At 41.6% G+C, this 72,089-nt stretch overlaps 1 protein-coding gene across 1 annotated transcript; it reads left to right on the top strand.

The window, feature by feature from the left end:
• The first annotated feature begins 42,883 nt into the window (after nucleotides 1-42,883).
• On the top strand, nucleotides 42,884-65,751 carry LOC142496893 (transmembrane protease serine 11C-like). The gene is made up of 12 exons (XM_075604010.1): nucleotides 42,884-42,995; nucleotides 44,250-44,481; nucleotides 47,359-47,471; nucleotides 48,263-48,396; nucleotides 51,088-51,155; nucleotides 53,030-53,221; nucleotides 54,652-54,690; nucleotides 58,802-58,890; nucleotides 60,825-60,993; nucleotides 62,108-62,367; nucleotides 62,846-62,988; nucleotides 64,038-65,751. Exons 3-12 carry the CDS (start codon nucleotides 47,369-47,371, stop codon nucleotides 64,197-64,199), a joined length of 1,359 nt encoding a protein of 452 aa, XP_075460125.1. The 5' UTR covers nucleotides 42,884-42,995; nucleotides 44,250-44,481; nucleotides 47,359-47,368; the 3' UTR covers nucleotides 64,200-65,751.
• Nucleotides 65,752-72,089: the final 6,338 nt, after the last annotated feature.

Raw genomic sequence — 72,089 nt, 5'->3', positions numbered from 1 at the left:
GCTGCTCTTCGCCGCTTTTCCCCACCTTCTTGCCAACTTTTTGTGGCGTTTACGATCTGTATAGGAACTCGGCATTCTAGAGCAGCGATCAGCTGTGAGAAGCTGATCAGGGCTTATAGAATACAGCGAGTTTGAGAAACTGGTGATCAGTGCCGAAAAATAGCTTATCGCCACGCGTCTGCCGAAAAAAAATCATCGCGAGTGGTACTCAGGCCGATCTTTGGGATAGGGCCTCGGTTTATATTTCAGGGTAAATTTGTAGTTTGATAAGGCCGCCAACCACCGATGGCCGGAAGCATCCAACTTGGCGGTGGTCAATATGTAAGTGAGCGTATTGTTATCCGTCTTTATTTCAAAAGTGACGCCATAGAGGTAATCATGGAGTTTATCCACGATTGCCCATTTGAGAACAAGGAATCCAGCTTGTGTACCGGATAGTTCTGCTCGCTGGGAGTCAGACTACGGCTGATGTAGGTTACTAGTTGGAGTCCCTCCAGGTATTTCTGGTGCAGGATGGCACCCAAGCCATTGAGACTTGCGTCTACGTGGAGAATGTAGGGCTGTTCTGGGTCGACATAAGTGAGAACAGGTGCTTCTGTTAGACTTTTCTTCAGACCCAGGATGGTCCGCTCACATTCGGCCATCCATTTGTCATCGAACGGCTGTCTGGCAGAGGTGGCCTTTTGCCATGTGTCCTCAGGGTATATTTTAAGGAGATTGCATGTCTGCACCCAGATTGGCTGCACACATACCAAGTTACACCACCACCCCATCACTCAGGGTGGCTGCCTGAGAATAGGGAAAACCCAAGATGATAGCTTGCCACAGCCTGCAGCCACCAGGACTTACATGATGGGGAGGGGAGGCAGGAGGATAGCCAGAACCAGCCATGGCTACACTCTCCCCTAGGAAAAAATCCCATGTCCTGACATCCATCAACCTGGAGCCAGAAATACAACACAAGATTACATATCATAGGGCATAGACATTAACCATTATAACTGCAATACTGACATATTAGTATAATATCATCCACTGATTACAGTGATGATAACATACACAATTTTTCCAACATGAAGAACAATAAGATCCCTATTTATAAAACTTGGGGTCAGGCTTCTTAAGTACCCAACCATCGAAATACTTGGTCCATACAGAGTGTATTTTAGGAGGACCTGGCATCTGGCGAAGATCTACCCTATATTTAGATGCACCTGCCCATTCTCCACTAATAGAGCATATTTAGGACTCTATTATGAACTCCTTGTAGCTTGCTTTGGACCAGAGATACTCCGTCACAGCCGGCTTTAGCCAATCATGCCTGTTATCTTCAATTTCTTGAATAATAGGCTCAGGCACATACGGAACTTCGTACCCATGAGACTGACGGTATCTCAGTATTATAGCCTGATCAGCTTTGCTAAATTTTAACAATTTACTGCCAGTGTCTTGACCTGGCAGAACCCAACATTGAGGCTCCTTCAGGTCCACCTCTTGATACAGAATGGCTGGTCCCTTATGTGTTATTACCCCCAGTCTGTTTTCTTCAACCCTCTTATGGTGGGCTTCAGCTGTGTCCTTTGGGGAATATTGACCCTCCTCCCACCAATGATCCACCACAGGACCGTCAACCAGAAGGAACCTAGTCCTATTCATACTGGCGGTGTAGCCTTGAAGCATAGGGTCCCACCACTTAAGGGGTTCCCCAGACAGATGTTCTGGTTTAGGGCTACCGGACCTAGTGTCCATCTGAGATGACACTCCAGATGTTTCTGACTGCTGAGATAATGAGGACCCTCTAAATGATCTAAAGGACCCCAGGGATTTAGCCACAGGCAATCGGCTTGAAGTTGGTATTTCCCCCTCTGAGTCATCAGACCAGGCTGCAAAATCCCAGTCCTGGTAATCAGTTGAGAAACTTGGGGGCACATTATCACTTGGGTAATGGGACAACACATAGATGGGGTCAGCAGGGGTAGGACTAGCGGTCACAAAACAAGCGGATGTAACGGGGGTGGTCATGACACTGTCCTGAACAGTGGTGGCCTTGGAAGGGACACTGTGGCTAGAGGCCAGTGGTCAGAGCCTAACAATGTCCTGGGCAAGGCCCGGTGGCTTGTGCTTACCATGGCCCCATGTTGGTCATATTAGTGTTGACTTAGTGGCCTCAGAAATCCGGCGACCCCTTCTGGTACACCGGGCAAAGTATAGTTGAAAGTAAGCAGGGGACAATCCAGCACTCACCACTGGAGGTTCCGGTCGAGGTCCCACAGCTATAGCAGGTGCCATCTTAGTGACATCATCATTGATGGATGATCTCGCGAGGTCCACAAGCTGGTACTGGTCCGGCGCCTATGATGATGACGTCACATCCGGCAGCGCCAGAAGTGCATCACTGCTGGAGGCGAACAAGGCCCCACCCGGTTCCTCGTCCACGTAGACTGCAACAGGATCCTGGCTAAAGTAAGAAGATGGGGCCTCACCGATCTGTAGGTAGGAGACGTCATCTGGCTCCACCGGATCCATCGCAAACCTGTCCTTCCTTGCTCTGGCATCTTCCTCGAGTGTGGGGCTCCTACGGGGCTCCAGATGCACCATGGCCTGTTGGAGGGACGCCTTGGGATCCAGGACCAGAACCAGCCATGGCTACATATACAGTCATGTGACAAAGAAATGTTGGCTTTATTTTTGTTAAATAAATCATGACACAGTGTAATATGTCATGTGTTGTTGTTCATCTGAGGTTGTATTTACCTAATTTTAAGACCTGCTAAGGAACAGATGATTGTTATTATGTCCTGATATGTAAAACCATGGAATTCAAAGAGAGTGTACTTTCTTTTTCACATGACTGTATATACATACATATATACACAAAAGAAAAAACAGAGCTAAAAAATATTTATAAAAGTGTATGATTGTAAGTATAAAGGATCACTATATCTAAATGAACATGTAGTATATTATCTTGGAGTGAATGCAAATACTGTACTAATGAAGACCTGCAGCTCTCAAGGGATAAACCTAATCCAATACATGGAAGACAAAAAACTTAAGAGAATGCATACTCCTTTTAGTATGTGAAACAATTTTGGATCCATTTATTAAAATACGGGACAACAATGCCAATAACATAAAATTGATACATATAAAATACATAAAATAACGTGAGTAAACATCAATGATGATATAAAGGAGATCATACACCAATCAATTAGAGGATTTAAAGGAGGCAATATGTAAATAGGGCTGGAGGTAGGTGAATGGAACTGGCAATTAATAGATAGCATAGATGGAAGTCCCTGTAAGGAATCGGGGAACTCGTCCCTTGCAACGTGTTCCCTCCTTACCTGCCACTGATGCTGCCTTCGTTCCGGTCCCTGGTCATGCGCGCACCCCCACTCTGAATACAGAGCGCACGCGCACCCACAGCTCTTCAGGCCATGCCACGGAGCTTGACTCCACCACCGGACGCGCCGCACCTCCCTCGCGTGCAGCGCTCACACGTGGTGACGTGCACCGATCCCCAGCTTCAAGTCAACAAGTGCCCCTTCTCTCCTGCAGCTTATGATAACCTCCGCAGAGGTCGCGCCTTCGCTCAGTCTCCCTTCCTACTGGTTCCTGTTTCCTTTAAATGCCTGGTTCTGTCATTCAGTCTTTGCTCAGCATAACCACTTGTAGCCTTGTTGCTTCCACTTCAGTTGTGCCTTGTTCCAGTCTTGTTTTGCAGATTAACCTCTTGTGTACCGACCCGGCTTGTAAGTGAACCCCCTCTGGATATTGATCTCGGCTTACCCTCGACTAATGCTTCCTCTCCAACCCAAGATCACGGCTTTACAGACTTTGACAATTCTGATATCTACAATCCCATACTGCGGCTTAATGGACTTCTACAATTCTGCTCTCTCCAATCCCTGGACCCAGCAAGTATACGGATTAACCCACTCTCTCCAACCCAGACCCGGCAACGCTAAACAATCCGCCTTCCAGGCACGCCTCCACTACTGTGGGTGCATGGTTATGTACCTTCCCACCTCAGTTCCGGGGTCTTGTCTTGTTTGTGGGTAGGGCAAGCGTTACATTCCCCCAGTTTTTCATATGAGGCCAAACGTGGAATATATGTATACAATGCCAGTCCTGAATGGTGGTTATGGTACCTAGAAGAAAGGACTGAAATGGTCTAGTAATCCTAGGTATAGACGACCGATTGCCGCCGATCCAGAGATAATACAAATAGGTAAGTACCTGTCAGCTAGGTTCTCAGTCCTTTGTCAGGGAGACCAATGCACACTGATCCGGGAGTAACACAAAACTACAAGTAGGGGCTACACCTCTGTCGGATGAATAGACACAGAGCCTGATGTATAGGATCAAGCGGTCCTTCCACTCCCTCTCAGGGGAGCCCCATGAAGTTGTTCCGGGAGGAGGAAACGAAATATGCCCGACAGTGAGCTTATCCCCATGCAGGTGGCGCAGGTGGCATACTCCACTGGAGATGTTGTAATGTCCACAAAAGAACAGTGAATGTCCCGTAACTCTCCTGGGTGATAGAGGTAACAAAGCTGTTGCATCGATATGTCAAAAACACCGCCAAAGAAATGGAATAGACAAACTCTCCCAGAACCATAAGCCTCCAAACAGTGAATCCTCACATCAGCTGATTGGAAATTACGTCATGACGTATGCCATACTTAGTGCTTGGGTCATTTATTGTTTAGCTGGTTACATTTTGCAACTTAATTACAAGTTGACAAGAATGCATCTTCTGTCATCATCACATGATCAAAAGTCAGGAAATGACCAATTGTTTGTCACTAGCGAGGTTGGCATGTGGCAACTTGCTTAATAAAGTCATTTTAGTTTTCTTTGAAGCATCTCTGACATGACTAGTATTACAGGCAGTGACAGCCCAGAAAGTGTGGAGCGGTGGTTACAGTTCTGGCTTTACAACTAGAAGTTTGTGGGTTCAATTACTTCCTTCTCCAAAGATAATACTTTCAGTGTAATATGTGATGTAATTTCCCAGAGGAGGAGTAACACATCTCGTGAGTTATAGTGAGTTATAGTGAGTCATTTGTGACAGATTTCTGGTTATGCCATTCTCTTTTTGTTTTGACAGAGTCAGATAATTTCCCAGATGTATCTTCTCCTTTGTTACATAATTAGTTTGCTCCAGCAAAGAAATACTGTAGCTTCCGGGTAGAATAAACATTCACAAAACAGCCATATCCAAGTGTCATTATTTTGCACCAATATTTACCTTCTATTGCCTTTAAATGTTCAGGATGACCAAAAAACTAGCCAACATAATATAATGTTTTTATCATATGTTCTAATGATGTCTGTCAACACATTGTCACTGCATGTCTGTCTTATTAAGTTATGGAAATAGTATATTCTTATATAAATACCATAAATTGGGAAATGGGATAGAAAAGTAGGTCCCTTTGGCACTATTCTTAATAATTTCATAATCACCATAAGAAATATCCATGTCCTAGAATGTTTATCTAATCTTTCTTATATTAAGAATTGTTGTGACCATTAGGAGGTTATTCATTAAAGTGTGATATTCCCATTCCATATCTCACTAAGGCGGACATTTAATAAAAGTTTGAACAGTTTTATTAAAAATTAGTGTTATTAAAAATTAGAATAGCAGCAATATATTTTTAGAATTTTGTCGTATTTACTAAGAATCACATGCTTATTAGTGTGTTGCAGTATTTATCTAATTTACCGAGAGAGTGTGGTCCCATGGGGTCCGGTGGCGGAGCACAGCAATGCACAGAGTGGGGGCTTCAAACCAGTTGGAGGAATAAAAACGATTTATTGGGTGGTCATAAGGAGTACAAAAACACTCTGACGCGTTTCAGGACCTAAGTCCCTTTATCAAAGAGTAGATTCGCGTCTGCTGTATTCCCCGTTACATACTATAGCTCCCGCCCCCAACAGTAACGTCACGGGGCTCCAAATTTCGCGCGAGTAGCTCAAAGAGACTAACCCATTGTGAATACAACAGCCAATGGCGCAGGTAACTGTAGACTCGCCTCCCCTGTGGGTGTGGCCTGGGAGTAGTGTGTATCATAGGGAAATGGCAATGTAGACATAACACAGTGTGGATGATAAAAAAACATTCATTGTAAGACTATAATAAATTAAAAACACGAACATTAAAAGCAAGAAGAGATGGAGAAACTGTCTAATATCTATCAGGTATGCAATTATGCTAAACCTAGGGAAGTGATATGATATATCAAATAGATAAAGGGACAGAGCAGTGTCATATCAATTGGCCAAAAATTGTAATAAAGAGACCAATAATACAAAGGCATCTATTGGTCAGAGCCCATGCTCGTCTAATCTATGGTTCAATGTAGCCATGTACTGTATACACAGTGTACTAAAATCAAGGTAAATACCAAACATACAATATAATCGCAATGGCATTGTCCCTTGTTCATGCATCTGATATTCAAATGAAATAACTGTGAATACGTAGAGGTATACAAAACATGATCAAAGTTGAATGATTGTCTAGAATCCATCTTTTCATATACCAAATAGAAAAATGGGCAGAACAACTCCATAGTAGATGTATGTGACACAGCCGTGTTCAATCCACACATAGGGATACTATGCTGGCCATGTAAAACATCCTGTCAATACATGAAAACAGGATTATATAGCAAAATATATTATCTTGTACAATAACATAATCTATTATTCATGCATCTAATATTCAAATATAATAACAATGAGTACATATGGGTATAAAGAACATCATCAAAGTTGAGTAATTATCTAAAATCCATCTATTCATACACCAAATAAATAAATGGGCAGAACAACTCCCTAATAAATGTTGGTGAATATATGTGACACAGCCGTATTCAATCCACACATAGGGATACTAATGAGGACAAGATGCTATCCAAAGTTGTTGGGCAAATTACATGTAAAGCATCCTACCAATACATGGAAACAAGATTATATAGCGTCATTGTCCTTGAAAGGACTATTGACATCCATCCATGCATAATACCAGTTTATATAGTAGAAGATACCATTTGTATGCACAGCAAAAGTATAATACATGTAGACATTGGAAATGCCTAAACACATTAAACAGGGAAACTTAAGTTCCCAATCTAGATTCATGCCCCTGGGTGCCAATGTCCCACGGGCATAAATCCAGTACATCTCTCTTTGATTGAGAAGAGACTCTCTATCTCCTCCCCGAACATGGAGAAGTATATGTTCGATTGCACTAAATGAAAAATTCTGCAAAGAACAAGACTGACATTTTGAGAAATGGCGTGCAACTGGATATCTCTCATCTCTGTTTCTGATTGTTCTGACGTGTTCTACAATCCTCTCTCTCAGTGGGCGGATTGTCCTGCCCACATATGAGCTGCCACATGTGCATCTCAGTGTGTATACAACAAATTTGGTGTTGTATGTCATCAGAGAACATACATTGTAATTTCTCTTTGTATGTATATTTTTGATGTGTTTCATGGGGGAAGCATATCGGCACATTTTGCAATTACCGCAACTGAGAAGCCTTTGACCTTGGATTTACTGGTCTCTTTTTTGGGATCAAACAGACTAGGGTAAATTCTATTGCCGATGGTTTTGGCCCTCCTAAAAACTATTCTTGGTTGGTCTAATATAAAGTTATCCAGGTCTTTATCTAGTTTGAATATATCCCAGTGTTTTATCAAGATGGCTCTGATTTGATTCGCCTGCTTGGAAAAGGTGGTAATAAACAAGGGTGAATCCTCAGTTGGTGTAATGTGTTGTTGTGATTTTTTCTCTTTATAGGATTTCGTTTGTTTCAAAAGTGCTGACCTATCCATGTTTAATGCATAATTGAAGGCATTATTTATGTCCTCTTCTCTATAGCCCCTACACTTGAACCTTTCTGTTAATTCTTCTGCTTGAATCCGAAATAACTTGTCTGTTGAACAGAGTCTCCGAAGTCTAAGATATTGTCCTTTCGGAATACCTCTGATCAGGGGTCGGGAGTGTGCACTATTGGCCCTGAGCAAGGAATTCTTGGAATTCTCCTTTTTATGCATCTTAGTTTGAATTTTAAGGTCTGCATCCAAGTATAGGTGCAAGTCAAGAAAGTCCATCTCCCTATCATGTGTCTTTGATGTAAATTTTAAATTAAGGACATTGTTGTTCAGATATACAAGAAACTCATGTAAAGTAGAAATATTACCAGACCAAATAATCAATAAGTCGTCTATATAGCGACGATAGAAAATGATGTGTTGTCTAAAAGGATTAGCATCACCAAAAATAAAAGTGGTTTCCCAAAAACCCATAAATAAATTGGCATATGAGGGTGCAAAAGAGGTCCCCATAGCCGTGCCTTGTGTTTGTAAATAGTATGTGTTATTAAATAAAAAATAATTGTGTTGTAGAAGAAATATGATTGAATCAAGAATAAAGATGCTCTGTGCCAGGTGAATGTTAGAGTGATTTAAATAGTAACTTATAGCTTTAATGCCTAGTGTGTGATTAAAGATGGTGTAAAGAGAGGTCACATCCAGTGTGACCCACCGATATGAGTGTGACCATGAGATCTTCTGTATATCTGTCAACAAGTCTATTGAATCACGCAAAAAAGATGGAAGCGTCTTGACCATGGGTATTAAAAATTGATCCACGTACCTAGAAAGACCATCTCCAAAAGATCCAATGCTCGATATAATCGGTCTACCAGGAGGGTTGACCAGAGACTTATGGATCTTTGGGAGAAAAATAGGTACTGTGGGGAACTGATTGTATATGAACTGATACTCCTGTTGTGTGAGGACTCCTAATTCCTTGCCTATCTCTAAAAGTTCTCTAATCTCAATAAGGTATGGGGCTGTGTTTTTTTTTATCTAGTTTGCAGTAAGCCTCTGTATCACTAAGTTGTCTCAGGGCTTCTTTAAGGTATAACTCTGCATGCATAACCACCACAGCCCCACCCTTATCAGCGTTTTTAATTACGGTGTCACCTCTTTTAGCAAGTGAATTGAGGTGAGTCCTTTCATCTTTAGAGAAATTGCCATGTGCAGAGGTGGAAAATGTATATCCCCTAGCTAATGTCTGCAGATCTTTTTCTACCAGTTTTTCAAAGGTTTCAATATGTGCACCTTTGTTAAAAAGTGGGCAGAAAACGGATCTGTTCTTCAAGTTGGTATGTTTACTGTCAACCAGAAAATTGAATTGTTGCTCAATGTCTATTGCTGATGGCTTTCCTGATTCTTGTTCAGTGAGCAAATCATTCATGTCCTTTATTACTGTTAACTCCCTGAAGGAAGATCTTTCTGATATGTCTATAGGGGAGGATGGATCAGAATCGTCCATACTCTCCAGTAGAGGAATGTTGGTATATCTATCAGCCCTAGATAAGAAGAATTTCTTGAGTGATAACTTCCTTACATATTTTTGGAGATCAATGACAGTGCTGAAGAGGTCAAAATCCTCGCTGAGAGTGAAGTTAAGGCCCTTCTCCACCACTGCCATCGCTCCACCTGTAAGATTGACACCTGAAATGTTGATCACATTTGTTGGATTTATCAATAGTCCCTCTTTCCTCTGGATGGCGCCCCTTCTTTTGGACGAGCGCCTTGTCCTTTTTGGTAGTTTTTTGAGTTCTTAGAACTCCTTAAATCATATGAAGTTGGGGTGTCCTGTAAAGACCTCATCTGGCGAGTTTCATAGTCCGTATTGTTTCTAAGTTTGTCGCCTTCATCATCAGTGGAAAAGGAGACTGTAGAGTGGCGTGCCTCATTGTCAGACATATCTGACATGCTGGAAGTTTCAGGGTTCCTCTCAAGGATAGATTTCTTGGGAGTAGATTTCCGTTGATAGTTGGGGCGTCGATCAGGGTTCCTTCTCTGTGTGTTGTCCTGTCTGTTGATGTTCCTTGTAGGTGGTGGTTTTTGCCAACTATATATCTGATTCCGTTCATAATCAGTACGGTCTCTGTCAAATTTTGTTTGTTTTTTTCAACATGATATCATCTTCGATTTTCTCAATATCTTTGCTTAACTTATCCATGTCATCAAAGTCAGCCATCCCTCTGAACGTATGTAGACTCTGTTGCAGTTCTTTAATACTTTTTTTCACCACGTTCCTCTCTTGGATCTTTGTTTTTATGATTAAATCCATGAACTTCATTGAGCAGTCGTCCAGTACTTTCACCCATTCTGCTGCAAAGCCTTTGGAGGGGAAACCGAATGAGGGCATTTTTTTGATTCGGAGACCCATGGAAATCCTTTTGGATATAACATAGTTATCTAGGGTTGTAATGTCCCACCAAAGTCTGAGATTAGTTGTTAAAGATCTTTCAAGTCTTGCAAAGTACATGGTTAGATCTAGTGTATTCTCACACGTGTTAGACATAGTTCCTGTGAAGACATGCGCTGCTCTGCGTTTGCGTCCGCTGTTGTCTGCGCATTTTTGGACAAATGTGGTGTTCAATGTAATGTCAGAAATAACTTCCTCTGCAGTTTCTTCCATCTCTAAAAACAGACTCCTTATTGATCCACAAATATAAAAATGTATAAAGAAACTGGTATTGGTGGCAGCCCCCCGTAGTATATCAAATTTGATATATCATATCACTTCCCTAGGTTTAGCATAATTGCATACCTGATAGATATTAGATAGTTTCTCCATCTCTCCTTGCTTTTAATGTTCGTGTTTTTAAATTATTATAGTCTTAGAATGAATGTTTTTTATCATCCACACTGTGTTATGTCTACATTGCCATTTCCCTATGATACACACTACTCCCAGGGCACACCCACAGGGGAGGCGAGTCTACAGTTACCTGTGCATTGGCTGTTGTATTCACCAATGGGTTAGTCTCTTTGAGCTACTCGTGCGAGATTTGGAGCCCCGTGACATCATCGTTGGGGGCGGGAGCTATAGTATGTAACGGGGAATACAGCAGACGCGAATCTACTCTTTGATAAAGGGACTTAGGTCCTGAAACACGTCAGAGTGTTTTTGTACTCCTTATGACCACCCAATAAATCGTTTTTATTCCTCCAACTGGTTTGAAGCCCCCACTCTGGTGTCACGGTTGTGCTCGCCACAAACCTGGGTCGGACCGCGAGGCTGAGGTGGGGTTGTAAAAGCACCGACCTTAGACCGCGCAGGCTGATTCGGATTGCGCAGTTCGTTGTCATATATCGCAGGATCAGGATAGGAGAAGACAGCGTCGTCATTGTACAAGCCAGGGTCAGGACAGGAGACATCAGGATAAACATTGTTCAAGCAATAGTTCGGCAACATGTAGTCAGGAGAGCCCCGCTTCAGCTTAGGAGCGCGGGGTTGGCCTCTGCGCGTGCGACGACCATGGCCCATGGTGCTGGTCACAGGAGATGGTAAGCAGACCAGCGTAGCACACCGCCTAGCTGCACGGGTAAACCAGTGCACAGCGCAAGAGTCCTGAGCGGATTGGGGAATCCTCTGTTTCAGCGCAGGAACCAGGACACGGCCTCTCTAGATTAGGGAAAGGGTAGGCCCCAGGAACCAGGAAGCTGGAGATACACAGGGAAACCTTCGCTTCAGAGCAGGAATCCAGGAGACTGAAGGATGCAGGGCGAAACCTCCGCTTCAGTGCAGGAATCCAGGAGGCTGAAGGACGCAGGGACGAAACCTCTGCTTCAGCACAGGAGAACAAGCGGGAGCTTGAAGGAAGCTGAAGGACGCAGGGCGGAACCTCCGTATCAGCATAGGAGAACAAGCGGGCTTGAAGGGAGCTGAAGGACGCAGGGCGGAACCTGGTATCAGCATAGGAGAACAAGCGGCTTGAAGGAAGCTGAAGGACGCAGGGCGGAACCTGGTATCAGCATAGTAGAACAAGCGAGGGCTTGTGGCAGAACGATGGTGACATCCAGTAAGGACTATGCTCGGCAGGGAGCATTGTGTGAAGACAGTACTTAAAGGCCAGCGGGCCAATCCCCGGAGGGGGGTGTGAAGGTACTGCTCCAATGAGTGAATGCAAGTCTAGGTTGCAGTGATAGGCTGCACAGCTGCAATAGATACCAGAGGCAGTGTATTTTGCTTTGGTGAGTGAATCCAGGCTGCAGCAAACATCAGGAGAGGTGCTCCAGGACTGCACAAGTCTGCAAGGTAAGGCAACCAGTAAACTGCGGAGCGGATTCCTTACAACTGGTTTGAAGCCCCCACTCTGTGAATTGCTGTGCTCCGCCACCGGACCCCACGGGACCACACTCTCTCTTCACATGCATTTGGCGTGACGCACGCACTAACCAGTGACCGAGCAGCTATTCCACTGAGGTTCTCACATAGACTGCGCATATTGGTATGTACTTTTGTTTTACTGGGGGCTCATACAGCACCTTTATGGTATATATGGAGATCTGTGTTATCCCTCCAGCATTACTAGTACACTCCCTTGCTTATACGATTATAGTGAGTCTCATATAGCTTTTATTCATGCTCGTGTGTCTGGATTATCTACTGCTGTGATTTGGTTCATATCCATATACATGTTCCTAGGATAGCTGAGCCCTGAATACTGGGATCACATCCCACATACAAACAGCCTTTATCTAATTTACCTATAGCTGAAATGTGTTAAATAAGCATTTTTCTGGACCCAGGCTCATATGTAACATGTGAGTAAGTCCATGTAGCTTAACTCGTCCCCTTTTAAAGCACACAAAGTCCTTCTATTTCTTCAACTTTATTGAGGGAGTTAACAGAAGTGTAAAAGTTCTATATGTGGATTGTGCTAGCAAATTTCTCTTGTCAGGAAAATAAACTATAAGAGGAAGGTGTTCTGCTATAGGGAAGTGCTTCTCTGAGGGGAAGGTAAAAAGGATTTCATTTACTGAGGGAGCAGTGGAAGAAGTGTCCACTCACTTAGGCTGCTTGTGGGAAAAGAGAGAACACACTTTCCTGTCCGACAGGAACAGGCTAAGGGGCGTAGCAATGTGCAGATAAAGCAGGGGGAGAGGACTAAACGAATCTCAAACTGTGAGTATTAGTAGGTTGTGTGCTGTAATATAGTGAAAGAAATAGGCGCTAACACTAGTAGTGATCACTAAAAAATAAAGTGAATACAATAAATGATCAAGTGATAACAATATGTGAATATTCAAAAACGTGACAATAAACGTGACAATATTAAATGAATTAAAACCCCCTGCTCAAACCCATCTGGCAGGGACTGGTTTCTCTGGTCCCCAAGTGGTAGAATTTTGTTCGCAATCCAGGGGGAGCATATAAGGGAAATAAAACAAAAATAATCTAAGTGTAGACAATAAAACAATGTGAATAAAGTCTATGGATTTCTTGGCTCTTATGTACAGCCTACTCACAAGATCTCAGTATTTTACGGGCAACAGGGAGCAATATTTGAATTGCAAGAGGAACTCCTGGTTCAGAGAGGATGAGGATCTCCGATCACAGCAAAATGATGGTGCACGAAAAGAGAAATATACATACATACAAATACATACAAAATACATACAACACTACTCCCGCAGATGCATACAACACTACCCCCCTAAATACATACAACAGTACCCCCAAATACAAACAACAATACCCCCTCAAATACATACAACACTAGCCCCCAACTACATACAAGACTACCCCCCAAATATATACAACATTACCCCCAATACATATACTACCTCCCCAAATACATACAACACTACCCCCGATACATAAAACACTTCCCCCCAAATACATAAAACACTACCCCCAAAAATACACACCTACCTTGGGGATGGTCTCAGATCTCTGGTGCCCTGGCTCTCCCAAAACCCCATGTGGGCCTCCTGTCGGGCCTCTCTCTCTCCCATGCTGGCCTCTCTACTGCTGGTGTGCACCGGAAGCTGGACTCACCCGAAGTCGGACCCAGTTTCCGACGTCCACCAGCGGGAGAGAGAGGCGCCTTGTGCGGAAGTGAGACAGGCCCGGTAAGAGTCTCGCAGCAGCTGGGAAGAGCCGGGCCCTTGCGGCAATATGCAGAAATTGGCACAGGGCAATTGTCCCGGCTCTCCCCCCTCTTGGCGACCCTGTGTCCTGTTAAAGCAACATAGTCCTGCATATAGGGATACAATGGAGGTTGAAGATGTAGAACAAGAGAGGGCAGTTAGAGGTGGCAGCAGGAATTGGGGAAACAGCATGATGTCCAAGCCACGGCCTCCACTACAAGATGGTAATACATAATACAAGGTAATACATCTGCCACAGAGAGAAAGGCAGCACAATGTAACATTTTCTGAAAAAGTTGTATAGTTTCTATGCACTCAGGTTGCTGATCAATTCAGCTTTTGTCATCAACAAAAATACTGCGTCACCATGACCATTCAAGGCATAATAAATAATTAAATATCTCATTCACTAGAAATAAGACTAATGCAATTCATTCATATAACATTTTAAATAGTAATCCAATCTTGTTAAATTGGGTTCCCCAAAAATATTTGCTGTCATTTGGACCAAAATTCTGCACTTTTTTTGCAAAGGAAGATAACAAAAAAATCGCTTTTTTTGAAACATGTTTTAATTGTGCTTGATTTTGGAAAAATTCAAATTCACATCAGCTCCATTGTATGTGAAATTTGGCTGCAATGCATGCCGTTCCACTAACGGGTTTTCAATATATGCAGATGACTAAGGTTTTATGCAGAATTTTGGAATTGATCCAGGTAAAATTATATCATAGTAAATTGTTGTTTGTAATCTGATACATATGTAGGTGCCCAGGTACACTATCACGGAAGACCAGTACTTTTAACACTTTTCAACCGGGATCATTCACTAGGCAAAACAAGGTAGTGGAATAAAATGAGGTTTATTCGGGTAAACCCGAGTACACACAATGAATATACTGCACCGACACACTTTATTCGAGCAAATACCCAGTATGTACCTGGCAGATACCTGGAATGCGCCGCTCCTCACCTCTGACAAGCCCCGTTGCGTTTGCCTTCCCAGCCTGGGTTCATGCTTGGCTGACGGGCGGCTGATCTGTTAAATGATAATGATTAGGATTTAATAGGCTGCAATGCTTCGCGTGTCTATCAGATGGCATAAATTCATGAATTGTAATGCAGTATATATATATATACTGTGCAGTATTGCAGCCAGCGGGAATAAAATGCTTCAATCCCTGCCTGGAAAATACCTCAATGCACTCGGGCAGAAAACAGTCACAAACCTCAATACACCCGGGTATACCCGAATTCGTGGGACTAGCCGAGCTCGAATAAAGTGTGTCACCAGTGTACAAAATACAGATGAAATACACACTTATTGGGGATCTGGGGGTGAAAATGAGCCTCAAATAGGTGCAGGGTGCCAGCTTCGGAAGGCTTACCCTTACCGGGAAATCTTTTTGGCTAAAAACCTTAGCCGCGACAGCTACGTTCCAAAATGAGAACTTGGAACTCGCGTCTGACTTTGTCTCTGCAGAGCAGGCTTTCTTAGCTCCTGAAACAAAGCCAGTTGCTCTGCTATTTGTAACAGAGCAACTTTGAAAAGACCGCCCACGCTTCATCGACACAAGCTACACGGTCGTCTGGTTCTCAAATCCTTACATACCCTCCGCTGTTCTATGTTCAGCATGGAAGTAGGAGGAGCGACCAGAGTGTGGGAATTCCCTACCACTAGCCAATAGAACCGGGGGCTCGTCCCTCGGCTGACGTTAGAGGAGGGGGTGTGCAAACCGGCTCAAAAAGCTGGGTGGGCGGGTGTCATGGGAGACCAGGTTTCTTAATACCTTTTATTACCGGGATCATTGATTGAACAAAACAAGTTGGTAAAATAAATGGTAATTTATTTCATGAAAATGCAGACACACAATGTAACACAATTCACAAGGTTAACACACTTACTAGGAACGGGGCTAATGAATAAATCTGTTTCTGGAACGAAATTCACCATGATGACCTTTTTAGAGCACTTTCCAATAACCGGTAGTTACTCACAAAAGTCCTGGATCTGTTTTCGGCATGCAATGCCAGACACGACCGCTACGTACTCAAGAGCGGGACAGAAACTTTTCTAAGGTCAAAATCTTTGAAGTCGGCTTGCGTCTATTCAGTCTAGAGCATAGTTGAATTTGCAGCTGTTGGTTTGGCGCTTGGAATCTGCGCTCCTGATTGGCTGCAAGCTCTCTTAAGGCATTCAAGCTTTCATTCACTAACCTGGGCAGCCTATCAGAGTGTGGGAATATCCTTGCCAGCCAATCACCGATTTGCCGGTATTATAAAGCCAGGAGGGCACCTTTTCTCAGCCTGCCAACCTGGCACCTCTGCCTCCTTGCATACTGAGCCCACCCACTGTCCAGGCTCCACAGAGTCTGGGGTTGGGCAAATGGTTGCCAGATAGCCTTGTTATAGCCCAGGATGTAGGTACTCAAACAGAACTGCATGACCTCTCCTGTTCTAACACCTTGGCATCCCTGAGTCTTTCAAGTACGGACTCTGCACAGACACAGAGGCACCAAGCTTGGTTGACATCTGGGCTGGCCAGAATCTATGACTTGGAACTCCCTCGGCTCATATACGGGTTATCACTATATATCTATTAAACGGTAACCATTCCATAAAATATATTGTCTCCTGTTTTCTGTGTGCTAAAAGGTACAAGTTCCTATTCTGGTGTCAGGGATGGAGTGAGTGTATATATTCCCTACATTCACTAGCCTCATTCTTGGCACACATTAGAAAAATTACTTTTAAAACTTTTAGACTCTGTGATCATGCTCAGCTTAATAACTTAGCTGGAGCATCCCCTGAACCCCTACACTAGGTTCAGGGTACCTGGGTATGTATCTGGGTATCTGTCCTATACTGGGGAACCCCTGCTACACTAGGGACTCTGTTTATAGCTGCAGATATAGTTTATCCCCTCCATACCCATTTACCTTGTCTGGAAGATGCTGCAGCAGGAATCCTGGCGGTGAGCCACAATAACGCTTTCAGAGTCAGAGTTTGCAGAGTAATGTGCTTGGCTGTATCCGAGAAACTCACTAAATTCCCAGATACAACTTTTGGGGTATCCCATAACTTTGGAAACCCGATACATAGACACATTCTGTGAAGACTTTCTCCAACAAACCCACCCTGAAACTTACAGCCTAGAAATCTCCCGATCCCAGCACCCCAGTAAAGGGAAAAGACAGATAAATCTTTAATGTCGCAAAATTAGTATACAGTCTCAGCAATGCATTTTCGACATCTGGGTCCCAGTGCTGACACTCTAGGACCTCCACACACCAGTCGGGGTAACCAGGTGGGCTTGACCTTTATTCATGGACCCGGTTACCTCCTTCACCGTCACAGTGGGAAATACGGATTAACCAATGGGAAACATGCCTACGAACGCCTTCTTCCCGTAGCTAACCCATTGACACCCGCTGGGCAGGCTCCGCCAAGTCTGGCAGACTCAAAAGGTGTCCCCACAAGGTGCCCTTTGTTCTCCGGACCTCGTAACTCGCCCTTCCTCACCCACCAAACAGTTTTGTCACCTTTGGACATCCTCCCTCCTTTGAACTCTGATGTCTATCCAGGCACCTATGTGGATGCCTGAGCTGCCTGCATAGAAACTTATAGAAAATGCACCAAACACAATAAAATATGTTTTAATACAGAATATGACTTGGGGGACCATACCTGTGAGGGAAATGGGTCTGGTATATCTGGGCTCAAAAACCAGGAGTCCGGGTGACACTGGGTAGCCCCGGTCTAATTCAACCCGCATACCGGCAAATTATGCCTGCACACGGTGAGAATTAGGGGGCTACCGGTAAATTTGTCCCCCGAACTCCTGCAAACACAATAACTGCATTTCCACCCAAATATCCCACCTAAAACATATACTCCTGAAGTTTCACGTTGCTGGGGCAAGGGGAGCATGCAAAGTGGAAAAGCAGGGTACACTGACTTTTAGAGGTTACATTAAATGACCCCGGCTTATGCTGCTACTTAGCTGCCAGAGACCCACACTTTTCAGGTGTAGTCAGTCAGGCTTAACCTTTATTATGCAGACCGGCTACCCCCTACCTTCACATACACATTGAAACCTATCATACTGTCAGAACATCCAACTGAGGATTCATGTAAACAGATGTTTTTTCCCTAATATTGCACATGTATTCTGGTAAAAGGCATATCTGAAAATTCACCTTTTTTGCTTTAGGTGAAGAAGACCTTTTGTATTATTGTCAGATCATGAATAGTGATACCCACCATATACACAGTATTATTATTATTATTATTATGCTGGTTCAATGAAATGTCCAGCCAGATAAGAGCAATATCTGAATAGGTGTTATTCCGCAGAACCAACCTCACATGAACTAAAAAAAGAAGGATTTCTGTTAGAAGCAATACAAATATTATATGAAAAGTACATTTGTGCACTGCCTGTAGAATGAAAACTCGTCTGACCTGTTAGGTTTCATATTTGAAGCAGTGCTTTTCAGGACACCGTGTATAGCACGTGCAAGGTATGTGTGCATTCACATTTTATGATCCATCTTAAGTGGCCGGCAAAAACAATATGCACCAGACAATAATAATTTCTCTTAGGCAGCATTTTTTTAATGGAAAGTACAATTTTTTTTTTTACTGCTTTCAGATACTTAATTAAAGTAATTTAGTTCTACGGTATCTACAATGGGAGTTATGTATCAAAATCTGGTTCAAAACAAGGGGAAGTAGATAGAGATGATCGTAAAGTAATAGCATAGAGCAACCCCCACCCCCTGCTTTATTATGTTATAGATAGGGACCGTGCCCCTCTAAGTTAGGATCCCAGAAGAAGGCTAATGAAGCCCAAAATATCTAAAAGATAGAAAAACAGCATACAACAATGGCCTCTGGAAAGAGGACGCCTGGTTGTTGGCGCATTGGCTCTGACCACTGATCCGCATTAATATTCTTCGCAGTCTAAAGATCCAGCGGCCGTTATTCGAACATTTACCTGGGTACATTTTGCGTTGTGACGTGTGTAGGTTGCGATATATTCAATAGTTTTGCCATTGCAGACATAACTGCCCATCGGATTAACACACCCTAGACCCCAAAACAGCTCCAGAGACCCCCTGCTACATTACTCTAATGTTTAAAATTAAATAAAACCCCCGCGATCGCCTGTGAAAGGCGCGCAGTTAGAGTGACTGATTCAGCCCTCTTACTGCGCGTCCATTACAGAAAGGCAGACCCCGGTAGGACACACACAGCAGGGACCCCTGCTGTTTTAATCCGATGGGCCATTATAGTCTGCCCGGCAAAACTTGTGAGGATTACGGGGAGATCTCGAAATCCATTTCGAGATTTGTTCGAATAACGTCCGCTGCATCTGTTTGTGAAAGTGGCAGTTCCCAAACAGGCCAAAGGTATTGTTATTGGAAGGTGCTGCCAACAGCAGCACCGACTGGGCATAGAAAATGGCTATTTAAAGGTCTCACAGGCCAATAGGAAGCCATAATCTCATCACTTGTGATCACTTGTGGCTTCCTATTGGCCTGCATGCCTCGGGACCTTTAAACAGATATGAGATACCAGCATCACCTTCCGATGTAAGTATCTAAGGGAACATGAGGTCCCATGAGCTGAAATGAACATAATTCAGCTCCATAGACCCCCTGCTTCCTACCTACCGGGCATATACAATTTAAAAAAAGATTTTTTTTAAAGGCAATTGTCCTTTAAGGTGTCAATTAACTTGTTTTTAAACTTTACCCAATACAAACAAAATCCCTTTCATTAGTTCAGCTGGGTTCCTATCTTGACTTGCAGTGACTCAACAGCATATAGAATAGATGACACTTTTTGTTGCTGCACTTGTACCTATGATCAGTATACTGCTAACCTAAGATGTATTAAAGTAATATACAATAAAATAGGTCTCCTCCTTTGATAATATTGTATTGGGAAAAAAGTTGAGTTGAGCATTTGGGGAATAAATGAGAACTTATTTGGAAGACTTTTAGCAATAACACAAAGTTTGGAGGTCAAGGAAATGTTAAAGACTCATAAAACAGCACGTGAAGAAAGACAACTAATTATATCTAAAAGGATTATGTTAAGCAAAGATCTCTATCATATATAGTACACAGAGAAATTGAATTATGTGGGAGTGTTGTCTCTTCAAAAGCTTTGATATTTTTTCCAGCTTCTGACAATCACTTCCATTGAGCAATTGCTCACATGACATGGTGAATCTTAACAGACATTTGATACGTCATACACAATGGGGAGGAAGAAATGCAGTTGTACTGTCCCAGAGAGGGAGGCACGTGTCTAGGTTTGTGGTTACAGCAGAATGTGGAAGGAGCTGTCAGGTAGATTTAAAAAAATGCAATTAGAGACAGTTAGGGAGATAGTTAAGAGACAGACTTAACAGATAAGATCAGGAGTGGGAAACAAAGATAAAATTGAGCAAAATAAGAGAAAAGAATTAGAACCTGATAAAAGAACTAACAAATTGTGCAGGAAAGACTGAGTGGAAGAGTAATAGACTGACAGAGAGAATGAGTGAGAATAAAATAGTATACATTTGTGAAAAAGGGTCAAATCACCTAGAAAAAGAGAAGTTTATAAATAGGAAAGGATTATAGCTAAGAAGTATAAATCGCTAGATAGATATTGTACATACTGTAAACATATACTGTGAATAGATATTGTATATAAATAGACAGATAATAGATAATAGATATTACAGATAGAGGAATAGTTATAGAGATACCTACAAATTCAATAAGGATTCGTGATGTATAGTTAATAAGGAATATCAGGGAGTAAGGTAACAATTAGAAAGAACAAGATGTAGTGGGTGTGAAAGAGAGATGAGGTGTGTTGAGTCAAGACATGAAAGAGTGTACCCAACACTAGATAGACAGGTCACATACAGTATGTAGCAATAGAGGACAGTCACATTGTAGACAATACAGTAACAGTGACCCACACTGAGAACACTGACTGATGTGATAGACTGTAGAAATTGAAAGTGTCAGAGCTGGTCCAGAAGGTACAGCACTCATCCAGGGTCAGAGATCCACGGAAGATAGAAAGAGGCTTTATCCCAGATGTTTCACTGGCTGCTCAAGTTGTGTCACAATTCTGAAAAGGAATTGCACCGATTGGCTTAGGGCTGAGATAAGTGGAGAGCACTGCATATACCCAGATCTCACTGTTCTGTTACAATTCAAGTATACAAATACTTAGTATAAAATAAAAGTCTATAAAGTCCTCTCCAGATAAATATAGCATCACAAAATAGAGACCCAATTTAGAGAGAGCTAAGTCTCCTTCCAGAGAGTGTATACAGACTACAGATGGAAAGGGAAATAGTGCTACTTGTTCATTATAATTTTATGTGTTGCTAATGTAACCCTTCTATGGTACCCCACCCGACATGAGATTGGGGGGTACACTCCTTCTGGTCACTCTGAGTGGTCTGGGTGCTGTGACCTGCTGGTAAACAGGAGGGCTGAGGGCTCCGCTGTGTTGTGGGGAGAACCAGGACAGGGACAGGAGGTGGTGTGGGACAGGTTACCTTGCTCTTTCTGGGTGGTGCTGTGCCTCCAGCCAGTAGGGATCCCCTGGGGTCTCCAGAGGAGAGACCCCCACTGACACTCCATTCTCCTCACACCAGGAACAGTGATACACACACAGCAGCTTCTTTCTGTGGTTCTTTATTCAGAGCAGCATACAGCAGAACATCATAGGCTTGATCTTGCTCTCTGCATTTCTGCTCATGGCAGCTTAACTTCCCCCCCCCCCTCCTTACCCAGGTGGGGCAAGAGGGGGAGAACGATTCTCTGTCCCCTCTCTTCAATCTCTTCTCTCCTACTCCTACTAACTTAGGCTTCATTCAGGGTGTCAGCTGCAGGACTCGGAGGGAGGGCGTGAGGGAGGCATTGCTGCAGTTTGCTGGGCGACATGTGTTTATCCCCCAGCAGACTTTTCAGCGTTGGGGAGGGGGCGGGGAGGGGGTGGGGAGGGGGCGGGGTTACACACGGCAGGGTAAGTATCCAAGTTGCGGTCATGAAATCATTCTGAAGAATGATTTCATTGGCTGCCTTGGTCCCTGTGACGCTGCTGCAGTTCCAAAAAACGAAATTTTCGTTTATTGAAACTGTAGTCAGCTTCAACTCCTGGCTTCGGAGACAGGGCAGTTGCTACCCTGAAAACCAGTATTCAAATTGAATACTTTGTTTCTCACGGCAGCACGCACGGCAGCACGCCCTCCCTCCGAAGCCAGCACCCTGAACGAGGCCTAACTGACATACTCTATTTTTGGAGATATGTCTCAATTTGAATATCCTCAGGGAGTGTCTCTAACTTTGAATCATTACAACTCAAAGCTGGATACCGATTGGCTCACACACACATCAAGGGGTGTTCCAACCCATATCCACCCTTTGGATTAACATGCTCACAGGTTGCTTAAGCCCGCCTCTGAATATTGCTACAATACTTCAGAGCTGAAACTCACAAACAGGCCAACTGAAGGAATTAACCTTTCCACTGCCTGTTCTAACAGGACTGACAGAGGAAAGGCCCAGAATTAGCAATAGCTGCCGAAGGCCAGGCTATACTAATATTTTATTTGAGAATCAAATTATTATTTTTAAGAGTTCCAGTGTCGTGTAATAAATCTTTTATTTATGCTTGTAACAATTGGTGTGTTTTTTTTACTTCACCCTCAGCCTCAGAGAAAAGTACTGCTTGAGCCTCTCCCTGTAAGTATTGGCAATTGATCATATTGGTTATAAGTAATATGTACTGTATATGGGTGTGTTTGTGTGGTGTGGTTGGTTCTGAGTAGGGTCTTTGTGGCAACCACACAAAAGGATCCGGGTTAGTCCCTATGCCCCACTACACTGGTGCTATACCTGAGATATATACCCCACATACTACAAATTGTTGGCATTAGGAACAGAATTAGGGCGTCTAAAGCCCAGATAGAACTTCAAGGGCCTCATTCAGAGATGGTTGATAAAAATTATCGCCAGGGCATTTAAAATGACACTTTTTTGGGTGTTGCTATCACGGTATTCAGAAAGCCTCGATTACCTGTGATAGCAAAATTCCCAAACCGGGCAAGTTGCTGCCAGCGAGAGCATGGAGCCTCTGAATAGGCCTAAACCGCACATCTCAACACTTAACTATTGCTGTGATGCCGCCTTTATTTTTTATATTTGCTGCAACCGCACTTATTTTCAAATTATGCACTTCCTTCCACCAGTCTCCTTATGTCTCTAACTCTATTCATATATCTCCATCTCTCCTTTCTTCCCCACTTCTCAGTTCACATGAACTCCTTTCTTACCTGCATCCTCTGTCACCACACAACTATACACCCTGCACTAAAACACACCCCTATAAATCATCCTCACACATCCTCTTTCTATCCATGCTTCTACTCCTTGCTTCTGGGGATATCTCTCCCAATCCTGGTCCCTGCCTTATTTCTACTTGCTCTCGTCCTCGCCTCCCACATACAACTTCTACTCCTTCTGGTGTTAACCCCTCCAACCTCATACCCATCCCCTGCCACCCTCCCTCCTCTCTCCCTTTCTCCTGTGCCCTTTGGAATGCTCGCTCCCTTTCTAACAAGTTCCTCTCTGTGCATGACTTCTTTCTCTCTCACTCCCTGCTTCTCTTTGCTATAACTGAGACCTGGCTCACTCAGTCTGACTCTGCTCTGGAAGCTGCCCTCTCTTATGGTGGCCTTTCCTTCTCCCACACTCCGCGCCTTGATGTCAGGGGTGGAGGTGCGGGGCTCCTGCTCTCCTCTCTCTGCCGTTACCGAACTATTCCTATTCCCCCCTCTCTTGCCTTTCCCTCCTTTGAGGTTCACACTGTCCAGATCTTCTCTCCTCTCCCTGTTCATGTGGCGGTCATGTATCGCCCACCTACCTCTACTCATCTCCCTTCTGCCTTTCTCTCTCACTTTGAATCCTGGCTCTCTTTCTTCCTCTCCTCAGACTCCCCTGTTCTTCTCCTTGGGGACTTCAATTGCCACATTGATGACCCCTCTCTCCCTTGGGCTTCCCGCTTTCTTTCTCTAACCTCTTCTTTTGGCCTTCAACAGTGGACTGCAGCCAGCACCCACAAGGATGGCCACTACTTAGACCTGGTTTTCACTAAAAACTTCTCTCTCTCTGATTTCTCCATTTCCCCTTTTCCTCTCTCTGACCATCACCTCATCTCATTCTCTCTATCTCGCTTCTCCCCTTCTCCACCTCCATCTACCCCCCGGTTCTGCAGAAACCTGCGCTCTATTCACTTACCTGACTTTGAGTCCACGTTACACTCCTCCCTCTCCTCTCTAAGCTCTGCTACAGACCCTGACAAACTGGTCAGGAACTACAACTCTGCCTTGTCCTCCTCTCTTGATCTACATGCCCCGCTTTCTCTCTGCCGCACTCGCCCTTTTAACCCTAGACCCTGGTTAAATTCCCACACGCGCATGCTGCGTTCCTCCACTCGTTCCTCTGAACGCCTCTGGAGGAAATCTCATACTCTCGCAGACTTTCTTCACTACAAATTTATGCTATCCTGTTTCAACTCTGCCCTCTCGCAAGCTAAACAAGCCTACTTTTCTTCACTAATCAACATGCACAAGTCTAACCCACGCTGACTGTTCTCTGTCTTTGATACTCTACTCAAACCACCCTCAGCTGCCTCTCCTTCCTCCATCTCCGCTCAGGACTTTGCTGACTATTTTAAGGAAAAGGTGGAATCCATACGTCAGAACATCCCCTCTGTTTCTTCCTCCCATCCTACACTTCTTCCTAACTCTCCTCCTGCCTTCCTTGACTCTTTTTCCACTGTCTCAGAGGAGGATGTGTCGCTGTTGATCGCCTCTTCTCCCTCTACCACTTGCCCTCTTGACCCCATTCCCTCCCATCTCCTAAAACCTCTTGCTCCTACTATAATCCCTACGCTCACGCACATTTTTAACTCCTCCCTCTGCTCTGGAACCTTTCCATCCTCCTTCAAACATGCAACAGTCATACCATTACTCAAAAACAGCAAGCTTGACCCTACCTGTCTTTCTAACTATCGGCCTGTCTCCCTCCTGCCTTTTGCCTCTAAACTCCTTGAACGTCTTGTATTCGCTCGCTTGCTCCATTTTCTCAACACCTATTCTCTCCTAGACCCTCTACAATCTGGCTTCCGTAATGCTCACTCCACGGAAACAGCCCTCACTAAAATAACTGACGACCTCCATGCTGCCAAAGACAGAGGTCATTACACTGTGCTCATATTACTCGACCTCTCTGCAGCATTTGACACCGTGGACCACCCTCTTCTCCTTCACAGTCTCCATACTCTTGGCATTCGGAACAAAGCTCTATCCTGGATCTCATCCTACCTCTCCCATCGTACTTTCAGTGTCTCTTCTGCTAATACCTCCTCCTCCTCTATTGATCTCTCTGTGGGGGTACCCCAGGGCTCTGTCCTGGGACCTCTTCTCTTTTCTCTGTATACACTCTCTCTAGGTGACCTAATAACATCTTTTGGGTTTAATTATCACCTCTATGCTGACGACACACAAATATATTTCTCAACACCCGACCTTACACCTACTGTACAAACCAAAGTTTCTGAATGTCTCTCTGCTATATCATCCTGGATGGCCCTCCGCCGCCTTAAACTCAACATGGCTAAAACAGAGCTCCTCATACTTCCTCACAAACCTGGCCCTACTACCTCCTTCCACATTACTGTTGGAACTATGATCATTCACCCAGTAGCCCAAGCACGCTGCCTTGTGGTCACACTCGACTCCTCTCTCACATTTGCCCCTCACATTCAAAACATTTCTAAAACCTGTCGCTTTTTCCTCCGCAATATAACAAAGATACGCCCTTTCCTCTGTTGCTCGACTGCTAAAACTCTGACTCAGGCCCTCATTCTCTCCCGTCTTGATTACTGTAACCTCCTGCTGTCCGGCCTTCCTGCCTCTGACCTGTCTCCCCTACAATCTATCCTTAACGCTGCTGCCAGAATCACTCTACTCTTTCCTAGATCTGTCTCAGCATCTCCCCTCATGAAATCCCTCTCCTGGCTTCCGATCAAATCCCGCATCTCACACTCCATTCTTCTCCTCACTTTTAAAGCTTTACACTCTTCTGCCCCTCCTTACATCTCAGCCCTAATTTCTCGTTATGCACCATCCAGACTCTTGTCTTCTTTCTACCCCCTTTGTATCTAAAGCCCTCTCCCGCCTTAAACCTTTTTCATTGACTGCCCCTCACCTCTGGAATGCCCTTCCCCTCAGTACCCGACTAGCACCCTCTCTATCCACCTTTAAGACCCACCTTAAGACACACTTGCTTAAAGAAGCATATGAATAGCACTGTGGCTATTCTGAACACATGGCACATAAAGCTTGGCCCCCTGCAGATGCACTTACCAGAACTCCCTCCTACTGTCTCTGTACGTTCTCCCTACCTACCAATTAGACTGTAAGCTCCTCGGAGCAGGGACTCCTCTTCCTTAATGTCTAAAGCACTTATTCCCATGATCTGTTATTTATATTATCTGTTATTTATTGGATTACCACATGTATTACTGCTGTGAAGCGCTATGTACATTAATGGCGCTATATAAATAAAGACATACAATACAATACAATACAAAACCGGCGATTCATTTCTGATGCAGAGAGAGCGGCTCTGAGAGAGCCGCCTCTCCCAGCGGAAATGTCGCCTGAAAATTATTTATGTAAATATACATTTCTTTCATAGTGTAGTTGTGCAGGGGGTCTCCGGAGCTGAACCACATTGGTTTTATTTCCAGGGACCCCCTGCTTCCCGAGATACAGGCCTCTTTATGGGGTGCCGGTATCTCGTATGCATTGAAATGTCCCGGTCACGTATTATATGGTGGGTACAGATTAATACATTATTATGACAATATTAGGGGGCATTTCTGGCTTGGTATTGCTGTTGGTTTTTTTTATTACTGTTTCTTATGTGGATGTCATTGTTTGTTTTTTTCCTGCTTAATGGTAATAACATTTTTGCGATTGGTGTTCGTTTTTAGTTCATGTTGTATTATGTTAGCTAATGCGTTCCATGGTTATTTCAGATATTGTTTGAATTTATTTCTTTATATTTTAATGTTTAAATGAATTCATTAATGTTGTAGTAATTAATTGGTTTGATTGGTTACTGTTTCTATTAATTTTGAGTTGGTTTAGTAATTATTTGGTTTCATTGGTTACTTTATAAAATAATTCGGAGTTATTTTAGGAATTAATTGTTTTGATTGGTTCATGGTTTAATTAATTCATTGTTGATGTTATTGCTTGTATTCATTGGATTAGCTGGCTACTGTTTTTATTTAGTGAAGTGTGAGTTTTTTGGAGTTCAGTTATGTTTTCTTATAGTGTGTCTTGTGTATTAATGTATTGTAATTAGGGTGCCCATTGAGTGCTTTAGAGGCTTATCATGCCCATATTATTATTATATGGGTATGATGTACCACTATACTTCTCAATGGATACAGGGTGGGTATATTCAGTCCGGGGTGGGTGCTTAGGCCTCACGGATGGGTGAAGGGTGTATTAGCTCTAAGGATGTGTGTCTAGACCTTGCGGGTGGGTAGCAGTTGGGTTAACCCCTTTATTACCTTAGCGGTATTAACCGCTAAGGTAATGAAGGGTTTAAGTCCCCCCGCAAGGCCTAAACAGCCACTAAGGGCAAAATTCCCCCTTCACCCATCCTCGCTAGCCACAGTAAGCCTGGCATGGGTGTTTAACCTCTTCATTGCCTTAGCGGTTAGCCACTAAGGTAATGAAGTTGCTGTAAATGCATTTTTCCTGCATCGGATGCATGCCGGGGGCCTCCGGTGCTGGTATTAATGGCTATCAGCTCCAGAGACCCCCTGCATCAATCCGAGGCAGGAAAAGGGCATGATTTTGTCTAAGTCCCGACATATCGCAGCTCATCGAGGCATCTCCCCACCAATTTACCTAAATTTTGAATTGGATTTGGGGAGAAGATCGCCTTTTAGGGCTGCGATAGGCTATGATAGGCAGCGATAGCCGACTCGTGGGTACTAGAATCGCGCGAGTTTATGATCCTTCAGAAAATGGTCAACAAGCGTCTGATCGCCGCTCAATTGGTGATTTTCTTTTGGTCATTAGATTTTGTGTCGATACAGGCCGTTATCGAGCACTTATCAAGGCTTACTGAATACGAGTAGCCATTTTGGTCGATAAGTGTTCGATAAGGGCCTTATCGACGCTCTCTGAATGAGACCCTATGATGCAACGGGAAAGACAAGCACAAAGGAAAGCATGGGATGAATCTTTATTACCTGTACCTACTGTATGACCCCAGTAACACTGCCATATCATACTGCGGCCACTTGGTTACCTACATTTGCGGGGAAAGATACTGACTGAAAGGGGCAGAATTTTGAACAGTTTGTGGAAAGGATGCATTATATGTTTCATACAGTATGTATAAGATTCCAGAGTACCAGGAAACAGAGTTAGTCTTTGCACAATATAGTGGAGAGGCTTACAGCCAGCTGAATGGAAATTTGCAGAAAAAATATTGAGGTAGCTGCAATATACTGCTGCGGCAGAGTTTATTCGAGCATTTGCCCGTTCTCGGCCGCAGCAGTAACCTGGCGCGCGCCGGAGGGTGCCGGGCGCGCGCCGAAGCAGCGGAAGAGCGCCCTCCGATCGGGGCGCTCTCCCTCCCGCTGCCGGGTCCGCCGGGTCCCCCGGAACCCCCTGCTGCCGTCCCCCACATCGCGGGACACCAGGGCTCCCTCGGGAAGCCCTGGACGCGCGTGCAGGGGGCGCAGGCACCCAATGACGCGTGACCGCGCATCGGTGATGCGCGGCACGCTGAGGGAGTGCGGCTAGCACGCCGGGGCATCCCCCGGCTTGCGGTGCTTGCCGTGCTCGAATTAAACGTGTCGGTAGTGTATCAATGATGCCAAGACAGTGTCAACATAAAAGGCAAAATTGTACACACTCAAACAGAAGCCAAGTGAGACCTTTAAGAGACTACACCAACAATCTTAGCGAGTCCTTAAACAGGCTAGGAAAGAGATCATGACAGAAATCATAAAAATCAAAATCCAATTTCAGCGACAAAACGCAAAGAAGTTTCACTTAGAATGCACGTGCTCGGCACACAACCCCTTTAAAAAAAAATAATCATTACAGTTACTATATTATATTAATCTATATACAATTCATATGTTATATGTTTACACACACCTCCATTTTTTATTATAAATAGTAGATTTTTAAAAGTTTTGCTATTTGCACTTCTATATTTGTACTCACTGGGAATTTCTGCAATAACACTGTTCCTTTTGTTTTTGTATGTGTACACACACAGGGGGGATGTGTGTGGTACCTCTGGGCTGCCTCTGCGCATGCACGAACGGCGCCAGGCACTACTGCACATGCATGGATGGCAACGGACACTACTGCACATGCACGCCCTACAACAACCGTTTCTGAGCATGCACGGCCAGCACCAGCAAATGACATCACTTCCATTACACATTTTTGTTCCCAGAGTCCTATGAGAATTTACTAGGTGCCAGCAAAGTAGTTTCACTACAAAAAGCTTTGAGTTTATTAGAAGAAGATTCCAGCGAGGAAATATGTGTCATCAAAGAAAAGGAAGAAGATAGAGGATGGGAGCTCTCATCTTACAAACAAGGATGGTTTAATCAGGATTGATCGAGAGAATCAGACGATAATGATCTCAGTGATGTCATTGAAAAATTAACCAAGAACCTGTAAGCGATGCATGCACTCAAAAACAGAAAGCTGCTATGCGGCTAAAAAGGTTCAAATAAAAGCACAGAAATCAAAGAAAATGTTACTTTGGCAGAAGAAGTTTGGATCATTACTGTATGATCCACAGGGACAACCCATTTGCTGTCGTTGTAAGCAAGTTGCACATATTGAAAGAAGGTATGAACTAATAAATTATATGGTGTTAAATGGCCCAGCCCTAAAAGTTGAGGACTGGATACCGGGAGCTCAAGCAGTAGGTGTGAGGATTGGACTTTGGTCCCGCCCTCGTGACGCGTCCCGTGACAAGTCTGGTGATGCACCTCACACTGAGGTTCCGCACAGGACTCGTGCTCCTAGCTGGGGGACACCGTGTGGATCGGGCTTAGGACCCGTCCTCGTGACATGTCCCGTAACGTGCTCAGCATGAAGATCATGTGTAAGCGCCACGCTGCATCTACCAGGATCGGGATTCGGCCCCGCCCCCGCGACGCGGTCCGTGACATCACATTGGACGTGGCTAAGACTTATTGGACCAATTTGGATAACTGCTATTACAGAAATGAGGCTTTGGTGGAACCAAAGGGTGTCCTTATGAAGCTATTGTGGGTTCCAATATTAGCAGTAACAAGATGTGCATCAAGATGCAAGAAGCATCGAGAGGGTATTTCACGAGAGAGTACCTGTTTCAATGTCAAACTTTGGGACTCAAACAGGGAAGCTAAACAGAAATCAAGTCATAGCAGTGTTCCTGAGAATGGAAGTGGCAGAGATGCTAAAATTAGGAGAATACAATTCTGATCCAATTGTCTCAACTAAAGTGCAACGAGTTCCTGGAGGGAATAGGTAGATCTTGGAACAGAAGATACACCTCAGAAGTGGTGAGAAATACATTAACGCATAAAGAAGTCTACCCATTGCTTTATATTAAAGAATCACTGATAGAGTTAAAAATCAGCTACTATTGTCTCCACTTTAGATTTAATAACTGGATACTGCAGGTTCCCATAGTTTTTGAAGACTTTGAAAAGACAGCATTTACAACCCATAAAGGACTCTATGCACTAAACGGTCATAAAAAAAGGCGGACCATTTAAATTGCCGTTTTTGTGAGCATTGCTATCATGGTATTCAGAAAGCCTCGATTACCTGTGCTGGCAAAATTCCCAAAACGGGCAAGTAGCCGGCGATGTGAAGATCGCCTCTCTGAAAGGGCCTTACCCGGGGATTCCTTTCTGCTGCAGATATAGCTGCACAGAGAGAGCCTCTCCCTGCGCAAATCTCACCCGAAATTTATGTTTTTTAATATTCTATTTATTACTAGTGTAGATGAGCAGGGGATCATCGGAGCAGAAACGAGTTGATTTCAGGTCCGGGGACCCCCTGCTTCCCGAGATACAGGCCCCGTTATGGGGTGCCGGTATCTCCTAAGCATTTTATACCCACGGTCACATGACGTGGGACATTTAAATGCATAGGAGATACTGGCAACCCATAACTGGACCTGTATCTCAGGAGCAAGGGGTCCCCAAGGTTCAAATCAATGCGGTTCATCCAGGAGACCCCCTGCTCCCGCACTCTAATAATAAAAATTCCATTAAAGCAGCTTCATTACCTTAGCGAATAGTCGCTAAGGCAATGAAGGAATTTTTTAATACATAGGATTGATGCCAGAGGCCGGCAGGGGTCTCCGTGTGGTCCCCTGGGTGTGCATGGGCCTCTAGGTGGTCCCCACTGGTTTAAGGGGGTCCCAACGGGGTCCCCGGGTGGTCCCCACAGGTGTCTGGGGGCCCTCGGGTGGTTCCCATGGGTGTCTGGTGGCACTAGAGTGGTTCCCACAGATGTCTGGGGGCCCTCGTGTGGTTCCCACGGGTGTCTGGGGGCCCTCGGGTTGTCCCTATGTATGACCGAGGGTCCGAGGGTGGTCCCTGTGGGTGTCCGGGTGTACTCGGGGGTCCCGTGGGTGTCGGGGGGTACGCGGGTGGTCCCCGCTGGAATGCGGTACCAATCCTGTTGCAAAAAAAACAATTTTGGCCTACATTGCAATAAATACACTTCCCCCCCTCTCCCCCCTCAACTCACACAGTACAGTAATGAGCCAAATAACTATTATACAGATTTGTATATGTATAATAGCTCATTTACCCATTATTAAATAAAACATTAGCCAGCCAGCAGAAATAAAGTAAATAAGTCTTTCTACTTACCCCTGCCATCATGATGGGTGTCCTCATCAGCATACTGCAGGGCCATGTCCTCCGTTGCCAGAAAGAATGCAATAAATAATACAATCTAATGGCCCCTAACCCCTTAATCACCTTAGTGGTTAATAACCGCTATAGTAATTAAGGGGTTATCCCACCCTCCCCCACTACCCACCCTGGAGGCTTAACACCCACCCTGGGCCCACTATACCCACCCTGTACTCATTGATTGGCATAGTGGTACATGATACCCATATAATATAGGCATGATGAGCCACTACATCACTCAATGGTCACCCTAATAAAAAAGCCTCAAGGCCAAAAATACACAATATTAAAACATACACACAAGCACCTAAACACAACAATTCAAGAAATAAAACCATTAGCCAACCAATTAAATAAATACAAGCACTAGACAACCAATTAATTAAATCATTTAAAGCACTAACCAACAAATCAATTAATTAATTAAACCACCAGCCAACATCAATTAAAACCAGTAGCACCCAACATAAATAATTAATTAAAAACGCAAAACCATTGAAAAATTGAATAAAAACAAGCCATCCAAATTACAAACAATGTAAGCCAAACAATGTAAGCCAAACAATAAATAGAAAAATAAAATAAAGCAATCAATAGAAAAAAAAGCATTAGCCTAAAAATGCATTGGCTATCAATGTATTGATCTGTACCCTAAACGGGCACAGATTAATACATTAGCAGTCAATGGGAAATAAAAAACATGAAAATACAAAAATACAATTAAAAAAACCTGTAAAAATACAATTACATACATTCAATATTTTTTTACCTTTAGAAGCGTTGGTCCTCCGAATCCCGGGGAATCTGCAATCTCTCATCGTCGAACCTCGTAATCTCTCTCTCTCTCTGTGACGTCATCGGGGCTGCCAACAGGGGGGGGTCTGCCGGGGTTGGTGTCCTGGGCTCGCTGGCTGGGGAGGCCCAGCCGGTGCTGCACATTTCCCCTGACCTCTGGCTAGGCCCTGCTGCCGGTCGCAGCCGGGCCCCGACACTCAGCAGCCTATAAGCCTCTTCCTTTCTCTACCCCATGCCGCAAAGCTTCTACCGCTGGTGCACGACGAGGCTCTCTCACGTCAGCGCACAGCGTGCTGGGTAAAGCTTACTTCTGGCGTGCTAACATCAGAGAGCTCGTCGCGCTCCAGCAGTGGCAGCTCAGCGGCGAGGGGCACAGAAAGGAAGAGGCTTACAGGCAGCTGAGAGCCAGGGCCCAGCCGCGACCAGCAGCAGGGCCTGGCCAGAGGTCAGGGGAAATCTGCAGTAAAGGCTGGCTGGGCCCCCCCCCCTCAGCCAGCGGACCCTCGCAGACACCGGGCCTGACCTGGCCCAAGGTAAGTCTTTATTATTATATGTATTGGGGTATTTTACTATGTATTGGGGGACTTGGGGATATTTTTCTATGTTTTGAGGGGCTTGGGGGTATTTTTCTATGTATTGGGGGGCTTGGAGGAATTTTTCAATGTATTGGGGGCTTGGGGGAATTGTTATATGTATTGGGGGGCTTTGGGAATTTTTTATATTGGTTGGGGTATTTTTTATATGTATTGAGGAGGCTTGTTTTTTTTTATATGATGTATGTGTGTTTGTGTATATATATGTATGTATGTATGTACGTATGTATGGGGGTTATATGTATTTTTTTATATATGTATTGGGTAGGTGGGTTTTTGTATGCATTTGGGGGGGTGGGGGAGGTCGTATATATTTGGGGGGTGGGGATTTTTTTTGTATGTATTTGGGGGTGGAAGTTTTTTGGTATATATCTTGTGGGGGGAATTGTGTGAGGGGGAGGGAATGAATGAGCATCGGTTAATTGACTTGATGGAAGGAGAGGAGAGAGGGGGCGAGTGAGGAAAAGAGGGAGTAAGAGTGAGACGCAGAGGAGAGAAATACATGCAAGGCGGCAGAGTGTGAGTGAGTGAGACGGAAGGGATAGAAATACATGGGAAGAGGGGGGAAAGAGAGGGGCTCAAGAGGTGTAACATGGGGGGGCAGCTCACAATACCAGCGACACGGGTGAGGGGGGCTGTTTAAAATGTCTATCCTGGGCCCCACGATTTCTGTTGGTCGCCCTGGACGTCATCAAAGTCAAAACGACGCCATCCACCTTGAAGATCCGGAACAGGTAACAAAATTCTTCTTTCTTTGGTCTTGTATTACCTTCTTTCTTCATCTGTAATTATTTGTATCTTTTCTGTATTCTTATATCTTCATCTGTCAATCCATAGCTCCATCGTAAATCCACAACACGATGTTGTCACGTCGACTTCTTGAGGTAAATGAGCTGTCAATGTCTTATATATGACCTGTGATGTCACATTTTCTTGTCAAATGGTACAGCTCCAATCTGATTGGACGCTGTATCATGTGCCCGCCTCTTTTTTTTGGTGAAGGATGTGATGTAATCTCCGAGGAGGTACATCACATCCTACAAACCACATGGCTATATCACATGATATTAGAGACAATAGAACTGTAGACACTCTCATTGGTTGCTGTACCATGTGATAGGTTACATTAGTTCAAAAGGATGTGACATCACTTTAAAGGATGGCTTGCCACTACGGTTATGATAAATGTATTTATTTATTTTCATACTAGTGTGTGGAGCAGGGGGTCTTCTAAGCTGAACTGCATTGATTTCAGCCTCAGGGACCCCCTACTTTCTGTGATACAGGCCCCTTGAAACCACAAATCAATTGTTATCCTGATGAAGCATAATTGGCGAAACACGGTCACACGGTGGAGGACTATCTGGCCATCGGCATTTCTAGAACCGACATTAGACATCAGGGATATCTGTTTTGCTGAGATCTGAATGGAGAGGCAGCAGATTTCAGCTGCAGACCTGACACTTTGGGCGTCATGCAGTAAGGCCCGATAAAATCTTTTCGCCAAGTGTGGCGGATAGGTGGGCGATAGGCCTTTTTTTGGCGATTTGCCCTCGCAGTATTCAGTAAGGGCCGAATCTTTCCGATCCCTGCCGAAGCACTGCGAAAGCAAAGCTGCCGATGAGCCTGTGCCGATACAGCCTGGCTCCCGATAAGCCTTCTGATAAGCCTTTGGTGGCGATAGATGTTTGCAGCAGAGAGAGACAAGCCGCTCTCTCAGCGCAAACATCGGCAACAAATAAAGTATTTTTAAACAACTTTTACTCCTAGTGTACATGTGCAGGGGGTCTCCGGAGCTGAACCGCATTGGTTTTAAGTCTGGGGACCCCCTGCTTCCCGAGATACAGGCCCCTTTATGAGATGCCGGTATCCCTCTGCATTTAAAGGTCCCGATCACGTGACCGCGGCATGTAAACAAAGCAGAGGGATACCGGCACCCCTTAAAGGGGCCTGTATCTCGGGGAGCAGGGGGTCCCCGGACCTAAAACAAAAGCGCTTCAGCTCCGGAGACCCTCTCCACATCTACACTATGAGTAAAACACACACATCAATAAAGACTCGTTCCTTACCTTAGAGGGTATCTGCTACGGTAACGAAGCAGCATGAATATTTATTTAATAATACTGTACAGTGAGCAGGGGGTCCCCCGAGCTGAACCGCATCACTTTGTAGACCAGGGACCCCCTGCTTCCCGAGTTACAGGCCCCGGAATGTGTCATCGGGTGGCAGTGTCGCCGCCATCTTTTTGACGTCCCATTCGCGACGTGCCCGCTATAAATATGGCGGCGACACTGTAAACGATGCCCCAAACCGGGGCCTGTAACTCGGGAAGCAGGGGGTCTCTGAGACACAAATTAATGCGGTTCAGCTCAGGGGGCCACCTGCTTCCTCACAATAATATTAAAAATACATAAATGCTGCTTCATTACCATAGCGGATAGCCGCTAAGGCAATGAAGGGGTTACGGCAGAATAGCATGTTTATTGGGGACATTTGCCCCCAATAAACATTGCAATAAACAACATACACCCCCTGTGTATGTAAAATACATAAACAACAATAAATACATTAAATACATATAGTACTCACCACCCATGTCCGGCTGCCACGATGAAGGCCAACCTCATCTTCATCCTGCCCATGCACCATCCGCTTCTGCAAAACAGACACAAGAATTAAAACATCCAATGTAATGTCTCCTAACCCCTTAATCACCATAGCGGTTATTAACCGCTACAGTCATTAAGGGGTTAACCCACCATCACCCACATACCCTCCCCCACTAACCCCCCCAACCACCATCACCCACTACCCACATTGGAGTCCTACCAAATACCCTTGGGGCCAATACCCCCTCCCCCAGCACATACAGTACAATAATGTGCCAAATAACTATTATCCACATAGGGATAATACATTATTTGGCCATTATTAAACACATTAAATACCGTAATAAAGTAAAGAAAATTGTACTAACCTCATCAATAAGAAGGCTCCGTCGCCAGCATCATCCTTGGGGTCCGTTGCCAAAATAATAAATAGCCAATACATCTCAATTACATTAACATACCAATGAACCCCTTAATCACCTTTTCGGGTACTAACTTCAAAGGTAATTAAGGGGTGAAGCCATCCTGCAATGGCAACACCACTTATGCATAACATCCTCAATGAATTAAAAAGCAATTTCCTACACAAATCTCATGTAATCATTCAATCTGAAGCCTCAAATGCCACTTAAAACATTGCATTTACAGTGTATACATGTAGCATAACATGTAAACTACATGTACACGCTGCAAATCAATGTTAACAATACAGTAATCCAACTCAAATAGCCTGACATCACAAGAAGTATATTATGTAAGCAAATAAAGTCACCATCAACAAATTAATAGACATGAATTACATCCCAAACAATTAAAATACCATCCGTACCAATTACACAATTAACTATAGCTATCGTAACAGAGAACAAGTTCAAAACATACAAAAAAGGACACCAACAATTACAATATACTAAAGCAAGCCTCTCCATAACCTACAGTACAGCATAAAGCCCAAAACTTACATCTCTCTAATAATAAAATACATTTAACACACATCTATGCATAGCAGCATAGCCACAATCATTTACAATACAGAAAATCAAGCTTTAACAACACTATCATTTCTTACCCTGTATGTATATATCTCTCTAGACATACATACATACATACATACAGTGGCAAGAAATGATATGCATAAAAAAAAAATGAAGACATGAAAAAGCAAAAAAAAACACAGTTACATTAAATACATTTCTTTATTTAACTTACCATTACTTGCCCCCACCGACTCCCGTTGCGCAGCTTACTCACGAACCAATCCACGAACAGGAACCCATAAAATAAAAAACCATAAAATAATAAACATTAAAATAATAAAACACGACAATCCAGGGGTCTTCTAGTTGTAATCCATCTTCATCTATATTCTTCTACCTTATTCCGGGGTCTTCTTGCCGTCCGGTGCCACGCCCTGGTCTTCTTTCTTCAGTAGGAGGTCCTTCCTTCTCGGCGTCTGGCTTCAAAATGAGACGACATAGGCTTTTAAAGGCCTATGACGTCACATTTTCGTCATATGGTTCCCACGGCCCTGATTGGGCCGTGAAAACCATGTGTTTTGGCCGATGTAAAAAAAAAATGATACCGTCACATAAAGGCAATGACAGCACAGCCAATCAGAATGGCTTTGCTGCAATTGCCTTTAAGATGACGTCATGAAAAGACACATGGCCGGACTCACATGGTACGGCAGCCAATCAGAGCGTGGGAAGTCTATCCCTACTCTGATTGGTTCAAGTACCATGTGACAGAGGCTTTCAATGACGTCACATCCTTTCTCCCCCAAGCCTCTGTCACATGGTACTGGAACCAATCAGAGTAGGGCTAGACTTCCCACGCTCTGATTGGCTTCCGTACCATGTGAGTCCGGCCATGTGTCTTTTCATGACGTCATCTTAAAGGCAATTGCAGCAAAGCCATTCTGATTGGCTGTGCTGTCATTGCCTTTAAGTGACTCATCATTTTTTTTTACATCGGCCAAAACACATGGTTTTCACGGCCCAATCAGGGCCGTGGGAACCATATGACGAAAATGTGACGTCGTAGGCCTTTTAAAGCCTATGTCATCTCATTTTGAAGCCAGACGTCGAGGAGGAAGGACCTCCTCTGAAGGAAGAAGACCAGGGCGTGGCACCGGACGGCAAGAAGACCCCGGAAGTAGGTAGAAGAATACAGATGAAGATGGATTACAACTAGAATACCCCTGGATTGTCGTGTTTTATTATTTTAATGTTTATTATTTTATGGTTTTTTATTTTATGGGTTCCTGTTCGTGGATTGGTTCGTGAGTAAGCTGATCAACGGGAGTCGGTGGGGGCAAGTAATGGTAAGTTAAATAAAGAAATGTATTTAATGTAACTGTGTTTTTTTTTGCTTTTTGATGTCTTCATTTTTTTATGCATATCATTTCTTGCCACTGTATGTATGTATGTATGTATGTCTAGAGAGATATATACATACAGGGTAAGAAATGATAGTGTTGTTAAAGCTTTATTTTCTGTATTGTAAATGATTGTGGCTATGCTGCTATGCATAGATGTGTGTTAAATGTATTTTATTATTAGAGAGATGTAAGTTTTGGGCTTTATGCTGTACTGTAGGTTATGGAGAGGCTTGCTTTAGTATATTGTAATTGTTGGTGTCCATTTTTGTATGTTTTGAACTTGTTCTCTGTTACGATAGCTATAGTTAATTGTGTAATTGGTATGGATGGTATTTTAATTGTTTAGGGATGTAATTCATGTCTGTTAATTCATTGATGGTGACTTTATTTGCTTACATAATATACTTCTTTTGATGTCAGGCTATTTGAGTTGGATTACTGTATTGTTAACATTGATTTGCAGCGTGTACATGTAGTTTACATGTTATGCTACATGTATACACTGTAAATGCAATGTTTTAAGTGGCATTTGAGGCTTCAGATTGAATGATTACATGAGATTTGTGTAGGAAATTGCTTTTTAATTCATTGAGGATGTTATGCATAAGTGGTGTTGCCATTGCAGGATGGCTTCACCCCTTAATTTCCTTTGAGGTTAGTACCCGAAAAGGTGATTAAGGGGTTCATTGGTATGTTAATGTAATTGAGATGTATTGGCTATTTATTATTTTGGCAACGGACCCCAAGGATGATGCTGGCGACGGAGCCTTCTTATTGATGAGGTTAGTACAATTTTCTTTACTTTATTACAGTATTTAATGTGTTTAATAATGGCCAAATAATGTATTATCCCTATGTGGATAATAGTTATTTGGCACATTATTGTACTGTATGTGCTGGGGGAGGGGGTATTGGCCCCAAGGGTATTTGGTAGTCCTCCCCTGTGGGTAGTGGGTGATGGTGGTTGGGGGGGTTAGTGGGGGAGGGTATGTGGGTGATGGTGGGTTAACCCCTTAATGACTGTAGCGGTTAATAACCGCTATGGTGATTAAGGGGTTAGGAGACATTACATTGGATGTTTTAATTCTTGTGTCTGTTTTGCAGAAGCGGATGGTGCATGGGCAGGATGAAGATGAGGATGGCCTTCATCGTGGCAGCCGTACATGGGTGAGTGCTATATGTATTTAATGTCTTTATTGTTGTGTATGTATTTTAAATGGACAACTGCACTATTATCCATTTGTGGATAATAGTCATTGTGCCCATTACTATACTGTATGTTAGGGGGGTAAAGGTGTTGTTGGGGTCATATATATATATATATATATATATATATATATATATATATATATATATATATTTATATATATATATTTATTTAGTTAATGTGGGGCTGGTGTGTGTATTTTTTATTATTGTGGGTAGTGGGGGTGGGTGAAGGGGGTATTAGCCCCAACGGTGTTTGTTTAGGGCTTGCGGGGGGGTAGCGGGAGGCCTTAACCCCTTCATGACCGTAGCGGTATTAACCGCTACTGTCGTGAAAGGGTTAAGTGCACCCGCAACCCCCCCGCAAGCCCTAAACAAACAACAAGGGCCAAATACCCCCTTCACCCACCCCCACTACCCACAATAAAGATGGCACGGTGGGTTAACCCCTTCATTGCCTTAGCGGTTAGCCGCTAAGGTAATGAAGTGGCCTTTTAAATGCCTTTTTCCTGCCTCGGATGCATGCCGCAGGTCTCCGGTGCGGGTATCAGCTCTGGAGACCCCCGGCATCAATCACAGGCAAGAAAAAGGCCTGATTATTTCTAAGTGTCGGCCCAGCCGATGCTTCTCCTCCAGCAAGTTGCCAACTTTAGTTGGCGGGCTGGATTGCCGATAAAATCTCCAATCTGGGGTGCCGATCAGCACCGAAAAGCTGATCGGGGCTTCCTGAATTCAGCCGGGTTAAAAAAGTGCCGATAAGTGGCTTATCGGCACCAGGAGGCCGATAAAAAAATTTTCGGAGGAAAAGTTGCCGATAATTCCCACTTATCGGCGCAACTGAATCTGGAAGGCAAAAAATGGCGAAAAAAGCCTTATCGGGGCTTACTGCATAGAGCCCTTTGTTGCTTAAACGCTTGTTTTAAACTTATCGAATTTTAGTTGACTACCTTGTAAATACAACATTCCTTTACTGCTACATATTATACCATGATACGCTTTTGTCTTATTTCTGAACCAATATCTGAAGAGCCATGAAAGTAAACAGATGAATAGGCTCCAGCTTTAGAGTATACCAAACACTATATTTGCATTTACCCCATGTGAGTGCATATTATTTTATTTCTTTTATTTTTATTCCTCACAAATATTATGGTTATAAAAACTACTTCACTATACTGTATATATTCTCAATTCTCTTTTGGCTTTGATCTATCTGTGCTCCCCACACCTTAAAGAAGATTTTTAATACATAAGAGTGATTGAATCTTTCTAAGGAAACCTATAACACTAATACATTGTTTCTTTTTCGCTATGTGAGGTTGTCCTATTATTACAGAGAAAAATAGAGCAAATGCTGCACCCCAAAACTTGAACCAAAATCTATGATACTAATACCAGTGCTTCTGGTTCCACGGACAGCCTGCCAGAGTGAATAATCCAGAGTGAATTCAAAGTAAAGTAGATGAATAAGAGCACTGCGGGTTTTCTTCAAGCAAAATTTGTTGTGCCAAATAGAAACACAACATTCCAGCCTGTAGCTGCCCTTTATCAAGTGAAAAATGCACTTTCACTTGATAAAGGCCAGATACAGGCCGAAACGTTGTGTTTCTATTTGGCACAATAAATTCTGCTTGAAGAAAACCTGTTGTGCTCTGATTCATCTACTTTACTTTCTATAATTACAGTGGACACTCTAAAGACTACATGAGTTCACACTTTTAGATCTCCCTTCCGAATATAAAAGCCAGTTCTCACTGTGAGTTGCTCACAGCCCTTCAGGCACCAAAATTGTTAATCTGGGCACAGGTAAAAACCTTGCTGCTAATAATTAGCTGTGTTTAAGGTGTAGTCAAATTAATAATTTACTTTACAAACTACCTTTTATATTAATGTAACATATTGTATTACCCACCATTTAAGTCCTGCTTTATTCACAGGCATCATTTGAAATGTAACTTTCTATAAAGGCTCATTGGTCCATATTAGATTAAGTATGTATTGTATGTTGTGTATATTATTATTATTATTGTATATATATAGTCTGATTTTTTTGCAGCTATACTGTGGGGCCAAATAAATCTATGGAGCATGTGATAGATTATGAAAAGTGCCAAACGAATATATGCGATGAAAGAAAGTGTTACGTGGTGGATTGCTTTCTTGTAACACCAAAATGTGCTGTTAAACAGTAACCCCTTAAGTGTCGGAGACTAAGAGTGGTCACATGACCGCGGTGACCCTTAGGTCGGAAAAGAGAGAGAGAAGGAGTCCTCCTTCCATTTCCCTTCACTGCAGATCTCATCCTGCATGCCATAGGAACGCAGGAGATGATCTAACCTTAATAACAAACTTTCCTTAGACATGATGTAGCCACTACATCATGGGGCCTCTGGAGTGCCAGACCCCATGATGTAGTGACTATGTCTTGGGTCACCCAGAGGGTTAAAGCCACAGTCTGCTGAGCAGTTATTTTTTTAGTTCATGTTGCCCTTTCACACACTGTTTATGTATTTCAAATGTGATGCTCTGTTCAGGAGAGTTGTTTCGCATATCAAGTATCCGGGAGCTTAAAATGGAGCTCTCCAGAGAGCCCAATGCAGTCTACAGGTTACCATGGTAACATCACAAGACAGAGATTAAGAAAATCTAAATTGTTAACACTAAGAAAACGTTATTTTTTATTTTTATCAGAGTACATGCTAAAGGGGGGATGGGGGATAAGCTACTAACAATATAGGAGTTAAACTCAACCTGCTGTCCAAACCACATGCTGAGGGAGCCTTCACATTTACCAATACTGTCACCTGAGCTGATACATTTACATGGCAAATACACCATACTCTATTCAGCTCTGCTAATCTGGTTTACCAGTGGAGATAACGGACGGACGGATTTTTTTTAAGACAATCAAACTTCCCACGTGTTTAATTTCCTTATGAGCAGCATGATTGTCATTCAAGTAGAACAATAACAAACCCAAATTCCTTCAACAAAGTGAAAATGATGTTATAAATCTGCCTGCTCATAGTTTGGATTTTACATCATCCAGTAAGATGCGCACTGTACTGTGATCATTTTATTGGATTCTATTGTTGCAACTAATATCCAGGAAGTCTCTTTATCTTGTACTGTTCTGAAACAAACTATTTCAAACCTTCCCAGCTGCCAAATGTAAATGTACAGTATGCGTCGCCTGCCGGTCATGACTTGTCAGACGGGTTTTACAACAAACTTTTTTTTTTGGTCCAGCCCATGTCACTGACAGTTAAAAGTGTCTTGTAGCTGTCTGATCCTCATAACTATAAAGTCCAAGTCATCCGAAGAGCCAGAGATCCAGCTACGAAGAGAAGGATTCCCACAGGTACGTTTTCTAATTGACCTTTAGCACAGGATTTATTGCTCAGGGAAGGATAGGCGGCTGCTAAAGAACATACAGGCATACCCCACATTAACGTACGCAATGGGACCGGAGCATGTATGTAAAGCGAAAATGTACTTAAAGTGAAGCACTACTTTTTTCCACTTATCGATGCTTGTACTGTACTGCAATCGTCATATACGTGCATAACTGATGTAAATAACGCATTTGTAACAGGCTCTATAGTCTCCCCGCTTGCGCACACCTTCGGTACAGGTAGGGAGCCGGTATTGCTGTTCAGGACGTGCTGACAGGCGCATGCGTGAGCTGCCATTTGCCTATTGAGCGAGATGTACTTACTCGCGAGTGTACTTAAAGTGAGTGTACTTAAAGTGAGTGTACTTAAACCGGGGTTTGCCTGTACAGAGATCTAAATAAGGTCAACGTGTTGTCTTGATTCTGATCTTCAGATTAACATTTACAGTATTGGTTCGTTATGTGCTGTGGGGGCTGCCTGTTTATGTGTTAATAATATGCCATTGCTAAATCTGGTGAATTAGTCTATTAGGCAGGAGTCCAAGTGTGATAATACCTGGGGAAAAGAGGTGAAGCCACTTTCTACTTATTTATAAAACTAAATTATAGTCTGTATTAATTTTGAAGAATCATCTTTTAAGTAGAAATTAATACTATTTTGATCAGCAGATAGAACTGGCATATATCTGTGAAACAGAAAAAGAATGTCTAGATGAATGTGGTTCGCATATAATGTGCTTCAATTCAGTGCTACTGGAGAAATGCTCAGCATGTTAATTTTTTTTTCACAAGATACAAATAAATAAGACAGATACTTTAAAGGGGATTTAATTATTCTAAGGAAGTCAATAAGACTGACAACATCTTTAACTGTTACAGTGCCCTATAACCGTACCTGATAGATCACGGGCACGCCCCGGCACACCAGAGACCCTATTGACCAAGCGGATATGTCATGATTAGAATGAGTTTTCTAGTTGATGATGGAGCTAAGCAATCCCACTGAGTGCTCAAACTGATCAGAAAAATGTAGAGCCCCCTTCACTTTCATATATATCAGCTGAGGTTGATCAAAGCCTTGTGATCGCTGCTAAAGTGATGAGTTGGCCACAAATACTCAGCTGCCACCGGCTTCCAGCAAAGTAAAGTTTGAAATTGTTTCTTTTTAACCAGCTACATGTGACTGTCCCATTAATCCATTTGTCTCCTATCCCTTCACAGGCTCAAAGACTCAAAGCCCCTCCCCTCACTATTACAGTGGGACCTTCAGGATACTTAATTTGAACTACACAGATCAGCAATAGCACTGAATTTAAGACATTGTCGGCTCAAATTGAATGACTTGTAAGTGCAAGTAGTTTTTTTTAACTCTTTCAATCCAGCGCTCATAACTATAAAGTCCAAGTCATCAGGAGAGCCAGAGATCCAGCTACGAAGAGAAGGATTCCCACAGGTACGTTTTCTAATTTACCTTTAGCACGGGATTTATTGTTCAGGGAAGGATAGGCGGCTGCTAAAGAACATACAGAGATCTAAATAAGGTCAACGTGTTGTCTTGATTCTGATCTTCAGATTAACATTTACAGTATTGGTTCGTTATGTGCTGTGGGGGGCTGCCCGTTAATGTGTTAATTATATGCCATTGATAAATCTGGTGAATTAGTCTATTAGGCAGGAGTCCAAGTGTGATAATACCTGGGGAACGAGGTGAAGCCACTTTCTACTTATTTACAAAACTAAAGTATCACGACTTTTTAATTAAAAATGTGTAGTTTCCTTTACTTTTTAAAGAACAAATTATTATTATTATTATTTCCCCTTTTTTAATTTTATAGCATAAATATACTTTTTAGCTTTTTAAATAAGGTCCAAAGAGCTTTACTTCAATGTTTAGTATAAATCAGGCGAAGTACCACTAAATATTTTTTTAAGCCACTTCACACTCTGCTTACAGGTTATTTGAAAATGAATCCCTTGATTGACAGTCTATATTAGTTTTGAAGAATTAGCTTTTACGTAGAAATAAAATATTATTTTTATCTGCAGATTGCACTTGTGTGAGATTGCACAAAGTCTTGTTTTTTGGTATACTTTTTATATTTGTATGATATATACTAATTAGTTTTTAAGCAAATTGAGTTTTCCCAGTAATTAATCTGGTGCTGTTCTTTGGTGCTTGTTGTACAATTTTGCAACCTGCAGACTGTAGTATTTAACACCTATTAAATGATAGCCATCATTCAATAGGGAATCCGTAGATGCAGATAAAAAGGGTGATGTATCAAGACAAATTTAGAGCAACATTGACTAAAATTGCGGTATTTTCATTTTCCGTCTCTTTGTGTCCGAGTTGTTTGCCTTGTGTGTGGTAGCTTGCGATTTGTGGCGCGTCAATAGGAAGAGTTACATGACGCACAGAATATAATGAGATATACTAAATGTTGTGCCTCTCCGTCTTTGACATTTAATAGTTTTAATATATTTGTGTGAAATCCGCCAAGTCAAAAGTGGCATTAAAATTTCAGGCTAACAATTTGCGTCAGATGTAAGAAGCACTTACGTATATTTAGTGCAAACGCAAGCAGAAAATGGAGATATGTGTAAAAACAAAGTTCTATTCGCACTTTCTTTATGTTGATACATTTCCCCTGAAGTGTGAATAGCTTTGACAATGTTTTACTGGATCCTTTCTGGAATCACATTCTTCTAACGATAGGAAAGTCTATGTAAATCCGGGTTTCTAGTTTCATTGGGAGTTATTTATTTAAGTCTCCTGGTGACCACTGAGACAAGAAGGCTACACCGAGTCTGGCAATGATTTAAAAAAGGAAAGTACCTTCTAACTTAGGGAGTCATACAATAATATCAAAGTGAGCTATAAGGTCAAAAATACAAGATCAAGTTTATTAAACATACATAAATAAACCCCCAACTATACAATACATACAAGATGCTCCGTCGGAGCAGTCAGCCTGATCTACCTGTAAAAAACAGACAGGGCCCATGACATCCTGATATTTCATAAGGGCCCCTGGCATGCCAGGACCCATGCTGTACCACGCATGTCATTATGGCACTGTAAAGGTGAATTGCTATTGTCCAGGAATTAACAAAGGGAATATTGAATATAATGCATGGCGGTTTCTCTCACGGCAGCCAGTGTCCCCTTTTCATACCAGGAATCCCCCAGTAAATATATCCTGAACTGGAGGGTTCACTTTGGTTCTGCTCTTGTATCCCAATGGTTGTGACACCTCAGCACTGCCAGATGGGCTCGCAGTGCATGACTTTGGAGTGTTACATGTTGCGCTAGCAGAAAAGGGGATATACTTACTGTACTTCAGGGGAATTGCTACTTCACAGAAAGAAGCAACAGGACTGGTGCTTACAGTAGTATGAAGTAACAGCAATCACACAACATACATCTGTAAAGCAGTGATCTCTAAACTCTTCAGTACGAGGGACACTGTATATTCTACAAATTCTCGCAGGCCAAAGGAAAAAAATATTTTAAAATATTTTTTATATATTGATATATTTTATAAATTATTGAATAATTTTTGTTTGGATCTTTTTGGGGGTAATCAGCATGATATAATTCAGAACAAACGAGATATGTGACAATTGCAAAGAAAGGATGCAGTGTTTACACTGGGAAATTATATATAAAGAGCAAAAATATATATTTTCAAAGTTGCTGCGGAACGGATAAAATCTTGTGGGGGGCCTGATGTGGCCCCCGGACCATAGTTTGGAGACCTGCTGTAGAGGAATAGAAAATAGGCTTAAAGTGACCCCATGTGGTTAATAATGGAAGTACAATAAAACAGAAACATGTAAAATACACCTAGATATCAGACAATCATACAAGTGATTAAACTATATGTAATAAAACAAAAGCATCCCACTCAACCTTCAATAGAAAAGTGTCTTCTTTTTTTCTTGCAGATAGTTGTAGAACAGTATGAGGGAGCAGGATACGTTACATGTCAAAAAAAATCAGTAAAAAGATAAATATAGAGTAGTATTGCTAATACCAAATAAGTAGATCGTTCTTTTAATCTTCAAACATTATACTCACATAAATATAAGTACAACAAGCATGTCCCACTCTGAGAATCAGGTGTATGGATTAAATCCAGTCTTGTCTAAGATGGCATCTTGGATCGAGCGCTGTGTGGCTATACTTAAAATGTAACAGGGGGGGAAGCCTTAGCACAGACTATCTGATCGCAGTTTAATGGTATATTAGTTTAAAAAAAAAAAAATGCGCATAAAACAGAAATCTTATGTACTCTTTTACACCATGTAACTCTTTGTCATGCTTTAGGTTGATTGCTATGGCATCGTTGACATGGAAGATCACATCAGCTGTTATCGGCCTGGTCATCGGCATCATACTTGGTGCTGCAATTGCCGCCATCGTAATTTTTGTTGTTCTTGGTAAGAATGTATATGTTGTAACAAAACTGAGATTTGTAATGTTGTGTGTTATAGAGGAATTAGCTTAGAGACGCAGTACCTATTAGGACAAAAGTGAACTAAGGACAGGGGCATGTTTAATAAGAGAAATGTACATTATTTATTATTTCTAAAATGAGAGAATTTTAAGTATTTTAAAATCATTTTCGAAATGTTTACCATTCCCATGGTAAGCAAAGTCTTGGGAAGGCTTCTCCAATCTTTATCAAATGTCCTTTAGTAACAAGGCTGTTTGCCAGTTCTCAAAGCCATAGGTAAATTGTGCTCCTGTGTTTGTTCTTTGTCTGTAATTATAAAACCATCATTAGCCAAACAGATAAACATAAGTAGCTGATATGCTTCAATTCAGTGTTCCTGGAGAAATGCAACACATTCATTTTTTCACAAGATACAAATAAGTAAGAAAGTTACTTTAAAGGGGATTTAATTATTGTAAGGAAGTCAATGAGACTGACAACATCTTTAACTGTTACAGTGCCCTATAACCGTACCTGGTAGATCACGGGCACGCCCCGGCACACCAGAGACCCTATTGACCAAGCGGATATTTCATGATTAGAATGAGTTTTCTAGTCGATGATGGAGCTAAGCAATCCCACTGAGTGCTCAACCTGATCAGAAAAAAATGTAGAACCCCCTTCCCTTTCATATATATCAGCTGAGGTTGGTCAAAGTAAAGTTTGAAATTGTTTCTTTTTAACCAGCTACATGTAATTCTCCCATTAATCCTTTTGTCTCCTATCCCTTCACAGGCTCCAAGATTCAAAGCCCCTCCCCTCACTATTACAGTGGGACCTTCAGGATACTTAATTTGAACTACACAGATCATTATAAACAGAGCAATAGCACTGAATTTAGGACATTGTCGGCTCAGATTGAAAGACTTGTAAGTACAAGTGTTTTTTTTTTACTCTTTCAATCCAGCGCCACTGGTGGACATAGGCCCATATTTAACAGGCATATTTCCACAAGATATCTGTCAGTATATCCATGTGAATGAGAGATAAGGTGTTTGATGGTCGAACACCACTTAGTAATCGTGGGCTGTAATATCTAAACAGGAGTGTCATAAAGAATTAACACCAATTAAAAGGCCTTTGTTAGGAAGAAAGGCAACTAAGGAAAGTGATATGTTTCATTCTGTTTGTTAAATGGAGGCGACTGATACCTTCAAAAATATATGTATATGTATGTTATTTTAATTGTAAACCAAAGCTTTTACGATATTTATCTATTTAATGTCTTGATGAAAAGACTGTTTATCCAGCCTCAAATAAACAGACCAATTGTTGTTTTGGTCTCTGTTTGTATAGTAATTATGAAGCCATCATAAGTGAAACAAATAAACATAAGTAGCTGATATTCTTGAATTCAGTAGACACAGAGAAAAGTAATATTTTTCACGAGACACCTCTAGGTCAGGGTTTCCCAAACTTTTTTTTCCGTGACCCGGTTATTTTTTAACTTCTTTTTCGTGACCCACTAAAAATGTTATCGCCTATACTGGCCTATAGGGCCTGCACAGACACACACACAGCCACTGATACACACACACACACAGCCACTGATACACACACATACGCAGCCACTGATACACACACACACAGCCACTGACACACGCAGCCACTGACACACATACTGATACACACACAGAGCCACTGATACACACACACGCAGCCACTGACACACACACGCAGCTACTGTCACACACACCCAGCCACACAGACACTGCTACACACACAGAGACACTGATACACACACAGAGACACTGATACACACACAGAGACACTGATACACACACAGAGACACTGATACACACACAGAGACACTGATACACACAGAGACACTGCTACACACACAGAGACACTGCTACATACACACACAAACACTGACACACACACACAGACACTGATACACACACACTTACACTGATACTGATACACACAGACACTGATTCACACACAGACACACACACACACTGATACAGATACACACAGATACACACACACACACTGATACACACACACACACTCGCTCTCCCCTATACGCACACAGACACAAACAGTGAATTACAGGCAACGACGGATGTGAGTGACTGGAGGGGGGGCCAGGGACACTTGGGTGGGAGAGGGGGGGGGGCAGGGACACTTGGGTGGGTGGGAGGGGGCCAGGGACACTTGGGTGGGTGGAAGGGAGGGGGCCAGGGACACTTGGGTGGGTGGGAGGGAGGGGGCCAGGGACACTTGGGTGGGTGGGAGGGAGGGGGCCAGGGACACTTGGGTGGGTTGGAGGGAGGGGGCCAGGGACACTTTAGGTAGGGGGCCAGGGACACTTGGGTGGGTGGGAGGGAGGGGGCCAGGGACACTTAGGGGGCCAGGGACACTTGGGTGGGTGGGAGGGAGGGGGCCAGGGACTCTTGGGTGGGTGGGAGGGAGGGGGCCAGGGCCACTTGGGTGGCTGGGACGGGGCCAGGGACACTTGGGTGGGTGGGAGGGAGGGGGCCAGGGACACTGCCAGGGACACTTGGGTGGGTGGGAGGGGGCCAGGGACACTTGGGTGGGAGGCAGTGACTGGGTGGGGTGACTTACCTCGCCGCCGGACGCTTTCCCCTGCTGCCCCCGATATCCCCTGCTTCCCGGGACGGGAGGTGGGCTCGGGAGGGGGTGCCACAGGAGGTGAGCTCAGGAAGCTGGCCGCGGGGGGAAGCGGGCCACAGTAGGAGCTTGTACTTCCACCCTGCCCCATGTAACGTGCGGGCCGCAGAGGAGCTGGTACTTCCTCCTCCGTCCCACGTTGGGAGCGGGGGGGAGGAAGGGAGCGGGGGGGGAGGAACGGAGCGGGCCCTGCTTGGCCTGCGCAAGCGCGCGGGACCGCGGGCGGAATCGCCACCATATTTTTTTAAACTTGATCGGGGGGGACAGGAGACACCGCGCGGCCAGCCTCGCTGCGACCCTGCAATTTTGGTGCCGTGGCCCGGTGCCGGGTCGCGACCCACCATTTGGGAAACGCTGCTCTAGGTAAAGCAGGTACTTTAAAGGGGATTTAATTATTCTAAGGAAGTCAGAGTGATTGATTATTTCTACAGATGTAAATGCACAAATATATATTACTGATATATGGGACTTTGCCAGTAATAATTAGGTGAGGTATCACATGACTCACACATTGTACTGTATACATTAATATACTTTATCCTTTTTGTACAAAATGTGGTTGCTTGTGTTGCAGTGGATATTGTACTTTTTACATGGTAGTTTTGTTTAAGGGGATTTAATGGATGTTTTTGCCATGAACGGGGATCTTAGCGATACATTTCCAACTTGTATCTCTAAGCTTCAATGGGGGTTATTTATCAGACCTCCCACGTTAACTCTGGGGAAAAACAGGTGAACAAATTGCACCAGATTTACCAACAAACTCCACTGGGAGACTGATAAATGAACCCTAATATGTCAAGATAATAGTATCCAGGCAAGAGTGGTGCAATCCTTTATCAAAAGATCTGCACCCGTTTATTTGCTTTGACTCCTGCTCAAATTAATTTATTTTTATGACTTTCTTTTAAAAAAAAAAACAGCTTGACACGACATTCGAAAATTCAGACCTAAGAAACCAGTACAACATGTCGCAAGTTATCAGCCTAAGGTATGTTACCTACATATCTGCCTATTCTGTTTAATATTGTATCTTTAATAGTCCCTAAATGGATTATATATTGAAGGGAATGAGAAAGAACACTTATGAGCACATTCGCATGTCTCAGAGGGGTCCCCAAACCCACCTTAATCAATAATCAGACCGCAGACAGTGCCGCTACTGCAGCCAGGGATTCTGGGTAATGACATGCAAATGATCACGTGTTTTTTTTATTCACGTTAACTTGGATCCTTTTAAGCTTGTTCTCGCTGTTATACAGCACAGTCATGGTAAAAAAAAAAGTGCATGGCAAGTAAACCTACTCACAGACAGCTTTTCCACCTGTTGGGACCCTCAGATTGAGGATGGTTACTGGCATTTGTTTATGGAGCTGGTTGCAGCTACATACTAGGTACACAAAGAAGTTGAGGGATGTAAAAACCGTGACGAAGGCCTCCATAGTATAGAGTATGTTTGAGCATGTTCACATTCCTCAGGCCGGTCCACAAACCTGCCTTCGGTTTGCTGGCCATGTACGTCTCTGACCCTGGCTTTGCTCTAAACGTTTTGTTAAACAATAGGCATGTGGTTCCAGGCCTCCACGTAAAAGTGGATTAGATGCATAAACTGATGCTCTGAGGGCTCATTTGCATGTTATTACCCAGAATCCCTGGTTGCAGTAAGTCATGTATAGTATCCTGCGTGATTATGAAGTCAGGGTTGTTACTGTGCACTTTAGTGGGGTTTTTTGTGTTACTTTTACTCACAATAACTTTTTATGTACATGTTGAAAGGGTGGACCGGGGTGGAATTTATCAATCTCTTTGGGTTGCAAGGTATACTAAAACACTTCAACACATTTTTTTTTCAATTACGAAACCACTTTGATCACTAGCACCAGACAGGACAAGGTTGTTGAATAAAATTAAGTTTATTCTGGCATGCCAGCAGACAAAACAAAGATATACAAAACAAGATACAATACCAACTGAGGGCCTGGGGAGTAGACTCTAGCCTTACTAGGTGCAGGGGTCTGCTTGAAGATGGCTTGCCCTGTCCGTTTCTTGTCCTGGATATCAGAGCGTTGATCACACAGCAGCCCCTCTGACATGTATCTCCAGCTGGTCATAGTCAAGATCCAAACTCCTTCACAGAATGTCTCTCAGTCTCTCAGATAGATTCTCTGATCAGCAGTGCCTCTTATAAAGACCTTTGTGGCTATCCTTTACATGGGACAGGGGCTGTTGGCCAATCAGAGCAGACCTGATTGTCCACTCTTTCCCACTCACGAAATGTCTTTAACACCTCACTTTTCCCAGCCTTTGTCTCAAAACACATTTCTCTGCAGGAACCTCAGCTTATTAAATCACAGTGTCCCCGCCATAGAAATGTGCACATGCAAATCACATTACAAGTCTGCTATCTTAGAAATGACCACACACAGTCACATATTCCAATTTAAACTTTACAGAGCTGACTCCCAAATCACACCACAGAACAATGTTGATTCACTAAACTGGGGAATAGCATTTACAGGGAGTAAAGTGCTTTGGCTTACACAATAGTGCATTATACACTCCTTGTTCTCCCCCAGATATTAAAGTACATTTAGCCAAAATAAGCCTTACATAGATGGCCAAGTTACATGGATTTAGGAGTAGCTAGCTGGGCTTCATTTCAGTTTTTGTTATTTTTAGTATGTCATTCATCGTATCCCCCAACTTCTAATGCATCATTTACATTGCCAAGTCTGCTGTCAACTTATAATGCGTGGAACCTGCAAAATGGCTCCTTATATTTGAAAAGGGGGAAACATTTTAGAATTGATTAATTGAAGAGTTGCATGGTTTTGATATAACCTATATCTGTTTTTTTTTTTTCAGCCCTGGAAGTGTTGTGCCAGAGTTTGTTTTATTATTTTACGTCACTAACCCTACTAAGATTGGACAATCAACAACTGACCCCGTCCAGAAGATATTCTTTGAAAGTTTGAAAAATACCTCTGGGACACCTTTTGTTATTGATCCGGCCTCTCTTCAATTAACAGGCAAGTTTCTTATGTATGCTGCATGTCTGTATGTATATCTTTAGTTATATAGCATACATAGCACTTCACAGCAGTAATAGACGTGACATAATAATATAAAACATAAAGGGGAGTAAGTGCTTGAGACAAAAGTAACATTGAGAAATGAGTCCCTGCCCCGAAGAGCTTACAGTCTAAGTGGTAAGTAGGGAGAACGTACAGAGACAGTAGGAGGTTGTTGAGTTATACACTGCTCATTAGTTTTTTGGGAACCCAGGGATAATGATGGGCTCAACTTTCCAACAAGTCCACGAAATTGTCAAATATTGTATTTCTAGTCACGTGTAAAAATTTAGCAAGACCGTGAACACTTTCAAATGTTTGAGAGAGACTCCATAAAAAATAAAATTCCTCTCTCCCACCTACAACCAGGAAACGTACTTAACTCCTGGTGAGGCATATTTAAATAACAATAATATATACAAAGATATGTAAACTATTATATATGCACATATGCAAAAATCCGCTTATATGTGCACATAACATTCTTAATTCAATATGCCTCACCATAAATTGAATACATTAACTGGATAGATAAAATAGATTAGCTCTCCCTTTCTCCTGCATTTTTACACTTCAGATAAACACGCAGAACGTTTTGCAGAAAATATGCAAACTGAACATTGGGGAAATGTAGTTATACAATGGGTATATATGCTTGAAAATATTTTTCAAGTACGGTGCTCAGTAGCAGAAGAACCATACGTCCACATGTCTATATTAATAATATTATGAACAGTCTCGTATGGATAAGTAGAAATGAAGCCTAGTGAGTCTCCTAGAACTGGTGCATGTGTAACTCTCCTAAGGTATAACTCAGCATAACTGTCCCTCTGATGACATCCAAACAGTATCCAATGCAGTGGCAATCTTGTGATGGTATGTCAATAAGGACAGAAACCCAGGAGTAGCACTCAATAAACGATCCAGTATTCCCAATCCAAATAAAGGGGAGAATAGTACTCACATATCGGCAAGACATCCATATGCGTGCATCACGTCAGGCAGAACAGGTAGGGATGATCCAACAAGGAAGAGCGGAGCACAGCTGTAGAACAGTGGGGCCACACACCGGCAAGAAGGGTTAAAAATAAGCTTTATTCCATAGTGCAGTGGTGAGGTGGAACACGAAAGTGAACTCTGACCCAAAGTTACTATACTGCTGAACCTTAGTGTCCCTTAAGTCCGATTCATTGCGTCAAAGAAGATCAAAACAGCCATTTAAGTTCATGCGTTGGGTGGAGGGAGTCGTGGTTTTCTATTTACCCTCAGGTTTCTGTGAAGTAAAAGAAATGAGTTATAGGAGTTTCCCATACTAAATATTTAAAAAGTTCATAACTTTATTTCTAATGATAACCCCCTGCAAGAGGGGAATGCAACACATTGCTCAGCACAATCTCATTCTGTTTTCTCTTTTAGGAATCTCTGCCGCTGCTGCAATGAAACGGTCCTACAGAGGTAAGATCATGAGCTATATTTCTTCCAAGATCTGTTGCGATGTGTTACAGTACTACTGATATTTATTAAATTATTATAATGCTGCCTTCTTCCGGAGGTGCTGTCAGTTTTTCAGGCAGGTTTAGAGCTCCAGCATCACGCAAATCAATAGGAAGCCACAACAGATTTCTTTGTGGCTTCCTGTTGGTGCCCATGCTGTGGGATACACATGTTATTCGAGACAATGAGGATTACTTTATTAATTTATGGATGTCATTTTTGAGGTACTGTTATACGACTACATATTTTTGTCATGTAAGCAAAACTAGTAAGATTCATCTGGTTTCATTTTCAATTGTCATGTAATGGAAAGTTAGGGTGATCGATCCAACATGCATAAAGGAACAATTATTGTGTTAAAGGAATTGTTACACTCAACTAAGGTGCAAAGAAATACGATATCTCTGTCCCACAATGTACATTTCATTTTTGATTTCTTTGATTCTTGAGGCACACGTAGCCAAAGTTAAAATACCAATTCACATGTTTTTATTAAATCCGCATTCCTGCCCCTTTGACTCCCCCAATTTTTTTAAAGCCTCTGGTGGGTCCCTGGAGCTGAAAATAATGCGTTTCAGTTTCAAGGGCTGCCCTGGATCTCACACTGTCAAAAATAAAAATAGGTTGGGGTCATACAGTAAATGTAATTCTGACATAATACCAATGTTGTTATTTACATTACATCTGGTTCCATCATTAGATTATCACAAACTAGTGGAGATTTAGGTCATTTAATGAATAACTTGATTGTTATCAGAAATCCAAGCTCTTGGTTAAGAGGGTGGGATCAGTAAATTTGTGTTCTACATTCCCTGACACAAAGCATAATCCACAAAGTTATGATGAGCCAACGCCTTTTTAAAGAAAAGAAAAAAAAAGTGTTTTTTAATTAGTAAACTTGTGTCCCTCTGAAGTGTTCTTCCTATTACACGCCTGTTATACATGGGATATTACTGGCAAAGCACATGGGATGTTTATGGAAATCATCCCCTTGCTTTTAAACTTCCAGAGCTTGTATTAGGCAATGTATGGGTGTGTTTGTTATGCTGTATATTTTGTCTCAGTGCTCAGAAGGTTTTAGTTTTCAGCAATCTGGCCAATTTGGATGTAGATGTTGCCTATAGAAAGTATAACATGTGGACCCATTTGTTTATATATATATCTCAGAAGCATATGTTTTAAAAATAGAGTGCGGTCACTACACTATAGTGAAAACAAGAGTAAATCGTTACTCTGTAGTTAGCAATAAATTGCAGGCTCCGGTGCAAATAAAAAAAGCCCGGACGTTGCTTGAGGGACAGGTAATAGGACATTTCATTAAACTAAATATAAAGTGAGAAGTGAAGTGCCCTGAAGCTCAGTAATAGGGCTGGTGCCTTTTCATGTCTCTGTTACTGTCATTATAGCTGTGCTGTTAGAGAAAGCATGACTTTTTACAGGTGACATGATGATTGACAGCAGAATTAGCTTTCCCGGGTGTAGATGCAGTGTAGAATGCAGAAGAACTTGGCTAAATAAGGCTGAGGTGTGGTCATATATGTGACAGCTACAATTCAGTGCACAGTCACGTAAATTTGTAATACAAACCGAGGCAAATATAATGCAAGTACAGATTGTAACCCCTTTGCTGCCAGAACAGAATAGATGCTTTTTGCTATTTGTGCACTGCTGACCCCTAATGGTTTTTAATCACTGCACAAATTCACCAAAACCCAATAATACACATTAGGACACTTTGCTTGCTGCATACATATTAATACACTGATGCACACACAAAAGCACTGATACACAGTCTAAATATAGACACAATGATGCACAGAACCCATGCACACTCACACATGTACAAAAGATACACACAGACACCCACATGCCTATATTCTGCTGAACTTGTGAAATGTCTGAGCTTTTAACTTATATGGGTGCTACATCCATGTTATAATATGTTGGAGGATGTGGTGTTTACAGAACTTTGTAAACAGTAATGTAGCCTTAAATGGCAGATGATATTATTTATACATCATTGGTGGGACCCCTTCTAGTTTACTGTGTCCATGTCTGGTATGGGTTGCAGACCAGCGAATACCAGTGCCAGTGTTAAACTATTGCTGATACACATAATAAACCCTTTATTGAAAGACAATCATTATCTTTAGCTGTTTCATGCAATATAAAATACATCTACTAGAACTAGAAGCATGTCTAGGATGCCTACCATCATCTTTATAGAGCTTGTTTCTGTAAATCCTGAACAATGGCTAGTTACTTATTTACTCAGCATACAGGTCAAATGTTCCAAACTTGGCGTCACAAGCATGAAATACTATGGTATCTTAAGACATTATGGGGCCTATGATAATATTCACATTTTTATTGTGCGTCAATTTTTGTGATAAAAAGTAGTACAGACCTTCATGTCATAGATACAGTATGAACGCTTTATAAATATATATATATATATATATATATATATATATATATATATATATATATATATATATATATTGCTGAGATTGTTGTTTAAAATACATTTTGACCTATTGCCTCAGGTTGAATACCGGATTGATACAATTTAAATGAAATCAGAATGATTTGTATTTATAATATAATAGAAATACTGTGAAAATAATACTTTTTTTTTTAAACCTATTCAGTTTAGTACATAGATGCACAAAATTTCCTTGCACCAAGGTTGTGCCAAAAAAGCAATTTGCAATGCATCTCAATACAACCCAGTCCTTTGTCTTTACCAATAATATACTTGAAAAGCCTAGGAGGCAAATTTACTAAGAAAACTGGTGCATGGATCAGTGCAAAATTGATGCAGTTTTGCAGCAAACAAAATGGCACCAGATGCATCAAAGCAAGAAAAAATATATATTGCTTTGTATTGGACTTTTTCAAACATTGTGGTTTTTTTTTGCCACCTATGAAAACTTTGATAGATAACCCCCTTAGTTCTCTTACATAGATACTTTCCAATAATGGTGTTTTATACTGGGCAGTATTCACTCCTGCTACCCTCGGTGATTGCCTATGTGTGTCCTGGTATTCACTGCTAGTGTTTGCAGACGGCAGTGAGGGGCAGCAGCTGTTATTATTGGGCATTCCATTAATGTTTTTTTCATTCAATTGCAGTTTCAGCTCGCGCCGCTGGCTCCACTGAAGGGACTTTTACAGGTGTGTATCAAGTGGACACAATTACATTTTGTGCAAACCCAACTACTAACATACTGTACCACAAGCACTTAAGATCTTCTATTTACTGATACAGTGTAATTTATCCATTACTAAAGCAATAATATGATTCACTTTGCACATGCCCTGTGCTGAAAAAGACAAAGGAGATGAGAAAGGGTCCTTGCGTGGACTAACACTTAGAGGAGTAATAATGACCAATCCCGAGGTACTGTCACACACAAGGATAAATAATGGGGCTTATGCAGAGAGGAACGTTATTGAATGTGAAAACGGCAAGAAAATAGCCACAGAATTGGAGCAAGTTATGGTCGTATGCTGAAAGCTGCGTTACCTCATTTTTCTGATGAGATTCAAAATTGCCAAGTTTTTCTGGCTAGATTGAACTCACTATAATATAGGGCAGAATGGCGAGTTGCAGTGCATCTATGCTACCTGCATACCACCCTATTTTAACATGGCGAATTTACCAATCTCTCCACGTGTTTGGCAATTTTTAAAGTAAAGAAACCTGCTGTGGCGAATTTTATGAATCTCTCCATGTTCTCTGCAGGACAAGCTTCTCTGGTACGTATTTTCGCCAAAAGATGGGGCTATTTCCCTTCTCTATCCTCTCTGCATAAGCCCCAATGTCACTTAGCTTTGAAGTGAGTAGACAGCCTTTTTTCCATTATAATATTTATTCTCAAAATTCTGATGACCTAAACAAAAACATAACAGCTCCACAAAAATAAGTATGATTCTTTTCAAGGGGCATCTAATATTTTTGATGTCATCTATGATATCAGATGGCTGAAGATTGAGATTCATTATAAACTCTGTGACTTTTACGTATGTTGGAACGGAAAATAAATATGTCCTTTCCCTCACTGCTGAGGTATAACAATGATAAGATGAAAGCCAATGAAAAGGTTTGGGATGTTTCAGGAGAAGTAACAAATCAAAATCCAGAGCCACACCTTCCACGTATTCATTAAGAATTACCTATGCATAAAAATTGCAGTTTAACACATAAATTACATTAAAATTACACCTAATTTGCTGCTATACCTGCCGGAAATTGACAGTGAGAAATCTCACCTCCCTTTGGTCAGTGAAATGGGGCTTTCGGAGGAGACCAAGGAGGGTGCTCATTAACTATATATTATATACCTCCAAAAAAATAATCTATACTTCATGTGGTGACATACATGTGAGCAAGCCTGAGATACATGTGAAATATCTCAACTTTAAAATATTAATATATTTTACATATTTCCCAAGTATCTTTGGTTCGTTCACTGATACCTCCCCACTGATACCTCCCCACTGATACCTCCCCACTGATACCTCACCACTGATACCTCCCCACTGATACCTCACCACTGATACCTCACCACTGATACCTCACCACTGATACCTCACCACTGATACCTCACCACTGATACCTCACCACTGATACCTCACCACTGATACCTCACCACTGATACTCACCACTGATACCTCACCACTGATACCTCACCACTGATACCTCACCACAGATACCTCACCACAGATACCTCACCACAGATACCTCACCACAGATACCTCACCATACACGTTAATATAATTAGAAGTATATGAATCGATGGGCATTTTATCTTTCTTCCTCCCAGTCTCACCTCCTCCTGTAAAACCCTAGTTTGCCACCTGAAGAAGTAGTCAATGGGATATTTGGTAAAAAAAAAAAAATGTCCAAACAGCTGCTATGGAGTATGCAGAATTGCTCCCCTACTTTTTTATGAACATCATAAATCTCTTTCTGTAGTACAGTATAGTGTCACCACTACGTAACCAATGGTAAAAATGTCTCCAGGATCCGTATGGTTAATAGAACGCTGTACTGTCTCTAGGGATGTGCAAACCTGCTCATGCTCAGTTTGCAAAAGTGAAAGTTTGAGAAAATGTTCAGTAGGACTTTTAAGCTCAGAAATTTTTAGTGAAATTGTCGAATTTCAGCTGAACTTAACCACTATTTCTAAAACACATGCTCCAACACTTACTTTTCAGGCCTATTATAGGTGTATAGTATACTAGTCTCTTCCCGTATGCAGTATTTTAAGGCACCAATCTTAGTTGCTAAGTGGTGGGACTGTTCTTTTAGCCCTTTGCAAAATGTAACCATATGCATTAAATGTAATGAGAATAGATTTGTCAATGTGAGAATTCTTCATAGCAGAGATGGACAACATCAGGTGTTAAAACAGTATGCACCAGAACCATATATATTACAAAACAAAATTCAGTACAAACCCCTTAAGATTTTTAGAGTCAAAGCCCACAAATTATTTTCAACCAGAACACCAGGCCAAGTGTCCATCTCTAGGTATTGCCATGTATTTTTCAATGATTTATAATTTTCAGTTTCTAATTGTTTACTGATTTCAAAATCATGGTTTATTGTGCTATTTTTGCATTTCCCTGCCTAATGTTGAGGTTTTTTTTTGTCATAATTTGGTACAAATCCAAAATCAGAGTTTTAGACAAACAGAGCAAAAACCAAAACTCGAGTGACAGTGCCTACTTCATAAATGTAATAATATTTATATGGAGCACAAGTATCTTCTTCATACTGTATTCACTCATAAAGGATCGCTAATTGTTTTTACCATTTACATTTTTTTTATGAACCTGCAGTACCACTTTCATTTTTTTTAATTATCCCCTTATTTTAAATCAAAGTGAAATAAGAGACCAGTAAATGCATCATTTAATCTTAGAAGAATTCTCCTATTGACCAATTCTAAGGTCTTACAACCCACTTTCTAACTAATCTATTTTCAGTACACTTAATACATTCTGTTTAATTTGTGCAATTTGGCTAAAGGGGAAAGTAAGAAACTACATTGTTTGTAACAATGACACATTTTCTTTTTGAACAGGTTGTGGAAAACGAAGCCTGAATTCTTTAAGCAGAATAGTTGGAGGAACAAATGCATCTCTGGGTGCATGGCCTTGGCAGGCCAGCCTACGACTGAAGGATGTACACAAATGTGGAGCCACTCTGATCAGCGATACCTGGCTCGTGACTGCTGCTCACTGTTTTGATATGTAAGATGATACCTATGTTTTCTTACTGAGTGTAAAGCCAAACATGAATATTTGTCAGCTTATTCCCCGCAATGTCTTGAAGGGGTATTCCAAGCAATATCCTACATGTTATTTTTTTTTTATAAATAACGTCTGTAGTATTAGATAATACTTACTGCATTTGTGTATTTAGTCAACTTTAAATGCCATTTTGAATTACTGTAGTTTGAATATACTGAGCTTCCTTTGATTTCTATAGCAGGTTTAGCCCACCTCCCCAGCAGTGCAAGATCTTTGTAACAGTTTTCTGTTTATGATCATTTGTTACCAATATTCCTAGCAGTTTGAGTTGCAAACTGTAACAATAGATAATGTTACCTAAGTAATATAAGGATTGTGACGATCAGGGGTAATCTGGCCTGTAATAAAGGGGTTATACCTGGCTAGTTACCCCTAATTTGTGTGGGAAGAGAAAGGGTTAATGTATAATGTACTATGTATGTGTATTCCAAAACACTTTTATTCCCTGTGAATTCAATTCCCAAGTCTAGTTAATTAGGCAAATGAGGTAAAGTGTTTTGTGATCTATGGGTAAGCACTGTGTTTAATGGGCTACATATAGGTGACTGATACTTTTATTTTTTTTCATCAGATAAGTATTTTTTTAACACCTTTTAATGACTCCATGGTAATTTTTTTTTTTTTAGTATTTTAACAATTTATACCTAATCTCCAGAGAAGGTCTCAATTATTTGAACCATAAGAAAACAGAAACATATCATTTTTTGCACAATAAATAAGTATATCGTTTTATGATTTAATATTTCCATGCAAGCAATTTAAGAGAATAATGTATTTAAAAAAGAGCAAAATCATTTTTTTTTGTGTCCACTATGTGGGAATGCCCCTATAAGGCACATTAATGGATATTACATTTGACTTATCAACATTTAATAAATATGGGTGAATATTTTTAAATTTTGCACCCCCTAAAGGTATTTATATGAGGCCTTTTCCATGATCACTAAAAGATAAACCTTTAAGATGTACTGGGATATTTTCTTTGTTTTTTAACATCCAAACACTCAGAATGTATCTTTAAACTGATTACATAATCCCCTTCGTGTTTCCTCAGAAACAACGATGTGAAATCGTGGACAGTGGTGCTAGAAACAATTTCTTCAAATCCCAAATCTGGATTAAGAATTGAGGAACTTATTGTCAATGAAAATTACACCATCGAAACACACATAAATGACATTGCACTTGTGAGACTGTCCACTCCAGTCCAATTTTCATGGACTATTCGGCCAGTATGTCTACCGAAGACATCTGATATCTTTCCTGATGACACATCATGTTTTATCACTGGATGGGGAGCACTTAGTGATGGAGGTTAGTATTAACTAAGTTTGTTTTATTAGAACTCGAATGTACACTTCCCATTTAAAGCCAAAATTATGTGTAAATACACACACAACGAATAAGCAGTAAAGTACCAAAATCAGTGAGATTTAGGGATTCTGTATCACAAAGCGATTTAATGGAGAAGTTCTCATTTTTATTGGTGAAACTCTATCTAAGTCTGAGATTTCTTATGGGTGAGATGGGTCAGACTGACCCTTAATCAGTGACATGCTCAGAAAATCAACGAGAAATGACATATCAGTATACAGTAGGACAGATAAAATACAGATTTAATGTTCTTTAACATTTCTTACCATCATTGCTGTTTTTTTGTTTTTTTGCATTGCTCCCACTGCAATCTCCACAACACAGCTCACACCAACAGCAACCATTCCATGTGCCTTTTCTGTTTCAACCTGATGTGAAAATACTGAGCAATGAGTAATGGGCCATGTTTTGTTGTCAGGGGCAATATCTCCAGTTCTACAGCAGGCCGAAGTGAAGACCATTAGTTCAAGTATATGCAGCAGTCCCCAGTTGTATGGAGATGTAATAACGCCGGGAATGATCTGTGCTGGTTATATAGCTGGACTGATTGACTCATGTCAGGTGAGTCTTGAATATTCGGGTGACCCAATGAGAAGCATTATGAAGGATTTACACACTTTATAGACAGACTAGCTTTGTGGGGAGGTATTTTCTTTGAATATTAGTTGTTTTTTGTATTCTGTTGCTGTTAGATTGGGAATGCTAATTTTACTACCTGCAGCAAGGGGAAACTTTGTCACATAGCATTCTCCCACCTCATAGGTTAGTATGATTCAGAGATATAATAGGCAAAGTAGAAGGACACTGATGGTCCAAATCCAGATACCAATTTCTTGGAAATTATGTAGTACTCTGTGGTTACAAGAAGCATATGAGTATTGTAGCTCATCATCATAATAATATAGGTTATAGTCTCTTTTCCCCTTAGAATGGCATGCACCCACAATGCCTATTTAAAAAACTGTTCAGTTCCCATGCTTTATTATTTATTAGTATCTACATAATGTTACTCATTTCCAGATCCTTCAACTTTTATTAGCAGCTATCGTAGTAATCAATGCGAAGATATTTGTAGTATTTGAACCAAACATCTTACTATTACCAGATTCTCCTTTTTTACAATGTGGCAACATGGTGATTGTTTCAGTTGAATACGTTTTTAGGCCTAAGGGGATGATTTCAACCGGGTGAATTATTTCTCCAGTCAGAAAGCTGCAAGTTCTTTTGCATGTGTTATCTAAAAATAGTTCAAGGTTCTAGTAGTCATATTGGTCCTGGAGAAATGTAGTTTGTTATACTTTTTTAAGGGAGCATGGCATGACATTATAGTATACAGTGCTTTAAAAACCTCACAGGTTGTTCATTGAGTGTACTGGAAGAGACCTGTGAGGTTTCAAAAACTTGAATACTCAAATTTCAACTATGAAGAACCCTTCTGCTGGTCCATTCAAATGTATCACAACCTACAACAATTATTTTGTTCACGAAAGGGTAACTCTAATTGTCCTATTCTCTCAAAATAATTGGTAGCAACAGTTTATTATTTTTGAGCATGTCTTTCAATAAAGACAGATTTAAACTAATCCACTTATATTTTCTTTCTGCCACAGGGAGATTCCGGAGGTCCTCTGGTTACCTCAACATCTGACAACACATGGTTTCTTATTGGAGCAGTGAGTTTTGGATATGGATGTGCTCAACCCAACAAACCAGGTGTCTATTCCAACATTGTCTTTTTACGGAACTGGATAATGGAAAAGACAGGTGTCTGAAGCACCACTGAGGAGAGCATGTGGAAATCAAAGACTATATGAATATTCTTAACTAGCACTATTTTATTTTATGACTACCTGATTTCTTAGCACAATGAGAGACTCTCTCATATAAAGAACTTTTGCAGTTACTTCAACTCCCATGTTGGAACCAACAGCAGCAACAAGTGTAAATACATCATCATCCTCAATGTGTGGTGCGGCAAAAAATGTAATTACCAAGGATGCAGTATCATTGTTTGTCTTAATGCGCTTAGAGTTAGAGGAAAGAACATGCCTATTCATACATAAAGACTGTCGCAAAAAGCTCTGAGGAAGATGGTCATTATTCTTTAAAGTAGCAATCCCTCCCATAATTCTTTTTTCATAAATATTATTTGTTTTACGGGGTGCCGAAAAAGAAGAACCATTGTAATTCCAGTGCCAAAACCGTAACCTTTTTAAATTAAAAGATTGTCTGTGGTCAATAAGGCACAGCTGTGATGTCACTTCTTATGATGTCATGGCTCTCATTGGGCCACTAGAGTACGACTGATCGCAGTGGCCATATTGTTCTCCTGGACAAGAATTATTTAAAAGTCAATTTCTTTCCAAACTGTGAGTACCAGAGTTCAATGGCGACCCCCCAAATCAATTAATGTAAAAAAAGAAGTGCTTCGTTAATTGGCTCACAAGCTTGTGGGTAATAAATGTGTAACACTGGCAATTTATCAAAATATAGTCACTCCCCATATTAACATCATGAAGTATAGTACAAATGAATATACTTTAAATCACTTTGTCCTTTGGAAGACATATGCATCTGTTAAAAACTGTATATACATTTTTTTGTTATTTATTTACATTTTCAGGTCAATTTAAAGAGGTGTTTTTTTCTCCCCACATGGCATCTGGCATATTGAGTAGTGGATTGACTTCCATTGCCATCATGACGTGGAAATATTTCACAGTGTATGTCTATCATGTAAGCTAAATAGCATATTTACAATCTTAGCACTATCACAATATACAATGATGGCATTTTGGCACCAAAATGTGAAAGATGATTTTTCTGCTGTGTTTAGTCTTTATAACGGAGTTAAACTTTTTCGGTTCCTGTTATACAGGATACAGGGTAATGTATTACTCATCAAAATGAGTCAGTGATGTTTTTCTCTAGGCTCAGGTTATTTATTTTGTTTGTTTGTTTACTTATTTAAAAAAATGTACCAGGAAGTAATACATTGAGAGTTACCTCTTGGTTTGAAAGGTGATGTATTTGAGTTTTTTTGCACAAATCTGGAATAGCTGGAATACAGTGTGTTCCACTTGCTTTCCTCACACTGTACAGCAGCTATGGAGTGAATGTGTGCAGTTAGTGGTTGCTGAAATCATCAGGGCCTTCTGCTTCCAGGGACTACAAATATATGACAAATATCATAGGAAACGACCATTTTTGGTTGACAATTTTTACTGCTAAGGTAGTAACCATTATATTTATGTGTGTTTTATTTAATGTACACTATTATTTTGTAAATGTTTCATCTATAGTCTTCCAATGTTTTATTTAGTTGGAATATTTCCTTTTTATTTATTTATTTAATTATTTATGTATTTATTTATTTTTAAAAAGACATTCTTATACCTTTTTTTGTTTCTATAAAAGAGTTGTAAATCATAATGAATCTGTAACACTCGAATAAATTTTTTTTACTCGAATTTATGTCGAAACCTTTTTGTCTTTTATTTGAGAAGAAATCTAGAGAATGCACAACGTTTTAGAGGTTAATATCCCTTCATCAGGGAAACATAGTGATACATACAAAACTGCATATAATATATATATGAAAAGAAAAAGCAAGCACTCCAAGTCAAAAAATCCGTAAGGCAGGGTGCTTGTCCCATAAAAAATGTAGAGTGTACTTTACCATTCAAATGAACAGCAAATAAAGAGGCAGCACTCACAGGTAAGTATCCAAAAAAATGTATTAGAACAGACACATACAGAACCAACTTTCGATCCGGGGAGGGATCTTCAGGGGTGTGTGCAATGAGGACCCTGCCCAGAGTGACTTTTATACCCCAAACCCCAGTGTCCAAATCACCAGAAAGCAATCAACAATCAAACAATCAATGGCATCCATGTGTGTGTTTAGTAGAGTATGCTGTGGGAACAGATTTGTTACAATACTGTCAGTTAGGAATTACATTGTATACTATGTTGCATACTGTGCATTTTTTTTACTGTCATAGTCTCATCCAGGCTCTTGCTTTACACAGACTGCAGCCTTTGATCTTCAGCATATCCTTATTGCCCTATTTCATTAGTGTTCATCATTCACTGGTTAGCTGTATCTTTGAGTTGGGTGGGAATGCATTATGTTTGCTCCCTCTCCCAGTACTGGGAAAGCCGGGTGGGTTGCCTCTATTGGCAGTTAGCTTAACCTTATTGTGGTTAGACTACATATATATATATATACATGTGTTAGTATATTATAGAAACATATTTACAGTTTCCGAATTATTCGTTTCTCTATGTGTATATGAGACGGTCCACTATATGTTTTTTAGTGCTTTTATTCTAGTCTGTTAGTATTGTTCTTGTTCACAGTTTGCTTAATAAATTGATTATTTTTGTACCCACCTTTAAGAGTGCCCTACTGTGGAGTTTCTGGTGGTCCTTTCTTGTGGGACTCACCATTTTTCTTGTTTGTCACTAGTATTACCTTTACTCCAGGGAGCACCGCCTGGTATTAGACAGGTTTATTGAGTGGATAGTATTATCATATAGTAGTAGTTCTTTTTCAGTCCTTTCTTTTCTTTTGTAAACGGGTTAGTTGGCCAGCAACAGTTATAAAGGCTTATGCTGGTGTATAGTTAGTTTCCCTAAAAGGTATCGGTTTCATTTTTATGATTTTGTTTTCTTAAAGTGACAGGCTGTGTGATAAATTGTGTCACTGACATAAGAGCAAACTGCTGAAGGTCAATGGCTGAGTGCCTCAGACATGTATCTGTTAAAACTGAAGTCCCTTAGTGGGATGAAATAAACCAGTCAGAAGCCTGAATTAAGTAATGTAATGCTTCATATTATCCTTTTGTCTCGTTTATAACCCTAGAGGACCGTGTCGCGAAGAGCCCAGACAGACATCAGCTCTACATAACAGTACCGTTTTATGAAAGTGTGAATAAAAAATACAAGTTTAGAGTTCAATCACCGAATAACAAGCGAGTTTATTGGTGTACAAGTGCACACGGGAGCCCTTTAAAAACAAATCTGTCTGACAGGTATACGAAATAAAATATACCTGGGGCCTGCTATTTTTGTGCATTCTTTACGGGGGTGAATGTGAGAAAGGATTGCAATCTCTGATTCTACCACCTTACACTTTAAATGTGAGAAGTGGGTTTTATCTGTGACCCCACCTAACTTCTTAGTACTTTCTCATGGCTGTACACAATACTCCCATCCTTTGCAGCTGGCGGGCTAGTATCAACAAACTTTTGCTGAGAGCAAAATACTCTTTCACCCCAAGCTATGCTTCCGTGTCATACCTTCCAAGCAGACAAACTAACTCACAGAAACAGAACACATCAAAATGGATGACAGACAGGGAAAATAACAGACAGAACAAAATGGCTGACAAGACCAGGCAACCAAGATGGCTGCGAACAAAATGGCTGCTTAGTGGTGTTTACTTGAGACCCCTATGTCACTTTCTCAGTCCCCCCTTTTTATTCTTAAAACACTTCTTTTGAGAATTATTGGTATGTTGTTAGTCCAGAGACACATAGGGAGACACATATTGTATTTTGGGGTGCTCCATCATCTGATAATGCTCATTCGTATAAATCAGAGGAAGAGGGTGATTGCCCTTTGCTGTCATAGTCTTGTATGGCACAGCAACCAGAATGTCTTCCAGAGTTAGATCACTGTCATTGGCATCTTCTTTCTTCAGGGGACTGCTTCTGCTTGTATCTGCCAAAAGTGGCATCAGATTGGAAGAGGGGGTAGCACATTTGTGGATCATACCTTTGCAACAAGTGACACACACACATATATGACAACAAGTAACATTAACACACACAGCAAAGCATTCATCAGTTTCGCTCCCAGTGATCCAAGCTATCCGCCAATCCCCAAAGGATCCCATTCTGTGTCACTTCCCTTTCTAAGTCTTCCTTGAATCTCTTCTATGTCGTCCAGTTCATGGTGTACTTTGCCACTCTGATCTTGGATGAAAACACAGCATTGTTCTTTAATTAGGGCACATACACCTCCTTTTGAGGCTAAAACATAGTCTAAAGCCATTCTGTTTTGTAGAGCCATAAGCCTAATTTGAACCTGCTCTTGGTTTAGTGATGCAATAGCTGTAGTTGTATGATTAAGAACATCATCTAATACATCTTCTAGTATATTGAGTCTGTCATATAGTAACCCAACTCCTACATTTGGAAATAGACTAGCCCAAAACTGTTCTTTCCATAAACTACTTTTCAGCCCTGAAGTATTGGGTGTTTCTCTCTTGTTTCTGAGACAGCCTGTAGGTAATTCTTTGGTGATAGTGAAAACAGGGACCACGTTTCCTAGTTAACAAGATCCTATCCATTTACAAGTTAAAATTCTATATGCCCATTTCCCACAGAGCCAATAGACTCCACGGGGTAGACTAAAATTTCTACATCCGAGAAAAATTGTGTCTACTGATAAAGATGTGTTCTCGGCTATATATCTCGTGGCTGCTTTATGTATTGCTCTGTATTGTATCAGATTTAGTGTACTGTTATCTGTGCATTTGTACCAATAGGAAATTGACCCTTGTTCTTTGTTTACACGTATTCCTCATTGGAAACAAGTCTCATTGGTAGGAGGGAGCACTTGACCTATGGGGACATTGCCGGTATTGCTGCTTATGTAACAACCTCCTCCAATTGGGATAGTATTTTTCAAGGGTACCCTGTTGTATTTTCTGGAGAACTTTCCTTTCAACATTTCGGGTAATCGTGGTGTTTTATTAACTGCAGGTGTTAACTCTTCCTGATTATAAGGGATGCCAATCCAGGGTGACTCCTGATTAGGAGGCACCTACCCACATACCCAGCAAGATTAGTTAATACCAGATTTGTTGTATATTGTTCTGCATGTATCCACAAACGTGTTGTCTCTTTCCCAAGGGGTTAAATGTAGGTCTCGTCTATCTCGGAGTGTAACAATGGACTTTGTGATGTCTGTGGGTGAGATGGTGCTTACTGTAGTGTTACCTGGGACATGGTGATAGGAATCGTCGATGTATAGGGACCACAGAAAAATTAGTATTAATGACAAGGCTCCGCAGAGCATTCCCACAACAATTTTGTCATCTCTCTGCGGGTTATACTTTTGCAGTCCCAATGGTGCATACATCCTAAATTATAACTTAAACACACTCTAAGAAATAAAAATATTGAGTCCTGAAAGGAAGAAAAAGCAATTGTTCCGATAAGACCGGGCCTTGCCTGGAGTCTTATTCCTCGAGGGTTAACGGTCCGGGTTTATTTTGCCCGTCAAAACGTTAACTTGATGCGGCTGTGGGTGGTGCTGGGATGAGCTTCTTGTGCGTAACGTGGGTCCAGGAAGAGATCTCTGCCACTTTAAGTGCTGTATTGGTGGTGAGTAGTACTTGAAATGGGCCTTTCCATCTGGGTTGAAGAGCGTTCTTGCGTAGAAAATGCTTGACCATTACCCAGTCGCCTTCCTGGAGATGATACTTCCTTGTGTTCTCCTTGGCAGACTATACCGCTTATACCTGTGAGTGGAGAGAATTAAGAGATTTAATTAATCTCACACAATACACACTGATTAAGTCATCAGAAAGAGCATGATCATGCATCATTAATGCTAATATGCCGGCACAAACCATTGACCTACCCATTATTATCTCATTTGGGGTTAGTTTAGTCTTGGCTTGTGGAGTGCTTCTGATTGCCATGAGTGCTAAAGGGAGCGCATCCGGCCATTGCAATTTTGTTTCAGCACAAATTTTGATGATTTTGTTCTTTAGGACCCCATTAGTCCCCTCCACTTTACCTGCGCTCTGAGGATGGTATAGACAGTGCAAATGATAGATAATACCTTGAACCTTAGCCAGATCACAGACTATAACGGCTATGAAATGTGTGAGAAATTTGGTATCCATTGCCTGCAATACCCTGCCATTCCTAGAAAACCCCATACTTTTTTTGTGTTTGCGGTTTCGGTATATTTTGAATAGGTGTGATTCTGTCAGGGTTAATGGACTTTTTGCCTGGTGATACAATCTGGCCCAAATAAAGTACTTTAGGTTGACATAATTGCAACTTTTGTCGATTTACTTTATGTCCCTTGGAAGCTAGTACATTTAGTAAAGCTGCATCCCAAAAATAAAACAATGGGACATTATAAGGGGCGAATACATTCTTGGCATATAGTTCTAAAATTTTACTTGTGAACTTTTACCAGCATCTTTTTTTTTAAAATAATTCCCAAACATATCCTAATCAGAACACATAAAAGTGAATGTATTTACTGGTTACACACAGACAGAAAGCACAATAAACAAGCATAATTTCATATTTCTCTCCAGCAAACCAACTTTACAAAAATAATAATGAAAAAAACATAACAGTTTGATCCTGCAAACTTAGTTAAAAAAATGTCCTTCTCTTTCCCCATTCTATAAATAACCTATGCTAGTTAACTTTCATGTCTGGATTGTGTCTCTCACATTCTTTAAACTGGATGAGGGGGCTGGTTGTTTGGGCTGCTTTTCTAATTCTTTCTCTCTTATGGCCTTTATCCAGTGTTGATTCACTTCATATTATAATGGGTGTACACCTTTTAGAAATGTAAACTTCATCGTGAGCAATTAATCATTTTCTTATTTTTGTAAGCACTTGCAAGTTCCTGGATGGTGATTTGTATACATGTAATAAGCTGGTGTTAGCTTGATTCAACTATCACACAGGGAGGGGAATCATACAGGTAAAATTCATGAGGATTCAAAGATCACACGCAATAATTTAATTAACGGTACCGAGACTTGAGTTTGTATCAGGACGTTGCTTATAACCACTTATTGCTGTGGGGAAATTGCGGCTAAGGCTTATTCTCGCATTCCTGACTCTGCAGCTGGTTAGCCGGATGATGCCATGAATCAGCCACAAAGCCTCATAAAATCTGAAGATTTATACTGACACGAACACATAGGTATTACTGAAGGTTAGAAGGTTCCTCTATGAGCCATTGCGTTCGCATTCTTACGAATAAGAAAACAGGTACAGCTTCCCATAGGTTCACGCTTCCTCCCATAGTAATTTATTTCAAATAAACTTTTTTTTTTTTTTTTTAAATGTGTTTTTTTTTTACCCTCTTCCCTCTAGATCCTTTGCAATTTCTTGCTCTCTTGCTTTTGTACTTTACTATTTTCCGTACTGCATATATGTACGCCATTCATGCCTACTAACACTTTTGGGGGGAAAATTTATTTTCCTATCCGGCGGGGAAGACCCGTCTTGGTTTAGACAAAAACAATCTGTTGAGAATACCTTAGCTTCCCTGCTCTTTGCTCTTTGCATTCTCTAACACTGTAACCATTTCTGACAAGCTTTTATGTTTCCAAAAATTACACATAGTCGCGTCTCAATTTTTGCATGTAAACCTTTCACAAAAACCTCAATACCTACTTCCTCAATGCCTTCATATACTTTGATTATTTGCCATAACCTATCGGCAAATTCATTTGCAATTTCTTTCCTATTCACTTACTATTTCCCTTGCTAATATATTAACTTTTGTCCAGTCTATGGTTGAAATAAATGCAGCAATTTTGGAGTTCCTTTTTCGGGATGCTCCTGACTCTCAACAGAATTCTTTTGACCCATTTTATATTTTCCTGT

The sequence above is a fragment of the Ascaphus truei genome, chromosome 1 (genome assembly GCF_040206685.1).
Source record: "Ascaphus truei isolate aAscTru1 chromosome 1, aAscTru1.hap1, whole genome shotgun sequence".
NCBI classification, from domain to species: Eukaryota; Metazoa; Chordata; class Amphibia; order Anura; family Ascaphidae; genus Ascaphus; species Ascaphus truei.
The sequence above is the reverse complement of the archived record's forward strand: the minus strand, read 5'-3'. Positions and strand labels throughout refer to the sequence as shown.

Bases quoted from the DNA above. Each gene is read 5' to 3' on its own strand.
- LOC142496893 (XM_075604010.1), top strand. From the start codon at position 47,369: ATGGCATCGTTGACATGGAAGATCACATCAGCTGTTATCGGCCTGGTC. The intron at 47,472-48,262 runs GTAAGAATGTAT...ATCCCTTCACAG, and splicing joins CGTAATTTTTGTTGTTCTTG to GCTCCAAGATTCAAAGCCCC. The intron at 51,156-53,029 runs GTATGTTACCTA...TTTTTTTTTCAG, and splicing joins TCGCAAGTTATCAGCCTAAG to CCCTGGAAGTGTTGTGCCAG.